Source organism: Syngnathus typhle, linkage group LG15, assembly GCF_033458585.1.
Source record: "Syngnathus typhle isolate RoL2023-S1 ecotype Sweden linkage group LG15, RoL_Styp_1.0, whole genome shotgun sequence".
In the NCBI taxonomy this organism is placed as follows: Eukaryota; Metazoa; Chordata; class Actinopteri; order Syngnathiformes; family Syngnathidae; genus Syngnathus; species Syngnathus typhle.
This window is the reverse complement of record NC_083752.1, coordinates 1435972-1505082: the sequence shown is the minus strand read 5'-3', so window position 1 is coordinate 1505082 and position 69111 is coordinate 1435972. Positions and strand designations below refer to the sequence as shown.

General features: G+C 41.3%; 6 protein-coding genes across 10 annotated transcripts in view; 4 read left to right on the top strand and 2 right to left on the bottom strand.

Moving 5' to 3' along the window:
- Window positions 1–5929, top strand: part of paxbp1 (PAX3 and PAX7 binding protein 1) — a 7914-nt gene extending 1985 nt beyond the window's left edge. The window contains exons 1-18 of the mRNA XM_061299383.1: window positions 1–346; window positions 498–608; window positions 734–928; window positions 1077–1295; window positions 1360–1460; window positions 1572–1795; window positions 2018–2207; window positions 2910–3033; window positions 3630–3732; window positions 3798–3913; window positions 3993–4192; window positions 4258–4405; window positions 4499–4620; window positions 4704–4780; window positions 4851–4917; window positions 5003–5149; window positions 5218–5372; window positions 5446–5929. The exon at window positions 1–346 is cut by the window's left edge and continues 1985 nt beyond it. Of these exons, the coding sequence (XP_061155367.1) occupies window positions 52–346; window positions 498–608; window positions 734–928; window positions 1077–1295; window positions 1360–1460; window positions 1572–1795; window positions 2018–2207; window positions 2910–3033; window positions 3630–3732; window positions 3798–3913; window positions 3993–4192; window positions 4258–4405; window positions 4499–4620; window positions 4704–4780; window positions 4851–4917; window positions 5003–5149; window positions 5218–5372; window positions 5446–5566 (2715 nt within the window). The 5' untranslated portion in view covers window positions 1–51 and the 3' untranslated portion in view covers window positions 5567–5929. The remainder of the gene's footprint in view (window positions 347–497; window positions 609–733; window positions 929–1076; window positions 1296–1359; window positions 1461–1571; window positions 1796–2017; window positions 2208–2909; window positions 3034–3629; window positions 3733–3797; window positions 3914–3992; window positions 4193–4257; window positions 4406–4498; window positions 4621–4703; window positions 4781–4850; window positions 4918–5002; window positions 5150–5217; window positions 5373–5445) is intronic.
- Window positions 5930–6163: 234 nt separating this feature from the next.
- Window positions 6164–17420, top strand: slc7a1a (solute carrier family 7 member 1a). 3 transcript variants are annotated; one of them, XM_061299527.1, is made up of 13 exons: window positions 6164–6357; window positions 10262–10536; window positions 10604–10786; window positions 11041–11199; window positions 11283–11460; window positions 11899–12032; window positions 12762–12984; window positions 13210–13349; window positions 14290–14392; window positions 14811–15004; window positions 15089–15240; window positions 15320–15428; window positions 15630–17420. In XM_061299527.1, exons 2-13 carry the CDS (start codon window positions 10350–10352, stop codon window positions 15806–15808), a joined length of 1941 nt encoding a protein of 646 aa, XP_061155511.1. In that variant the 5' UTR covers window positions 6164–6357; window positions 10262–10349; the 3' UTR covers window positions 15809–17420. The 3 variants fall into 3 exon arrangements, with proteins under 3 accessions (XP_061155511.1, XP_061155508.1, XP_061155509.1); XM_061299524.1 differs by lacking the exon at window positions 13210–13349 and adding an exon at window positions 13756–13892 and having other exon boundaries at window positions 6165–6357; XM_061299525.1 differs by lacking the exons at window positions 6164–6357; window positions 13210–13349 and adding exons at window positions 8645–8818; window positions 13756–13892.
- Window positions 17421–23875: 6455 nt separating this feature from the next.
- Window positions 23876–37903, top strand: mtus2a (microtubule associated tumor suppressor candidate 2a). Its single transcript, XM_061300117.1, has 15 exons — window positions 23876–25876; window positions 25954–26194; window positions 27738–27953; window positions 31574–31738; window positions 32303–32401; window positions 33277–33443; window positions 33518–33643; window positions 35407–35473; window positions 35727–35941; window positions 36031–36136; window positions 36211–36284; window positions 36360–36458; window positions 36526–36645; window positions 36707–36804; window positions 36872–37903. Exons 1-15 carry the CDS (start codon window positions 23957–23959, stop codon window positions 37281–37283), a joined length of 4125 nt encoding a protein of 1374 aa, XP_061156101.1. The 5' UTR covers window positions 23876–23956; the 3' UTR covers window positions 37284–37903.
- A 2415-nt stretch (window positions 37904–40318) lies between these two features.
- stoml3b (stomatin (EPB72)-like 3b) lies at window positions 40319–43273 on the bottom strand. Its single transcript, XM_061299403.1, has 7 exons — window positions 43092–43273; window positions 41864–41967; window positions 41707–41779; window positions 41563–41645; window positions 41254–41457; window positions 41044–41178; window positions 40319–40925 (listed from the first exon to the last, which is right to left on the bottom strand). The coding sequence occupies exons 1-7, from the start codon at window positions 43153–43155 to the stop codon at window positions 40737–40739; spliced, it is 852 nt and encodes a 283-aa protein (XP_061155387.1). The 5' UTR covers window positions 43156–43273; the 3' UTR covers window positions 40319–40736.
- A 449-nt stretch (window positions 43274–43722) lies between these two features.
- Window positions 43723–52249, bottom strand: proser1 (proline and serine rich 1). 3 transcript variants are annotated; one of them, XM_061299401.1, is made up of 13 exons: window positions 51643–52249; window positions 51302–51370; window positions 48712–48777; window positions 48532–48600; window positions 48335–48429; window positions 48146–48239; window positions 47892–48002; window positions 47712–47807; window positions 47525–47603; window positions 47252–47344; window positions 45009–46278; window positions 44508–44643; window positions 43723–44427 (listed from the first exon to the last, which is right to left on the bottom strand). In XM_061299401.1, exons 5-13 carry the CDS (start codon window positions 48424–48426, stop codon window positions 44302–44304), a joined length of 2097 nt encoding a protein of 698 aa, XP_061155385.1. In that variant the 5' UTR covers window positions 48427–48429; window positions 48532–48600; window positions 48712–48777; window positions 51302–51370; window positions 51643–52249; the 3' UTR covers window positions 43723–44301. The 3 variants fall into 3 exon arrangements, with proteins under 3 accessions (XP_061155385.1, XP_061155383.1, XP_061155384.1); XM_061299399.1 differs by lacking the exons at window positions 51302–51370; window positions 51643–52249 and adding an exon at window positions 48857–49538; XM_061299400.1 differs by lacking the exons at window positions 47252–47344; window positions 51302–51370; window positions 51643–52249 and adding an exon at window positions 48857–49542.
- vps36 (vacuolar protein sorting 36 homolog) lies at window positions 49635–52827 on the top strand. Its single transcript, XM_061299402.1, has 14 exons — window positions 49635–49823; window positions 49934–50002; window positions 50075–50145; window positions 50257–50371; window positions 50532–50621; window positions 51011–51097; window positions 51222–51254; window positions 51337–51414; window positions 51493–51627; window positions 51685–51750; window positions 51841–51905; window positions 52245–52329; window positions 52400–52476; window positions 52551–52827. The coding sequence occupies exons 1-14, from the start codon at window positions 49728–49730 to the stop codon at window positions 52630–52632; spliced, it is 1149 nt and encodes a 382-aa protein (XP_061155386.1). The 5' UTR covers window positions 49635–49727; the 3' UTR covers window positions 52633–52827.
- Window positions 52828–69111: the final 16284 nt, after the last annotated feature.

Here is a 69111-nt window from a genome sequence, read left to right as displayed (position 1 = left end):
CGATCATCGCACTAAACTCTAAGCATGGTTTGATCGCCGCTGACAGGCAAAATGTTTAAAAGGATCAAACGCGCAAATTTCCGGCGAAGAAACGAGTCCGACGAGGACGAGCGGGAGGAGAATGCGCAGCCGATGCTGGCGCCGACGTTGTTCGGGCCTGTTTTGGAGGAGGTCCCGTTCCTGGAGACGTCCAGCGGCAACAACGACGTTAGCTTAAGCCCAAGGAGCAATGGCTTCGGGGCCACTTTTAAAAGCACCAGAAGGGACAAGAAGGTGAAAGACAGCGTCCCGACTGTCGTACCTACAAAAGCCAGTTTGCTGAGTTTCGACGATGAAGAAGAAGAAGGTACCGCACCGGCTCGCGTGTTGTGCCGCCATTTTCATATTGTTAGCCCATTTGGTGTTGATTGAAACTCGCGCAATGCTCGGGCAAATCATTAACAGACTGACTGCATAAATCAAACAAACTATCTGTGTCGTGACATGGCTACTAACAGAAGGACCAGAGGTCTTCCGAGTCAAGAAGTCCAATCATAGCAAGAAAATAGTCAAGCAGCTGAAGAAAGAATACAAGGAGGACTTGGAGAAAGGTGGTGCCGTCAAAACAGGTAGAGAATGTCCGCAATGTCACATCAAGCTGCACCTTTTACTGACCCTTAGAAAGAATCTATTGAGAAATTTGACAACGAATACACATTCACCGGCATTGTCTACCTTCCTTTGTGCTCCATAGAAGCAGTGCCCCAACCTGTCGTTCCTGTCAAAGAAGAACCAGTCAGCAAAGTGAGCAGTGAGCATGGCGAGGTCGAAATGGAGGTTGATAGTGCCGATGAGCAGAAGGCCGACGTGAGAGGCTGTCAAGTGCAGAAGAGCAGCCACACTGCCACGACGTTCAACACGCTCTCCTCCCTCAGCACTTTGAGACCTGGTACCACCATTTTGCACCATATGTTAAACAAAGGGACACACTGGTTTGCAAAGTCATTTGCAACCCCCCAAATGGAAGTGTTTTCTGGACCCTTTTGACACATGCGCTATATAGCATTGTCAGGATTTCATTTTTGTTGCTTCTATAGGAGAGATCCCTGATGCAGCCTTCATTCACGCCGCCAGAAAGCGACGACAGCTCGCGAGAGAGCTCGGGGGAGACGCCCCGCTTGTCGAGACGGAAGCCCCTAAGAAACGTATGGCGCAAGAAGACCAAGACTGCAGCGACGACGACGAGGAAGAGAAGCGGATCCGCTTCAGCGGCGTGCGGAGCAAAACCCAGAGGCAAAAGATCGCAGAGGAGATAGGTAAGTTACCTCGTTCGCCGCGTCGGGCATCCGCCTTTTGTGACCGTTGGCCGCATGCGTGAAGGTATCGAAGGCAGCGACGACGAGACGTTAGATACGGGTCAGGATGAAGAGGTGAGCCGGTGGGAGCAGGAGCAGATCAGGAAAGGGATCAGCATACCACAGGTGAGTAGCCACACAGCACTCTCTCCTGAAAAGCAAAACATATTTGGAGCAGTTGCTCTCCCCTATACAATGCACTTAACAAATTGGCAACGTCTTGTCTCTCTTGACCAGGTCCAAAGCAGCCAACCAGAGGACCCCACGGCCTACTACCACAACAGCTACGATAGTCAACCTTACGGCGCTGGTTACAGCATGCCCTTCACGTACAGCACGGCGCCTCCGCAGGCCGGCAAGCCCCCGGGCTCGGCAGACGGCGCTTTAGCTCACTTTGGGCTGTCTGTTAGTGACTTAGCCCCAGTGCCCATTGATCTGGTAAAGAAACGTCTGCAGGATAGGTAGGTCATGTACAAGACTAGTCTCCCTGTGCTCTGGTGTCTGAGACCCCCCCCCCGTAAAGCTACTTAAAGTACAGAGCTAGTCACGTACTCTGTTTTGTCAGAAATAACTTCATACAATTTAAGCCCTCTGTTGCATCTAATTACACTCTGCAAAGCAATCGTTCACTTGACCTACTTCCTACACTGTTTCCGCCCCCCCCCGGCACTTTGTTTCCGCAGGCTCGGTCATATGCGCACAGGCCACAACGCCAACGCCAATCGCTACATGCAGATCCAAGAAGACCTCAGTGCCTCAGAGAGCGCCATAGTGCAGCTGGACGGCTCGTCCAATGACAATGCAGATCAATATCAATTCTTGCAAGAGATGCGAGGGTATGTTGGAGACTTGCTTGAGTGTTTCGGTGAAAAGGTAAGGGAGATGAACTGCTCTCTGCTTAGATGTTTTGTGTCTTTGTATTGTGACCACATGATGATGCTTTTGAAATAATCGCACGAGATAAATATGACTGTATCACTTAAGGTATTTACAAGTAACTGCAATTAGGGGTGAAAGTCATTCATATTTTTGGGGCACTAACTTTAACAAACTCTTATGCAAAATTGGGGCATCATAGTTAGGACATCATTTCATTTGTTTTGTACATTGTCAATACTGTTGGAATGGCTAAGTTGCATGTTCAAGTGTAAATTCTGTAGAAAACGGCGCTATACAACACAATATGATGTCCTGTGTTCTAAATTGTAAATGCATGTTGAAGTCTAGAAGTTTGGGTCTTGCAGCATCAGCTACGAAGGAGCGACGCACATCTTCTAAACTTTTGGTTTTAATTCTAGGTGTCGCTCTAAACATCACAATTAGCATGACATTAAGCATTAGGACTTTAAATGGATCCCTTTTGCGTGTTGACTAAAAGCAAATTGGTCCTTTTGCTGTAATTGACAGCCTCAACCAGTGGCGAGTGCTTTGCTTTTACTCCACAGCGGTTCCATTCCAGTTGTTTGTTGCATGTCACAATCCACGTCCTCTCCGTCCCAACAGCGAGGCATCCCTGTGACTCCGAGCCCCGCTTTTGTGTGGTTCAGCGGTCACAAAAGCCCTCGTATGTTTCAGGTGCCTGCCATCGAGGAGCTGGAGGCTGCCATGCACCAGTTACTAAGGCAACGGGCCTCACGACTCGTCCAGAGAAGACAGGATGATATAAAAGATGAATCGGCGGAGTTTGCAAGCCTTTCAAGTCAGTCCATCTCGAAGGTTTTTACGATTCATTCGAACGGCCCCGTTAGTCGTGCGTGCGTGGGCGAGCTTGATCGAGTCTGCGTAGTTGGGACGGATACCCTTTAGCCCCTTTCCAAAAAAAAAAAAAAAAGTTTGATCTGGCTTGTATGTGTCCGAGTGAGCATGTACACGAGAAATACGTATCATCGAGTTTTGCACGGCCAGGTCTCACTGTCAACAGGATGCCGGTTAAGTCACTTAAAAGGTGACAAACACTATTTTTGTGATGAGGTAACAAGTATGTTGCAGTCTGGTAAGTGAACAGGGCATGGTCTCGACTAATTTGCCACCTTGAAAAGGTGTCATGAGCATTCGTCTTCTCGGGGCTCATTTTTCCTCTTCTTTAAAATAACAGATTATCGATCCAAATGTCCATCCTGAGTGCAAACATGGATTTGTGACGATTATAACTCATTGCCGGAAGCACATAACAGCTAAGGGGTATCTTACAGCACAATGGAAAGATTTCAAGTTAGCAATGTTAAAGTGACGCGAGGCTATAGGATGATGTCATCCTAACCCGACCGGCCCTCACATTACTCTCATGTCTTGCAGATAAAGCAGTCATGGCTCCCAGTCTGGACTCGTTCGGTCGCGATCGCGCATTGCATCAAGAGAGCAACCGCCAGAGGAGGATAGCGGAAAGAGAGGCCCGGCGGTAAGACAAATAAAGCGGAAGCCGAGTCCCGACACACCGTCTGACGCCAGTCTTGGTTTTGTCAGAGCCCGGCGGCGTCAAGCACGAGAGCAGAACGGAAAGTGGGCAGAGCATAAAGAAGGCTTGTCGTCCGATGACGAGGAGACCTCGACTGACATCACCGCCTTCGGCATGGAGCACGGTAGGAAAAGTCGCTTGGGGCAAGATGAGACAGATTGTCAAAACGCTAGATGAGCAAAACCTCGTTCGTCGCCTTTCAGAGCGCATCATCAGAGAATGCAAGAAGGTTTTTGAGGATGCGGTGGAGGACTTTCATTCCCTGGACTACATCAAGTCCCAATTTGAAATGTGGAGGAAGGACTACGCCGACAGCTACAGAGACGCTTACATTGGCCTCTGCCTGCCCAAACTCTTCAGCCCTCTAGTTCGACTGCAGCTCATCACATGGAACCCTCTTGAGGTCAGCTCTGTTTTTTTGACTCCAGTTGTAAAGCGGCAAAATGTCAAAGCTTTCTTTTTTGTCAGGCGCCGTGCGCAAACTTTGAGTACATGGTCTGGTTCGAGACGCTGTTGTTTTACGGCTTTGAGGAGAACAGCGCGTTGGAGAAAGGAGACAGCGACATCGGCCTGCTCCCGGCTATCGTCGAGAAAGTCATCCTCACCAAACTGACAGGTAGCAAAATGGACATATTAGTACATGACCTTTTTAAAGGTGCCACTGTAATTGTCAATGGCGCCCACGACAAGTCTTTCTGTCTTTGCGCAGTGTTGTCAGAACAAGTGTGGGATCCGCTGTCAAACAGTCAGACGGCGCGGCTGGTGGCTTTCATTCGCAGGCTGATGAAAGGTTACCCGACCGTGCTGCACGGGGACAACCAATACACGCGGGTAAGCTCTACTGGCAACACCATCCTCCATAGGGATAAGCGAGCGAGCGACTCTTCTAAACATACTCTGTATTGACTCGTCAGGAGTTGTTGAAAACAGTGGTCCTGCGGGTCAGGCAGACATTGGATGAAGACGTCTTCCAACCTCTCTACCCCAAAAAGTAGGCTGCTAAAATTGTCTAATAAATATTCTTACACAGTATATTGCAATACTATTGTGATTTTGTTCAGTTTGCTGGAAAACAAAAATGGCGGTCCCTACTTATTCTACCAGAGACAGTTCTGGAGTTGTTTGAAGGTGTGTAGAAAATCCTCCACAAAGCCTTTTTTTTTTTTTTTAAATCCACTACAAGTAACAGTTACTGTTTGTCCTCTTGGAATAGCTTTTGAGGAACATCTTGCAATGGGAGGGGATCATCTCTACTTCTTGTCTGAAGGACCTGGCTTTAGACAGCACTCTGAATAGGTACATCCTCTCCGCGTTGCAGACTGCAGACGTCAGCGAGGACAATGTTCACAAGGCCCAGAAGGTAGTCCTGCTTCATCCGGATTGAGGAGAGTGGTTGCAATCGGGTGCTCATCATTTGCCTTTTTCCAGGTGGTGGACTGTTTGCCAATTCAGTGGTTCAACGGACTGAAGGGCCAGCAGACTTTGCCTCAGTTGGAGCCGCTGTGTCGCTACCTCGTCCATTTGGCCAACTCGCTGCAGCGCAGCAGCGCGGGCGCTTCTGACGTCGAACGACGTGTCACAAAGTAAGACCGTTGTTTGAAGTTGAAGTTCCACTTTTTGGAAGCGTGGCCTTGACGCAGTATTTGATGCCCACAGGGATCAAGTGAAGGACATTTTGAAGATGCTGATGTATATGAAGGCCGTGAACCACATCGTTGCCGTGGCAGCTGATCAAGGAATTAAAGACATCAAGTCTCTGTTGGACACCAAGTCATAGACGGAGACACAGCAGCACCGAAAAGTTCTGTGCATACGGAATAAAACGCCCGTGTAAATATTGTGAATAATGTATAGGAAGGTTCTTCATGCATTTGTCAAGTCCTCTTGTATGATCCAATCTAAAAACACTGGCTACACACCAACAGCGCACATAAATACATTTGGATAAAACCATCTCCAAATATTACAGTGCATAATGAGCTATGTAAAAACTCCTCTCACATTCATTTCTAGAGATGTTAATAGTGACACACACAAAATAATCCCACCAGCACCAACCATACACACCACATGGAAAAGTTGTACTGTACTCTGCTTTTATCATTTGATTGTTTGTGAATAAAGTGTACATTTGGAAATACTTTGGTATCGCCTTTGGTTCTCGGACATATTTATGAGCGGTCAATTATTTCTAAATGTTGAAATTGTTACTGTACACTAGGTCCACTTTTCTATAGTTATTATAAGCATAAATTTAACATCTTTAATTTATGACTCCAATAAAAATGGGAGTACTTTTCCGAAAGTCACTTTAACAACCGGTCAACTAAGCCAGGTCGGTTACTATTACGCAATAACGGCGGGGCGGGGCGAGCGGAGCTACGTCATGCGCCTATGTGTAAGAGAGACCACGTTTTAAACCAAGTGTCCCCGAAAAAAAACACCCTAACCCTTTCTGCTCATCTCTTCCAACGGATCGAAAAAGTTTGGACTTGTATCTGACGCCGGTGCGCACGTGCAAGAAGATCGTTTTCATCTGCTCTGATGCTCTCGTTCAACTTATACAAAGTAAGTAAGCGACATGTTGCTTCCCTACTACTGCATGCGCATGCACACAATACATAGCACTGTGTTCTCCTGCATGCAGCGACGTGTACACAAATTCGCTGGTACATTGCAAATCACTTTCGAGCCCACAAAAAAAAAATCATTTTTGGATTTGCTGTCCCATCAACAACATTGCAATCCGCCTATGCAGCAGCAGCAGCTCCAGTCCTTGCACGCGTAATTATATAGAGCAAGAAGTAAGAGAAACAATGCATTTGTTTAACTCGGTTCACATATCAACACTGCACATATTCACGTCCTAATTTCACCAATCCACTTGTTTGAATAGTGCAAACTTACTAGATAGGATCCAATAAGGTTCTTTGAAATTGCATTTGAATGAAAAGTAAATGATCACCAAGTGATCCCAAAGCTAATTTGGGTCATGACACTATCAGGGGAAGAACCAAGTCATCTAAAACATAATTGAGAGAATGACCCAATCAAGTTGAAGTTAAGAACAGCAATTCGATCAGCAAAAGTGATGCTGTGAAAGGATTATCAGGGCCACGTTGACAATTGAAAGCAATCAAAATAAGACAATGATGTCAACGTCAAATCTTATTTAAAGGATGTGATGAGTCTGGCTTTTCAGCCTTAGTTAGTCTGGCTTTAGCCGACTAACTTTGCAATAAGTTTCACTAACTTATTGCAAAGTTAGTCGGCTAAAGGGAACAAAAGCAGCTCATGTACCGGATGGGATGCAATGGTGCAGGATTTAAATGCTATACAGTACGCCAGCAGTGCCGAGGGGGATGGTAAGCGTGTGGAGTGATAGCAGCAAGTGGTTCCAAAGCAGACATGTGAGGAACACATCAAAAGTTGCCTCAAATACATCGGAGGAGGGCGGAAAAACCACGATAAGTAAGCCACAACATGTAAACAGCACATCTGTCCTTTTGAATAACATTACATTTCTGTCCACCTTTTGGCTTCGGCATCTCGTGCATTTCCAGAGCGTCTAACTTTAGCTGCCGGGAAAGTGGGTCACCGGTGGTCTGACTGTCAGAATGAGAGATATCCTCTATGTATATCTTATGCAAGCTTGCGTGGCGGCTTTCCAGGTTCTCTGAAATTGGACCCGCCGCTTCGATGGGCTGCTATCGTGTTTATATGTATTGTGAGTAAGACTAATGTGCAAAAAGTCGATTTGGCTTTTAAAAGCGGTTACAAATGAGAGCAGTTGTTGCTAGAGTAAATAGATTGACATGTGGACATAACAAACAGACAAATTGATTCGTGTGCACAATATCACATCAAGGTATGAACTTGAATTTGTGAGAGCAGCTTTCTATGAATATTTTCCAAAATTGTCATGGCGTGCACTACCTCTGCTCCAGTGCATCGGTTTTAAGCAGGTAATAAATGAGTCATATGGGAACGTAATTATACTTGATGGGAATCTGAGCGATTTGACCTCCTTCCATCTGTACATCAAAACAAGGACACGTCCAGCACGTGTTGCCTTTATTCTTGTTGTTGACCAGCTCAGTTTACAAGGTTAGTCTAGTGTAGTCAACTAAACAATCATATTTCAGGATTTTTCCCAATTATATCCTATATTTTGTTAATTATAGCAAATATTTTCATCAACCTACATAGAAACTACAATTATTATTCATTTAAAATAAAATGTTCTTAAAAATACAGAAAATGCATCCACTTACAAACCACAATTATTTTTCATTCTTATTTTTTAATTAGAAAAATACCTATAAACTACAATTAATTGTTAGCATCAATCCACCCATTTTAGCATCTACCAAAGAAATTGGATCGACTTGAAACATTTTTTTAAAAATATATACTGATATTGTGATCGCTAAGTGACCCTACTCTGCCTGGACACAATTTAAAAGGCATCATATGTGATAATATGCTTTTCGATAAACACATTTCAACACTCTGAACATGATGTTACGGTTCTCTCGGAGCCACCGAAATACCTTCCGCTCGACTCTTTGTTCTGTTCTGTTTTTAGCTCCATCAGAATTACCGCCATCAATCACGGTGCAGAAAAGAACCCTCGCACACCGTAAATGTCAAGCGGTGTCTTCTCAATGCTCCATTTCGATTGGCTATCAAGGAACACACCCTTGTTTTCCACTTGGCACACCTCCATTGAAGGGCACTACTTCAAACTTGCATACACTCATCAACACAATGAACTCATTTCATTAACGGTAAATAATCCAACTGGAGTGCTCGGAAGTGGATTTCAGCAAAGCGTTCCAATTTCCGACTGTCCACCTTCACATGATGCCCATGCGTCAGTGTGTATGCACGTCACTGCCGCTTGGAATAGCTGTGCCACGTGATTGGCATTTTGGAAGCCTTTAAGTCGCCGCACGCTTCTCGCCAGAGCCCAAAGAATAGGTGCTATTTAATCTCTGGAGGTGCACATTAGCAGAAGACAAGCTAAGTAAGTCACTATTTTGTAAACAACGTAGCTGTTGCTTTGTTTCTTTCATTGATGAAAAACAATACATAAGCAACGTATTTTTGCATTTACGCTGGAAAGGTTTCAGGAGTTTTTCCAACATTTTCTCTTGGATTGGATTTAGAATTGCATTCATTCTCCAGTTCCCCACGGCTGATTTACGATGTCCAAATTTGCGCTGTTTAATTCTACCATCAGACTCGGCACTCTAAACTTAGTCGCTGAGGGTTCGTACGGTTCGTAAAGACAGCGTTGATTTACTGTTTTCTCTGTGTGGTTCTGTAAGCGCCGGACTAGTCAAACTATTTTTACGCAGCGCTTTATTTAGCTCTACCAGAGGAGGGGCTTTTAACGGTTTAAAAATGTTGCAACATGTTGAAGATCATGCATTGTGTAAAATGCGCTGTTTGAAATGGATTTTGCCGCAATTATCTTGTATGAGGTGTGTCGAAAAGTTCGAGGACAGGTGTTTTCCTCTTCAACGTCATCAAAAGCCTTCCCTTCCACAATTTCATGGACTCCAGGAAGGAGTGTCACTGTCTTCTTGTTATCATCTTCCAAATGTGTCCCTTGGATGAAGAGGAAAGTGAGCCATGTGGGCATCTGTGAACGGGAGGGAGCGAGGGAGGGAGGGAGGGTTGAAATGTGTGACATGACTCTTATCACTGCGCATGACCTTACAGAGTTTGTGTTACCAGGTCAGCGAGTTAATGGAAAGGCGCCATCGTCTGCATGACCATGCTTGAGCTCTCTTTTCCGTGGGATTCTAAATAAGATCCAGCTCCCGATCTATTCCTCAGTCTGCTCCCTTTCTACGAACTTAACGCTAAGGAATGTCGACGAGATGTCGGACAGCTTGTTATCATCCGGGGAGTATTTTCCACCAACAGCTGTGCTGTTACGCACCCTAAATCAGAGTTGGCACATTAACAATAAGGCATTTTCAGGATAGCAAGAGGAAACACCCAAAGATGAGCACACAGTCAGTTTTGGTGCTTGACCTTTCCCAACTGACTAGCAGTGAGGATGCTCCATTTTGGACTGTCCAAATGACTAACTTCCATTTTGCTTGTGGATGACTAAGAGACTCAACCGTTGAGTTATCAATCTTTGTGCCAGAGGTGAATTGTGTTACGCAACATGTCAACAACACATAAGATGGACTTTTTGGATCCTTGTCAGAAAAAGTAGATTTGGGCTTTGTTATGTAACACAGGAAAGTGCTCGACTTAAGTTTGTCCAGTATGTCCACGGTGTAGATCTGATTGCAAGTGCGGCCGCTAAAAGCGTTCCCGCAGCAATGCCAGTGGATCAAACTTCTTCTGTATATAACTCTACGCTTCAAACTTGAGCTCATTTCCTCCGGCGACAGAGCCCGTTCGATTGTGTTTTATCACGCTCTTCCTTCCTTCCTTCCTTCCAAAGGTGTGCGCGGCAGCCTCTTCCCTGTGAGCCTTAAATCGCGGTCAACCATCTCCACCTGGCCGGAATTTCCTTCCCCGCACTCGGACCAATGGGGCTGGACAAACTTGTGAGATTTGGGAAGCAGTTGCTGAGGGTCAAGGTGGTGGACTGTAACACGGATGATTCCCGCCTGTCGCGATGTCTCAACACGATGGACCTGGTGGCGCTGGGAGTGGGCAGCACGTTGGGGGCCGGAGTCTACGTGCTGGCGGGTGCCGTGGCGCGGGAGAATTCAGGTAATGGAAAACGCCCGCCGTTTGCCGTTTCAAGACTTTAATTCGGCGCTTTGCCTTGACCTCCCAGGGCCCGCCATAGTGCTGTCTTTCCTGATAGCGGCTTTAGCGTCGGTCCTAGCCGGCTTGTGCTACGCGGAATTTGGAGCTCGTGTTCCCAAGACCGGCTCGGCTTATCTTTACTCTTACGTGACTGTCGGTGAACTCTGGGCCTTCATAACCGGATGGAACCTCATACTCGCCTATATCATCGGTAAGTCTGCAGATACTAACAAGCGTGATGACTTCCAACATGACTGACTGGTGGAAATATGACCCCAATAGAATGTGACATGAAATAATCGGATCTGACAGAAGTGTGGCTGAAAATGTTCACCGTCAATTCCCATGTCAAATTGCAGCCAAGAGAGGTGTCGAAATGAAACGGATCTAATGGCATCAAATGTCCTTCAAATGAGACCGATATGACAAAAGCATTCAGTCTCGATTGATCTTTCCGTAATTCAGGTACTGCAAGTGTGGCCAGAGCATGGAGCGCCACTTTTGACGAGTTGATAGGGAAGCGCATCGAGGAGTTCTGCAGAGGCTACATGCAAATGAATGCACCGGGTGTTCTGGCAGAATACCCGGACTTGTTTGCAGTTGTTATTATAATCACCCTCACAGGTATAATAAAGAAATAAATGGCCCCCAATCCACCCCGACAGACCACGTGGTTGATTTTTTTTTTCCCTCTCTCCTCACCTAAGGTCTGCTGGCATTTGGAGTAAAAGAGTCTGCAATAGTCAACAAGGTTTTTACTTGTATCAACATGCTAGTCCTGTGTTTCATGGTGATCTCCGGCCTGGTCAAAGGTACCTTGAAGAACTGGTACCTAGACCCTGATGAAATCCTGCATGCCGGTAATACCAGTAACTCCAGCCTCAAGTAAGGACATGCTCACATACACACACACACACACACATTATTGTCAGAAAGAATGACTCTTTCAAGCAGCAATAATTCCAGTTGATGAAACCGCCACAGATTAAAATGTCGCTAGTAAACAGCACTGAAACTTCGCGCCTCATCAGTTTGGACCCGAACGATAAACGAGACACAACTGGCAGTCAACCGCCGTACCAAAAATACAGTATTTTACTAAATAGTTCGAACTCAGTGTAATATTTTCATATGTGAAGAGTTGCCAATCATATTTTTTAATCAATAATATCGCCATTAAGTTAAGGCGGCTAAAATTCCATTGTCACTATTTGCAACCTACAGGATTGAAGCGGAACATCTTGCAACTGTTGACTATTCATACGTTCATTGCACAACTTCTATCCAAAGTTCTTTCCAAATGTCTTGCTCTCCTTTATTTAGTTTTACAGACGCCTTACCAACTCGAGAGCAACTCGGTGTTGGTGGCTTCATGCCATTTGGTTTCAGCGGCGTCCTGTCTGGAGCTGCGACCTGTTTCTACGCATTTGTTGGATTCGACTGCATAGCAACCACAGGTCAGTGTCCGTTTACTCGGCCGGCCCTGGAGTCTTCCTCTAATTTCCCCATGTCTAATATCAGCGGACATACTTTTGGAGGGAGTGTAACTGGATCTGGAGCAGAGATCATGTCCCCAAAGCTTGTCCAAATATTTAGCGCTATTACCTAAGCGGGGCAAAGACAAACGTGAACGTTTTAGAGCGCTCGGCCCAATACGAACCGTCTGGGACGGCGGTAACGAGAACCATTGGGGGCGGCCTTCCTTTTATGTACTGTACCTTCTAATCTGTTCACTCTGTAAAAGGCTTGTAAAAGCTTCCTCTCACCTCCCTTCTATGTTCTGAATTCTAATTGGCTCCTGTGCCGCTCGGTATACCCTTGGCACTTGCTCGAGTTTTATTTATGAAGGCGCTTCAGCCCGACGAGCGGCAGAAAGACTTTAGTGTGTGTGCAATCTGGGTCAGTCAGTGGATTTGACAGCCAAAGGATCCAGCCACACTCCCATCATCGCAATGTGATTTTTGACTGCACAAGTCCCGAGTGTCGGTCTCAGGAACGCGATGACGTCGTTGAATGCGTTTCAGTCTCAGCGGTGCAAAATAAGCTCCTTGTTCAATACGCTAACTCATTCAATCAATCAGTTTGCCCTGTTTTCCTCCCGTGTTTACTGGGATTCTGCACACATCCATCGAGGCCGACATGATTAGGTTATAAACATTCTTGCGTGTTTAACACCATCCCCGCAGGTGAAGAAGCAAAGAACCCTCAGCGAGCAATCCCGATCGGCATCGTGTCTTCGCTGCTCATCTGCTTCGTGGCCTACTTCTGCGTTTCTGGCGCCCTGACCATGATGATGCCGTACTACCTGCTGGACAGTAACAGCCCCCTGCCTGTTGCCTTTAAGTACGTGGGTTGGGACGGCGCCAAATATGCCGTGGCGGTCGGCTCCCTCTGTGCGCTGTCTACAAGGTAGGCTCTCTACGTGCGGATGTGCTTTCAGTCTCGAGGTCTTGGCTTGCTGAGAATTCCGACGAAGTTTGCGAACCAAGCAATGTTTTGAATTGCATGTCGTCCTCATCCTCACTGCATGTGTGGTAATATTGACTATACTAAATACTATGCCATATATTTCTCACCACCTCACATATACGTGGTTCCAATATTTCCTGGTCCCCCTCCCCCCGCTTCTGGTAGCTTACTGGGCACTATGTTTCCAATGCCCCGTATCATCTGGGCTATGGCTGACGACGGGCTGCTTTTGGAGTTCATGGCCAAGATCAGCCCGCGTAGCAAAACTCCGCTAACTGCAACCCTCGCCTCTGGCATGGTGGCAGGTGAGACACTAACACGCATATTTTCAAAAGGCGCTGTCCTTTTTAATGATGATAGAGGCCCGGATGTGGAAATGTCAGGAAGCAATACCTGAGCATGCAAAAGGAACTAACTCATCCTCTCTAATGTTTCGATTCAGAGGACGAATGCATGATGTGGATTATTTTGTGGGGTTCGTTCTTACTCGAGACAAACCTTCTGCACGCAAACTAGCCCGACGTCACGGCCCTGCTGCTTATGCGCCGCTTTTTCCATCTGTGGCAAGACTGCGGCTTTCCAACATTGGCTTCCTGTTCTAACTAATGGTTTCCCTTCTCCCCTACTGACCTTTCTCAATCCGCCCCGCTCCGTGCCCTGTTCTCATGCCTGTCACCCCCAATCTGTTGTTTACTCCACCCCCCCCCCCAGTCTGTTGGGTTCCATGTTCCCCCTGCCTCGTATCATCTTTGCCATGGCTCGAGATGGCCTGCTCTTCTCCTTCCTGGCCCGCGTCAGCGAGAGGAAATCCCCCATAACATCCACTGTGGCTGCCGGGGTTCTGTCGGGTAAGATGAAAAGGGGGCGCTATGACGTCTGCATGCTGATACACTTTTCGGGCATTTGTTGAACGCAACGACAGTAAAAGAAAAACGCAACGAGTAAACTCCTATCGAATCTGCTGTCCACCACAGCTCACACTCACACGCCACCTCTGAAAGGCACACGCACGCCACCATTTTTCTTCTGTGACAGCTTAGCTGTTCGAATACCATCAAACACAAGTCCAACCAACTCATCTGACAATTTCCAAGTTTCGTCATAGAGCCAGTTCAGTCAGGTTAGGTCAGGTTAGGTTTCTAACTAGTGTTGATCCGATGTGAAAGATGCCAATCACGACACATCATATGTGGCAAATGTTTTTGTGATCAAATTCCTAACAATTGTCACTTTTCCCTTTTCAAGCTATCATGGCATTCCTGTTTGACCTGAAGGATCTGGTGGATTTGATGTCCATAGGAACACTGCTGGCCTATACATTAGTGGCTGCATGCGTCTTGGTCCTAAGGTCAGTGAAGCACTGTCACACGTGTCACAAGAATCAACAAAAGGTGCTCATGTCAGTCCCTTCAGCTACATTTGTCACACGAGCAGGACACCGTTTCCTGTCAAAGTCAATCTTGCCTAGCTTGCCCTGGGTGATGAGTAGTAATCACGCCTGCCGCCAATAAGCGCTTCATGAGTACGGTCGCCGCGACGTCTGCTCTCAAGCAACCGTTGAAATGGAGCCCTGCATCCTTACTGAATGTAATTTCACACTTCATCATCTCTCAGACCGCCGCGCAGATGATGACAATTTACTCGAACTGCGTTTGCGGACATTATGATTGACAGTACTCCTAAACAGGCTCAGTTGCAGCGTGATGGTGTATTACGGTGAAGACGCTGCTTTCGGCGTTGAGTTCCGTGCTCGTTTGATCGCCCAGGTACCAGCCCCAGCAGCCCAGTGGGATGTATCAGATGGCCAATATGCAGGAGGAGCTGGAGCAGAATGACGGCAGTATGGGCATCCTTCCCGGTGTAGAGGAACGCTTCCGCTATAAGACATTATTGTTCCCGGACCACCATGAGCCAACCTCTCTTTCGGGCTTCACCGTCAACATCTGCGCTTCCATAATGGGTACGCCAACGTCCCCGACCTACTTCCGTGCAGATGTCGCAACATAGGCGTATCGATTCAATTGAACATTTGGTTGCTATGCAGGCCTGCTGATCCTTGTATTCAGTGCAATGGCAGTCCAGGGAGGCTTGGCTGTGTGGAACATTGTGTTTCTCAGTATCATCTTCATCATGTGCCTCCTTCTCACTTGTATTGTCTGGAGACAGCCGCAGAGCAAAACAAAGCTCTCCTTCAAGGTTGGTGTGAAACGAATAGAAATAGCACTCCACCAAGTGAAACCGACTTGCTACTCTTTTGTCTTATTTTGCTCTTTAGGTTCCGCTACTACCGATTCTTCCGGTGGTCAGCATGTTTGTCAACGTCTACCTGATGATGCAACTGGATCGAGGCACTTGGATACGCTTTGCACTCTGGATGGCTTTAGGTAAACATTTCTTTGGGGCAAGTAGGGCAGAAGCAACGGCCCTTTCTGACATGCGGTAACGTTCGGCTGCTGACATTGCAGCCCGTCATATTTGTTAAGCAAAGAGACCGCCGTTGTTTGTTAGCTCGCGCATGCAGATGTTGCAAAGGCTTAGCTTAGCACCGAGGGTCGAGCCAACCAATGACTTCTGCCTTCCTGCAGGCTTCTTGATCTACTTCTGCTACGGCATCTATCACAGCGCCGAGGCGGCGGGCGCCCGATCATCTCCGGGCACGGAGCTGAGCGGCTTCCAGCGCCATTCTGTATCCACGACACCCGAAAAGGAGGCCTTCCTGAACAACGGCATCGATGTCAGGGAGGAGGACGACGGAGACTTGTAGGGAGCTTTCTTTGACATCCATGGCAGCAATGAACAGGTGTCATTTTTGTAAACATGAAGGTATTGTTTGATAAAACTGTCGCCGTTCATACACGGGACTTGTGAAGCTGCTATCTTGGACATTTCGCTGACGTTTTATGATTCAGCTGTCTTATGTTCAAAGTTATTTGTTGGCGACATGAAACCAGTTGGAGTTCCTGAGTGACCGTAATACTTTCTATTTGTTTGTCTGGGTCAGATTAGGCCTGCAAACAAGCAGCTTCTTTTATTCCCTTACAATGAAATCAACATGACAGTGTTGGACAAGTGACTTCCAAAATGTTACAAACGGTCCAGTGAAAATGATGAATGACCGAAAAGGCAACTAATAGCAGTGCGGTCAAACGAGCTGGATTTAAACCCAGTTCGAGGAATCCCAGATTTTAAAATGCCAAAAGTGGACTTTTCCAAGCAAAGGAACATTTTGCCACCCCAGTGCATGGTGAAATGATTTACCGTTCTGATATGCCTTCTATTAGTCATGCCTAAAGTGTTCCAACAAAATGGCCACGTATTTCTTGACATGCACCAGTATATTCTATAACGGTCAAAGCTTATGTAAGTGATGTTGAAATGTTCCCCCTCTTCTGGCAGGACACTCCCAACACAAATAGCTCATCTCTAATGTTATTGCCGTCCTTCACTGGCAGCACAAATGGCTGACTGCACCTGTTGGGGCAGCAGCCGAGGATGCAGGTCATAAAGATCAGGTGTCCAAAAAAGGTCACAACTAGTTCTAGTTTGGAAAGAATGGATCAATCTGTGACGAGGGCTGAGCCTTTTCACAGTGCTGGCTGCTGTGTCCTTTAGCGCCCCCTAGCTTGTTCCATTGTCAAAACATAATGTGAAACAAATGGATTTTTTATTTTATTTTATTGACTTATTATAGACGACACAGTTTTGTATCTTTCTATACATTTCCCCGTTATCAAGGCCTTTCAAGCAGTATTTTTTTATTTTAGTTAGGAAATAATCACAACTAAACAAATGCCTGTATATTTTTTTTAAAGTTTGTACAAATTAAATATGCTAATACATGGCTTCTATTTACATTAGTCGGAACTATTTCTAGGTTGCGGTTAAGGTCTTATTTTTAAGACCAGCAAGTAGTGTGGTTATTTACAGAATATAATAAAAAATATGGACGTATATATATATTTTTTTGTTCAAGTAAATTATTTATAAATGCGGGAGTGGTGTTATTTTCTATGTGTGGTGTATAAATTGTCTGCAGATGATTTGGTACCAGTGGGCTTTGTGTTGTACAGTTACAGGTCTTCTTTCTAAAGCGCGCTATGAATCCAATGCATCATCATTATTATTACTATAAAACAACTTGTGTCCCCAGGATTATTAAAAATCCCTCTCTTCACTAACCATTGGAAAAAGATTAGTTGTGAGTTGAACGGGTTTGTGTAAATAGGACCTTAGCATCTGCTTGTCATCTAATCTTTACTGGAGATGTAAAAAATAAAAAAAATGAAATATTGTGCTGTACAGCTGTTCGCTTCTTATAGTCAGAAATCTGCTGGTGCGTTGTCTGGAAGAATAAAATCATATCCCCGTTGTTTGAATTGTTGCCGTCTGCATTTTGTTTGGAAACAAACGTCTATGCTGGACGAATCCAGCAGGGGGCACTGTGGTAAAGAGATTAGGTTGAAACATTGCCAGGAGTGGCTGCAGCATCAGCACCATCAGCTCCTCCTCCTCCTCCTGTCCGCAGCATCCCTCCACCACTCTTAGCACCATTTCCTCCAGAAAGACGGAGAGTGCAAGGCAAACGTGTGTTTCTGCTGCCACTGCATATGACGGTAAGTCCTGAATATTTTGGACTGAAAAATACATTTGGTGATTTTCTAGTTTGCATTATTTTCCGTGAGCATCCTACGCCTGACTAATTTACATTCCTAAAATAAAAATGGATGTTTACTTATTTCTATTCCTCATACGAGAGGACCGGGGGTTTATTTGTGTTGCAACTTGAGCCGCAGACCCGCTGAGTGACGTGAGGTCAGACGGCAAACATTGGGCCGGTGTGACGGATGCGGCAGGTCAAGTCGCTAATGATCACGTGGAGCTTATCAGAGCTTGAGGTGGAACTCCCGCGATGATCCACTGTACACAGGGATGACACCGCTGGGGTGGGAGATATAAAGAAGTGGCAGGCGTATGAACAAAGGGCCCAGTGAGTTGAAATTTCAACGTGATTCGCCACACTGTGGTGCTGACTTACTAACTCTTTCCAGATGAGGCATGGATAATTAAGCTTTCTTTAGGGAACACGTTTCTATTTTGGTTATCGGTCTCGAAAGTCATCCGTGGGCTTTTTCTAGAATGTCCAATCCCGGAAAGCTTTGAGTCCGTTTTGCATGCAAGTGTGTTTTCAGTTGGCGCTGCGGGCATGTGAAGAGAAAAGGGAGGGGGTGGGGGTCAAGCAAAGGTAAGCACATGGAGGACATGTCGTCCACAGACGGCCGTCCGTCTCGAGTGTTGTGTGACGACGGTCAAGTTGTCCTTGAACTGCACGCGTGCACAAAAGGAGCTCGCTCGTGGGCTTGTTAGTACTTCTGATTTTGTACAGAATTGTAGAATTATCGGATCCCCCCAAAAAATATTCACTTGAACTAGATGTTGCCTCAATTGCTTTTTAGTCGAATCTGGCCAATATGGGCACAGCACGCAGACGTGTGATTTGACACTGCATCAAAGCGTGGTCGCCTGCGGCCTTGGCTTGCGCTGCTGATGCAGGCGTGATTGATTCATTAGGCCTGACCTCTGCAATGTCTGAACAACGATCAATTCAGCAGATCTCTTGCCAGCGAAGGGGGTAGGTAGGGAGGGTGCGACTTTGGTAGCTTGCAGTGTCGGTGCAGGTGAGACATGTCAGGGTGTGACCCTCAAGGTCATTTTATAGGACAGAACGGGGGCGGGGGGGGCCGGTCCAAGGGAAAAAAAATAGAAAGAGGTGAAGGGGAAAGAGTACAGAGAGCATGCACGTGATGTCACAGAATCTTGCCAATCCACCCGGCAGCTCTATTGTGGGGCAAAGGAGCATTTATCACTTACGAGTCGGACCACATGATCAGATTGGGACAACTGTACTTATTTTTTTTTCTTTTTAATAGAGATAGGTGATATTATCAATCAGGAGCTACTCATTTTATTTGAATGAATTTAATTATTTTATTAACGTTTATTTAGAGGGAAATTTGATGTATCAGCACTTGGTATTGGTATCAGTGACTAATCAAAATGAGAGTAGAACAGAACTAAAACAAGGTCCAATCGAACATCCCTACTTTGTAATGTTGCCGTAGTAAATCTTTTCACTGCCAGGTCTATTGTGTTTTAGTGTTTGCACATTGCTTGAACCCAAACAAATGCAAATCTATTCGATTCTGCAGCGGCGGCTATTATGTCATGGATTTTCCAAATGTGTGCGAAACAACAAAGAGGGCTCCCTGATCTTTTTGATTTGCAACGTGCACGCTCCAAATTATTGCCTTTGTCTGGAAGGTGGCTTGCTTCAGCTCCTCCCCACAGTCACAGGCAGGACACTGGATGAGGAGGTTGAACGCGGAGAGGCGGCCGTTGCTCGCACTCGCTTACAACCAGCGTAGACAAATCCACGTGCGCACTCATTCTAACACGGCGCAACAATGCAAAAGGCTCTAATGCCTAAAGTGACCATTCAAGGATGGCACAAAACTGCCCAACAACTAACATGAAGTCCAAGAGCTCATTCTGTTCATGTTTTTTCCACGAAAAAAAAAACACTCAAAATAGAGGTCATATGTTAAATAAAATAAAAAAGATTTGCTTCTCTCTATTGCAGCACCTTCCCATTTTTTTATTTTTTTAAACACAGCCAGTTCAAGGCATTACCATATTTTTTCCACCAGAAGCAACCCACTCTATGGTTTGCCTTCACCTCAGTGATTCTTTGCCAGCTCCCCCTCCCCCAGCCTCTTGGTGCTTCAGTGCCACTTGTTCATTGCATTTACACACTTGCACATTACAAGGCTAGAGGGGAAAAGAAAAATGGTAGCTCGCACTCTTCCTTTCTCTCGTTCTCTCCGTCTGTCTGTGCAGCACCTGTCGTACAGGGTTTTTGTCTTCTATATAAGACTAACAGACATGACTCAGACGATAAAGCGGATGTTTTCTTTATCCGCGCTGTCTGCACATTTCCTGCTTTATGTCTGTCTGGCTGTTTGGTACATTTGTGTGGGCAACAGCGAACTTCCTGGCGCTCCCAAATGGAATCCCACGCATTTATGCAATGGCAACCTGGTTGCATTTCTTTCCTTTTCTTTGTCTTGAATGGTTTTCGTCCAGGGTGGAGGGGCTTTGCTCATAACAATGCAGAGCCACCGAGCGAGAACTTCTCCCCGTGGCCTTTAGGTCCGTTGTGGTCAATAAATCCATAAACACAAACCTGACAACAGCTCACACTCCGCATTCTATTTGTGCTTTCTTTTCTTTGTTTGCTTTGTTGTTTTTCCTCCGGTCCATCCTCATAAGACACATCGTTGGATAATTGCTACACTTGATTGGTTTTGTTCCACGATGCTTTTACCAAGGAAAAGGTTTATCACGAGGGTGCCAAATTGGTTCTTTTCTTCTTTGTCTCCTCTCGCCGGTCGCCAACTGAGTGCGTAGGTGGCACGTTGAAATGCGTTTGACTTTCACGGCCTTACATTTTGGAGGTGTCAATTGTGTTAATGAGCGCTCTATTTTTAGCAGAGGTGTAAACGGCAAATGGAGTCAAAGCCTTTTGCGCATGCTCCCCGCAATTATCAAAACAAAACAAAAAAAAATCCTATTACTAGTCTACGAGTATTTTCTGATGCATTCTTAGCAGGTAGCGGACATTGGCCGCAACGTGCAAATAAATCAGCTTTTATTGCAGATGATCCGATTTCTACTTCCTCCTCATTCATCACGCTATGAACAAACACCCACTCTGACCCCAAATCCTGTTAGAGCCTGCCTTGTGGTGACAAATGAATTCCCCCTGGGCTACAAATGAGCGTCGGAATATATCTGGGAGGGATAGGAGAAAGGGAGAGGGTGGATTATTGGCGTTTGAGAACGGGCTTTGATTGCGTCAGCCTACTTCATGAACTCTGCGTTGTCATATTGTTGTTCTTTTTGCACATTCAGCTCCTCATAAAAAGAATCTTAAAAACTCCTATCAGACAGTTTCAAAATTTTCAAGCCCTTTCTCCACACATTGCAACCTCTTGCATTGCCCGGGTTAGCTTATTTCACATCCACAAAAGCCATAGGTAGTCTTTCATAATTCTATTGTGTCTCCTTCAAGCGTATCTCTCCGCTGTTTAGCAGAAGTGAAAGGGAAGAATGGCTGCATGATCTTATTCCTCAATGAATGCACCCACTAAGCTTTATCCTACTGACGGATTCCAAGAACATGAAAGAAAGTCAATGCGTAATAGGAGGGAATTTCTAGTTTGGATGACAAGGCAAGCATGTTTGAAATCTATTGGGATCAATTGGCTGTCACGGAAACACAATTTCTCATGCATACCTTTGAGACATGGGAAAGGGGCTAAAAACATACATGGATGGAGGAAAAGGGCGTCATTAGAGATTAATTACAAGCACGCAAATAAATGGTGCAGTCGCAGAGGAAAAAGTGTCCAAGTCCATGTCCATGCTTTTTTTTATGTAAGCACAGCGCTAAATCTAATTATGTGGTGTGCGACCACTCCACAGTCATAAATTAGAGTCATGCTCACGTCAACGCGCTTTCCATTTGTGTCCTCACTCTCTGGGAATTTACACATTGAGAGTGCGGATGATGCGGCAGGAGTGAGCCAAGTGGGGTGCCCCCCTGGGATGGCGCTGTGGAGAACCTGTCTGCTCTCTGTTGGGGTGGGGGAGCTAGAGCAATAAAGGGAAGTGCCAAAGACAAAAGGCTTCTGTAATATCCACATGTGCTACTGGAGCCACAACAAAAGCCAATGTGTGTGAGCACATGAAGGTTTGTGCGAAACAATGAGCTTCCCTTAACTGCAGCCTACAAAAAATGTCAACAAAGGCTTTCTTGAACATACCGTAATTTTCGGACTATAAGTCGCACCGGAGTATAAGTCGCACCGGCCATAAAATGCCCAAAAAAGTTAAAAAAAACACCATATATATGTATATAAGTCGCTCCTGAGTATAAGTCGCCCCCCCACCCTTACTATGAAAAAAAACGCGACTTATAGTCCGAAAATTACGGTATGTAGACTACTTCACTCGGTCTTATTTGTCTATACATCACAAAAACAGACTTTTACAAAGCTTCATTTCTTCGACCCCAATGACTGAAGTACTACTTTCCTATTAAGACAGCCACCATATTAAGAGTTTCAGATCGAGCGTCTGAGTAGCAACATTTGTGGTAAACATCACATCCTGTTTCTAATTGTTCATTAAATTCACCACTAATGTCTGCTTTAAAACTAACTGGGCTCAAATAGCACAAGATAATATAGACTGGTGTTGGCCTGTCAGTGAGAGCCATTACGTGCTCATTAGAAGTCTAGAAGGGAAGTTACCGTCATTAATTCCTTGTGATTGGTTCAAAAACAAACAGTCCTCTTTCCCCAGCGCTTCCTAACATCCGGATGTACGTAGCTGTATCATCGAAACATAACATAACATTTTGACAATTTCACTTTATTTCCCGTTTGATCTACTTGTCGGTTTGATTTCAGTTCCCTTGAGAGATGTTGACATTAAAGTCTTAATTGGGCTCTGCTTTTCATTGCCTTAGGGACACGGCTCAAGACGACTAAGAAATACACGCCTGCCTGCTCTTAGCTGCTGGCAACACAACGTACAGTATGTCGCTTTAAAAGCATCCCGCTAACGTGCAAGTGTCTCTTTCTGGCGCTGACCTTTTCTCACTCACTAAAGACCATATGTGGATTGTGTCGTTCTCATGGATGTATCGCCATGACAACGGAAGCTGGGCTGCTCTTTTTTTTTGCATTGAACATTTCTCCCAGCGGAGTTCAGATGTCATGCGAAGCAAAGAAAATCTTTCTTATAAATGCTCCTACTTTGTTCACTTACCTTACCTTGTACCTTGGTCCTTTGATTCATACTGGATTGCGTCATGTAATGTATTTTTTTTTCCTCACATAAACAATAGCTAGCACGGCCATCAACCAAGATGTCATCTCAGTAAATTCTCCCCTTAAAGCAGCGGTGCGCTCACTCACTCTCACAAATCCTTCTGCTCTCCAAGCTTTTCAGATGTGTCCGCTCTTGTAATTACCAGATCATTTGTTTGCGTGCGCCAATTGTGTGCAAATATTAGCAATGAGGCAGAGTGGAGATGAGAGCACGCCGTACAATTTCTTTGTGCCCGTCTACCCACATCATTTGTCCTCATTTCGGAGCAGCTCGGGTTCCAATAAATACCATGCAAACTTGAAATCGTTTACGATAGAACCTGCGCTACCTACCAAAACAAAAATGGACACGACGCAGTACAGTTCTATACATTAGTGTTTGAGACAGTAGGTGGTAAATATTTTCACGACATGATTTGTAGGTAGTGTATAAATATTTTCATAACAGGCCAGAGCAATCCGTCAAGATACAGCAAACCGTCTTTTTCTGCTATCATGCTTAATATCACATATAGGAAAGCCAGTGTTCTGAGGTTGAACACGAGCGAGTGATGGTAGAATCAGCCATATGGTGTGCTTGAGGAGAGTGTTAACCCCACCCCCCCCCCCCCCCCACCCCACGCACACCCACGATCTCATTACGGAAACTGCTTTTGAAATGACAATATATTGATATGATAATCATGGTCTTACAGTCTGGTTTTCTTTCTTTCAGATTCAAAAACAATTCCTCAATGCAAAGTCCATCGCATACTGTTTTGCTTGCTCAAAGGGAACCCAAGATGAGTGGTGAACTAATGTAAAAAAAAAAAAAAAAAGAATTCATCACAGCGTCACAAAAACCTGGGGTAAAGAGACTCTTTTATAAATCGATCAATGGCCTCAGGCTCCCCAATTTCCTTTGGCATTAATAAGGTATCGGCCTGGTATCTTTGAGCGCTCAAAAGAAACAATCCAAAATGAGCATCCCAACTAGTTTCGAGGGACATGGGCTTGTCGAGAGAGCGGAAAAGACGGCAAACAAAGCTCCAATCCAATTCCCTGGCACTGGCGATGACAACGCCAATCAATTCACCTCTTTGAGTGATCAAGGAGGAATGTTAGAGGACACAGGATGCAATACGACCTCACTCCCATCTTTGGTATCACAAAGTGAATCCCACGACAAGATGATCATCTGGGGCTCTGAGCAGCAGTGTTCCGACTCGGGGTTCCGTGAGATCGAGCTTGTGGAGTGTCCGGACATACATCCGTTCTTGAGCAACCCAAATGAAGAAGACGACGACGAAGATGGGGGAAGCACAGGAGAAGGTAAAGATGAGGGGCCAATGTCGATATCCTCCAGTTCAACCGCCAGCTCGACTTCAACTGGGGTGAGGAGGAACGACAACGACAGCAACAAAGTGGAGAGCAGAAGTCGGAGGGACAAAGAGGAGTGGAGAAAGAATACGTGTCGTAGCACAGAGCAAGTGGGAGGCTTGTCCGAAGAAGAGAACCCTAACGCGGGGGGAGGAGGGCTCAAGCAGTCCAAGTCGGAAACCAACGTGTTTGTCTCCAATCTGACCACAATGAATCTCAGTGGAAGTCTGTCCAGCACCCTGGATTCTACTTTTATCTGTCTGCCCAGCTCTAAGGCCGACATTTGTTACGCTACCTCAGCCCAAGCTCCAAGAAGGCCACATCAAGTAGATGACAAGCCTCCACCATTGCGCTATCAGGAGAAACAAGATCAATGGCACAGTCAGGATGAGACAAGCCAGTACAAAAATGGATCATCGTCTAATGGTGGTGGTCTGGGCCAAAGACGAAGGGCTGGATTTGAAGAAAGGGTTCTACCGCCAAGGCAACAACAGCTCGTCAGACCCCTTTGTCAGTCAGAAATGGGTCGAGCTCAAAACCTAGCAGAGCTCGGCGGTCAGGCTTCTGAAGTTGGCCGATCGACAGTTTCACAAAGCCACACTCCCAACGGCGCAAACAAAAAGCTTACAAAATCATCTCTACGTGAACCATCCGATTTTTCACACCTTTACAACACATATGGAGTCTTCCAATCCAGACAGCCCGACCAGGCGGCCAAAAAGGAGGTTTTGTTAGTGGAAAAGCAGCAAGCGTCAGTGACAAAGACCTCCTCCAAATCTTCCACCATGGAGAGACAACTCCAGACTCAGTTCACCTACAGACGGAATTGCTCCAGTCCCAAAAGAACATTTACACCTCCCCATTCCCCTCTCAGGACACCCCAGGGCTCACCTAACAGGCAGGCCTCAATGTACCTCATCTCAAAGGATCCACGTAGAGGAGTTCAACACCACACCCCATCAGGAGGCAGCCCTGATAGAAAGGCACCAGCTCAGGGCCACGATGTGAGAGCACCAGTTAAAACCAACCTAACAGGAATCCCCAAAGCGCCTCTAAACAACCAGCAAAGCTCCGCCAACTCCAGCCCCAAAGACAGCTCTCCTTCACCCAAACTTAAACCCAAAGGAGTCCGTCCAAAAATCATCACTTACATTCGGAAGAATCCTCAACTGAAGCCTCAGGCTGTTGACGGACCTTATCAGGTATCGTCTTTACCAGCGCGCTTGTCCACGTACGCACACGGTACAGGCGCAACACCCAGTTCCTTCAAAGATATTCCGAAAGGCCCCTTTAAGCCTGAAAAGGAAACCAGAGGGGCACCAGTACTCAGTGCCTCCAACTTGCTTTACGACAAGTTCCACAAAGACATGCAAACAAATATCTTCCCGTCAGGGGTGTTGAGTAGGAGTATCCGAGCTCCGGGACTTACAAACACCGTCCCTCCGACGCATAACCACAGCTACACGGCGCCCCCAAAGCTGGCCGGCAAAACGGACGACTTCTATGGAGCACACTCTGAGGTCGGTCTCTTTTATTTCTGATCACACTAAATACAGTTGTAAAGTATAAATATTGGTTTTGTATCCATGGTTTTTAGGTCGGGAGATCCGCCAGTTTTAAAGAGAGTTCTGCAGATGACCCACTACAGCTTCGGACAGCTACTCAGACTGGAGGAAGCGGAAGTCTCTTGCGTTCTGGCAGAGGTTTACGTTTAGGCTTGGGAGCAGTGACCAGGACGGCTTCCGTCCCAGTCAAAGGCAAAGAATCTAGTGGGAGTCAGAGGTCAGCAATCAGCCAACCAATTCAACAAGCCAGCCAGAGGAGCCGCAATACCGCAGGTGAAAATTTTGTCCAATTTCATTTTATCTTGCTGAAATTTGACACAGCAAAAAAAGCTGCTATCTATCTGCAGGAAGTAGATGTAGGAATGTTCTGCCGAATTTGACCTGAGATGAAAGCAGCTCATTAAAATGCATTTGCTCAAATTCGGCTCCATCCAGTCGGAGGATTTGAAGATGCACACTGCTCTGAGCCGGCCGGGGGGGAAAGGTCCCGCTCCGAGAGGCTGCGTCTATGAAGCAAAAAGAATTCCTACCCGACCCGTTTTCACTTCCCCCCTCCTTCAGATTCATTTGGACTTCAGACAATTCACTCTCTACCTCTGGCACCTGCAGTATGTTGCAATAAGGCGAATAGTGATATTGGAAATTTGCTCATCAACTAAACCCACTGATGGGTTGAAATTCCATTTCTCACCTCCATAAATATTTTAACGGCTCTCACCCCGGGTCTAGTATGAAAATCAAGCTATAGTGCACCAATGTCTATCATCTCTATACATAAGACTATTAGCATCGTGCTACTCTGAGTCCAATCTTTTGATGATAATCTTTGTTGATTCATGCTGCTTGGCCTTCTGGGACCTGCAAGCTTTGAAATGAACTCCAATTAACTTCTAATGAACGTCACTATCTTCCTGCTGGATCCATCTCACCCCCCCGAATGCCAGTTGTACAAAAACTATCGGCAATCTAACACACCTGCAGCCTCATTTCCTCTTTCCCTTCATCTGTGTGTTTTCAGTCAGCGGCAAGAGGAGCTGTGCTGTGCCGTTCAGGTTTAAGTAGATACTTGTCACATTCTATTCTGTCACGACACACTCGAAAAGAAGAAGCAGAAACAGGGCCAGGAGGGAAATTGGGACATTTATCTTTAATGATCCACAGTTGTGCACTCGAGAGCAGCGAACTCCAATCTAATACTCGGAGCAATAGGCTAAGAGGCGGGAAGAGGTGGTGCCGCAGCAGCGGCGAGAGCACCTTCGCTCGCCGTTTTAGCCCAATACCCATGAAATGGTTTTGTTCATGGATTGATGTGTTGGGATTGGGAGGGTGGGAGTGAGGGAGGGATGGATGGAGGTAGGCCTTCCTGCCTTATCTTTGCAGACAGCAGGGGATAATGTTGGAAACCTTGCAAGACCCCAAAGGGTGTGTGTGCATGTGTGTTTACCCCGAGGGGGGGAGGGATTCCTCCCTTTGTCCAAGAACTGGGCTTTTTTTCTATCCGCGTATTTTCCCAATTGATTGGCTTGAGTGAAGGATTTCTTGTCAAAACAAGCTAAGCTCCAAATTGCTCGACGCATTTTAAAACCCTGTTGGCATCAGATCGGGAATGAATTCAGCCTACAAGGAGGACCGACCGCACAAATCCAAAAGCAGCATTCTTCTGGAAAAGTGTCAATGGAGCAAGGTCCAAATAGAAAGCAAAATCAGCACATCATGATGAACGACTTCACTGCAAACGTACAACGTAGCGGCGTTGCCCTGACGTAAACATACTGCGAAATATATTTCAAACTCTTGACACAATTTGTTCTTCCAGCTGACGATGAAGTTTTCGCCCCTGAGGCTCCGGCGTCGGCACAAGCGGTAAACGGGAGATCCCCACTTCCCAAAGCAAGTCAATCAGGCCTTGGCGCCCCCGGCTTCAGCTCCACCCGTCTCCCCGTGGGTCGCCTGGCAGCTTTCGGCTTCGTCAGGAGTTCCAGCGTCTCCTCCGCGCACTCCAGCGACACTGACCCCAACAGGGCGACTCACCGTAAGTCTGGGCCATTCAATATTCTGCCCGTGCACTTTCCCCAAAGGCAGCACAGGTTGATGCATTTGAAAACACTGCGCCGCCGCCAGCTTTATCACTACACGCGAGTGTCATTAGCATCACCATCTTGTTTTCATTACCCCTTTTATGCCTCATTTGCATAAACACTCCCCATCCACATTCATTAGGTCAAATTTACAACGAAAGCTGCTTTCTTCTGAACATCTTTTAGCACAGCTTCATGAGGGCTTACAGTTATTGGCTACTCCGGCTCCCGCTTGGAACTTCTCAGCCACAGATGAGACCAAACACTTCTCTTTTGAACGATTGTTTTTTAATAGAGCAAGAAGTCAGCTGGAGTCGCTAACTGCCTACTCATGTTTTATGCTGCAGAAGCGTAACATCACAGTACTCCAAGTATACGGCGCTCCGGTTAGTTGGCTGAATTTGAAATAACGCCATGCCTTTTTAATGTGACCTACATAGCTTGGCTGTTTCTCTCCCAGTTACAGCTGACGTAAGCTCCTCAAGCTCCGGCGTACGTCACGTTCGCCGTTACGTAATCCGAGCGCTTGTTTCATCTCGCCCTCCGATTGGTTGATTCAGAATGTATTGATGTATCGTCCTCCAAATGAATATACATTTTACACACAAACACCGCAACCTGGTTTCAAGAAATGGAAGCAGCAAATTTTGCACCTATAAATAATTGCATTGTACAAGTGGCGCGTTGCCCAAGGTCTTGTGGGAAATAACCAGCTCGTGAGTGACTGTACAAGATGTCAACATGACAATTAGAAGGAGAGCGTTGCACAAGTAATCATGGTTTGGAACTATCAGGGGCATCATTTACGTATGTTGGAATGAGTGTTTGCCCTACCTTAGTTTTCCCTCGTCACGCAGGGATCCTTTCCCCTTAAGGCACGCCGAGAAATCCGATCAAAGAGCTGTCGGAGTGACAGATGAGTGTTCGCACATCCTTCTAGCGTTAGTCAAGGGAGTCGTACCAAGCCGGATCTGAAACAAAGAGAATAGGAACTGGGCTCAGCACCATTGATCCATACAAAAACAGTCTCATTTGGGTTCGGGATGATACAGAAAGCCGTGGTCGTTAAGAAATACGGAGCGCCATATGGAGGAATGTGGGTTCCCCCGAGTTGAGGCTCCCCATCATCAAAGCTGATCAACCTGCTGTGATCAATGAGCAGCGACTGAGATGTGGCATCAAATTTATTCAATCTGAAAACTCTGCCCATTTCTGCCAAAATCGACTGGCCTCTTTCAAGATAGTCTCTTTATAAATATGCAGACGGGAGAAACATCGGCGAAATATTTGAACGGCTCAGTTGATCACGTCTCGATACCATCCGCTTCATTGTTTCGGCGAGCCGTACGAGGTCATAGAAGTTGTCACAAAATCGTTTTGTTGAACATGCCCCCCCCGGGCGCCACAAACGCTAGCGTTGAGCATGCATTATAGATCAGTGGCCGGAAAAGCAATCAAATGCCCTCGTACTATATAAAGCTGGATGTAAGTATTAAATTCCATCAAGTGCGGCAGTATGTTATCGCACAACATTGATTAGCCATTAACACCATCCTGTCGTCACGTACGCGAGAGAGAGCGATGCATCCGTGCGTGTCAAGTACAGTGGGAATACGCTGTTAATTCCGCTGTGATTGGCAGCTTCTGGGTGGGGGCGACCCCGGCGAGTAAGGCCCATTCGCTTGATGGAAATTCAATAGTCAAAACAAATACAGTATTATCGCTGCAGTCAATCTCCTCTTTAGGCGATAATAAAATAACGGGAGCGGTGTAGCAAGGCTGGGACCGGGTGGAGAGCGGATGTGGCACCCCAGATGCCACCACTTGGAGCTAAGATCTGCTGTGTGACTCATGCTAGCTCGCTGTGAGCAGATGGTTGGCGTGCGTGGAGTAGAGACGCACACGATGCGAGACAGCCAATTGGATATGGATGGCGCTTGGCAGCAAAAGGAAGAAAAACTATCGCGGCAGCCGTGACGGACGGCGTCGATGCTGAGCTCACACTTTGTTTCATCACTCAACGTACTGACACTTGATTTTAGACAGTGATACATTTGATACCAGTCCCTATTTGTAATAACTCATCGAAATGATTTATTCCAATTTTCCACAACAGGGTTCTTTCTTTTAATCTTAGCCACTGACTTGGACTCAGGTTCATCTCTGCCAGGTTATTACTTTGTGTTTTATGTATGCAGCTTTAACCTTGGCCCACCCCAACACACACACACACACACACACACACACACACACACACACACACACACTGCTTCCGACATGCACTGCTTTGCATTCCTAAGCGTTTCCTGCAGATATATGGTGGAGATATGCTCCGTTATTAAATTTTCAGGCCTGTAAAAGCGCCTCTACGCTACATTAACGGGCACATTTCCACAGCAAAAGACATGATAGTGATATTTTAAGCATCATGGCGAAAGAGCAAAGACCGCTGCAACTTCAAATTTCCTCCAAATGGACTAATGGGCGAAACAAATGACAGACTCGCCGTTAAATTGCACAACGTGTCGTGTGTGGCACAGCGCGGAATGAAGCTGACGTGTGTCGCGGTGTTTCACAGACAGCGGTGAGGTTAAGCCACAAAAAAAAGATGGATTTAAGGTATTAAACTTGTGTTCTGGGATCAAGTGAATGCATATTTCCAGAATCGGGATTTGCAAGGAGTCAAGATGATGCTGCAAGAGCTGGCCAATAAATCAAGCATTGCTTTTTTTAATAACTCTGGTGTTTTTCAATTTCGTCAGCGGCTCGCCATCCGAGCAGCCTCAGCTCATCCGTCTTGATATTTCTTTTTACATTGTTTGCTTCCGCCTGAGCTCAGCTGCTGTGTTCCTTCTGACTTAATCTCCTCCTCGTGTGCTCGTTTCCATCTTGGGCTGCTGTTTTGCCAAGCAGTGCTCTCCATCAGCTCGTCTTTGCTATTCATGAAATCCATCGATCTGGGTTGTTCGTTTTTTTTTTTTTGTATAACCACTGGATCTCTTTTGTCTATCATTCGCATTAAACTACGAGCAGTTTTTGAATCAGATCTCTATAACGGCGAAAGAACTCCACATCGTATTTTGTTACATCTTTAAGGGTACTGGTATGGTTTAGCGGTTATTGACAGATTTGTTTTTTTTGAGAGAGAGCAACAAACAATAATAGTAATTGTGTTACATTTCACAAACGATGCTTTCTGTCAGCGTTGCCAGAGTACAAGAGCCTAAAGAGAGTCTAAAAGGAGCCGATTGAGAGCCTAATCAACTGCTTAATCTGTCACACACACACGAGGACAGTGGTGAAAAGCAGGCGTGGCCTAATTATCGATCGGGTACGAGGAGATCGACCAAACACGCAGTGTGAGAGGGTTTCGTTATTTGATAGATTTTGGAATCTGTGGGCTTTGAGTGCACTTGCAGATAGATCATCAGAAACAAAAGCTCCTTAATATCTAACTAAAATGATTATTTTGAGAAAAATAATTAAAATATATATAATACAAAAAAATAATAAATACTAACAACAAAAATATATAAATAAAATAATTCAGAATCTCAAAATCTGTCTATTCCAGGTCTAAGTGTGAGCGAGGACCCGCCTCTCCATAGAGTGACCGGCGCACCTCCATCAACGGATCAGCAGAGAGCTGCGCCATGTCGCAGCAACAGCCTTCAACCTCCGTCCACCCCGGCACTACCGCGCCGATACCTGCCCGCTCAACCAAGAAGCTCCCCTGGGGGTCAGCAGAACCCTAATTGTTTTCTTTTTTAATTGAGTTTTCTTTTCACTCCCTGCTCCACTTTAATGTGTAGTGAACTACACCAAACGAAGGTTTTCGTGAAGATTTGTTCAGAATCCCCTTTTTTTCGATTTGAATTAGTTTCTTTCTCCTTCCTCTCTGCACCGACACACCCTAACCTTTTGATAAGACACTTTTGTTAACTACAAAATGGTTCCTCGTCGCCCCCACACTCGCCTCCAATTCCAAAGGTAGCACATTTCACACTGTTCTAAATCCAGCCACGGATCACACCCACTCCTACACCAAATCTAATCTGACACACAACAAAAGGATTGACATCAAAACAAGTCATCCCGAGTATCATCCCGAGTTTAGGATTGTTTCCCGAGTCGTGGAGAGCAGCTGACCCAGATTCTTGTGAAATATTAAGCACTTTGACTTTTTACAAAACCGTTTTCTCTTCTGACTTTGAATGAATCGATCTAATATTTGATTACTGTATCAAAGTATTATGACTACTCCCTTGTCAAAACTGTGTTTTTTTTTTTTTATGTTTAACAGTTGGCAGGAAAGAGTTCCAGCGGAGTTCCGAGGTAACGCGCTCCCTCCCGTCCTCCCCAAAGAGGCTGGCAGTTGTTCCACCCAAACCTCAGTCACCAGGTCAGTTAACCATTCATCACTCATGATAAACAGAAGAGGCCTGACGACATCATTTTATTCTTGCTAAAGTTGCCTTTATTTCCACATGAGTGCAATTTTGCTGACACATTCTTTTCTACTCAACGGTAAGCATTTTCTCTCTGGTGCTCGCATTTCGAGGTATTGACAGAACCGAGGAGAAGGTGCATGCGTGGCAGTCTGATGAGGAGAATAAAAAAAGAAATGAAATTGTGTTGAAATGTGGCCGAATCTGAGCTAAACTTGCCGCCACGCTAGCGGAAATCATTGTGCAGTGTAGCTTTCTGTCGTCATTCATAAGCATTATGCCAAGCACTCTTTTCCTTTGGTCTCCATTCATTCATTCACCCTTCCCCTCTCATTTAATCACCCCCATGGATTTTTTTCCTCATTATCTGGGTCCCTGCCCCTGGGTTGTCATGGAGACCCCTCCCCATGCGTTCATTTGCTGAATGATAAGGTCGAGGTAGTCAAAGTGTGAAGCAGGGTTTCTGATTCTTAATATTAATTGGGTCTTTTCATTTATTTGGAATTGGTGATGTTTGCCGTCATCAAATAATTCTATTTTAATTTATTTTGACTTTGTCATGTCACTACATGTCATTATCGTTTCCATTATCGCCATCGTACAACGTAATCTTTAACTTATTCAAATATGCAGCTTATTCCTTTGCCAAAAGATTCAATTAACTTTTGTCGAGTGAGCACAATATCATTAGGTCAGGGCAAATTGCCTTGGTTGATACTCATTAGTTTGATTAAGAATTTATGCAGATTCTGTGGAAATATTTTAGAGGTCGTACTACTTCCTCGTTGCCATTCATATAGTATTTATTGCCTCCTTCCCCTCCCTATAGTGCAGTCAGGTCAGCGAGCTGCAGGAGGACCAGCCCGGGGGTCTGCCCCCCCTGGCTCCCCTCGCCGCCTTCCTCCCCTGAAGCTGCAGCAAGAGAAGGAAGATGCTCAGCAGAGAGGAGAAGAAAGGAAAGCACAGCAGAGGGAGAAGGAGGAGCAACGTGAGGAGGTGAGAATCAGGGACAACCCGTGCAGGAGCATTGCTGCTATTCTGATTTTTATTTGGGGGGGGGGTCACATAAGCTGGAGAGGCTGCGCGGATGCTGTGAGCGGCAAGAGAAGCAACTGAGGGCCCTTAAAGAAGAACTGAGGAAGACCTCTGTGGGTTTGGAAGCCTTCATCGTCACTACTCAGCATTACCGCCTCAAGGTGAGTGCGAATTTAATCACATCCAATATTTAACACCACGAGGTGAGATTCACAGCTCGGTCCCCCCCGAGCGTGATGATTACGAGCGAGATTCTTTGTGAGAGGTTGCGGGAGAGTTCAGTGTGTCACCGAGCAGCTCTCTCGCGGCCCTCCTGAGTCGTCTGGAATGATTTAACCCGTGAGGTGAGCGGATGGCTGCCGTCTGAGTGCAGCGATCACAAGCCCCACGGTGCACATCAATCGAAAAGTTGTTCATAAAAAAGGAGCTGTCAGCGCCACCTGCTGTCTGTTACAGCGCAACTACAGTTTAAAAGACCTTATGGCACATATGTCAGAGTCAAGACCCGCGGGCCACATCCGGCCCGCGGGAAGGTTTTTTACGGCCCCTGGGATGATCTTGATTTATTATTAGAACCGGCCCGCAGACCGCAGCAAGCCGGCAGCCCGCAGATCTTTTACACACACCAATACTACATTTCCCACAATGCAACGGTGACGCACCGAGCAGTAGGCTGCTTCATTTCAATATTTATTGGCACAGCAGTTGTCAGCATCACAGTAAAATTAACTTTCAGATGCGGAAAGAAAATTTGAGCCACTTTCCCAGCTGCCAGACCATGAAAGAGAAGCTCTCTACCAGTGCGTTCCCGAGCGCACAGTTGGCTGATAAAATAGGTATGCTTGCCGCTGACTTTCGACGCCGATTTGCTGACTTTGAAGCACAAAAAAGCAGGTTGGAACTGCTCGGTAACCCATTTGCTGTTGACGTGGAAAGCTCACCACCAAACCTCCAAATGGAGTTGATTGACCTCCAATGCAATGATGCACTGAGGGCAAAATATGCGGCAGTGGGTGCTGCGGAGTTCGCCCGTTTCCTCCCCGACACAATGCCCCAGCTGCGCATCCAGGCTGCTCAAACGTTGTCTATGTTTGGCAGCACATAACTGTGTGAACAACTGTTTTCTTTGATGAACCTGAACAAAACATCACACAGAAGTCGACTTACTGCTGAACACCTCCACTCAATTCTGAGGATTTCCTCAGCTCAGAGCCTTACCCCGAACATTGATGAACTTGTGGAAAAGATGGGACACCACCAAGTATCACCCTCAACCTCAAACAAGTGAACATTACTGTGCAATCACATATTTAGAGGTTTTACTCAGTTCAAGTTTAAAAGTTAAAGTTTAATATTTGTTTTCACTGCATGTTACTTCTCCTTAAACAAAGTGTTGTTTTTGATTAATAGACTTTTGCACTTTATTTTATTGCATTTGAATCCAATTATATTTTAAAAATATTTCAGTTGAGTGGATGATAGAAAATTGCTATTATTGTTTTTTTCTTTGAAGTAAATTTAGCCCACTTTTGCTAAAATAGAAAATATAGGGTACTGATGGTGCCTTGAATACTGGTTTCTTTCATTTAATGTTCATGTTATGGGGATTTTTATATAAAGGAAATTTGTCTTTTGTGTCTGTTGAAAATTAAAGATTACTGACAGAGCCATAAGAAAATATTGCTTTATTTATCTGATCATATTGGAATATATTTGTTAGGTTTACAGTAGGTTCAATTAGGTTCACTAGACTATATGCGTCATTTAAAATTTTTTCAATGAACATTCGAACAGTCCGGCCCTCGGCTTGTAGCTAAATTTTTTATTTGGCCCTCCGTCCATTTGACTTTGACACCCCTGCCTTATGGTGTGGCTCAACCGTGAGAGCTCAAAACCTTTGCACTTATTTCTTTCCCCACTTCAGAACGAAACCGCAGAAGCGAATGAAACCAACTTGCTCCAGGAAATCCAAAAGGTCAAAGAGCAACTGGGTGAGATGACATTTCTCAGAATTTCCTGTTCCTTACATTTAACTTGGTTCTTTTCTTTAAACACGTCACAAAGTGGAAACAAATACTGCCATTTCGGGCTCATTTTGCATTAAGGTCCTTAGAGCTATTTCTCCGTCGACCCAAAACATTTGAGAACCCAATACCTTATGATTATTCCGGATGGAACGATAAAACTTCCTTCCAAAATGACATTTCAAAGAAGTATTGAAAATGCTTCCAACTCATCCCACAGTGTCCAACTCTGCAAACTGGGAAAGACTCAAACTGGAAAAGGCCGCCGTGGAATCGGCATTCGAACGAGAGCTGCAGGAGCTGCAGGTGCAGCAGGAGACGGAACTGGCCGCCGTGGAGGAGAGCCTACGCAAGTGTCACTCGGCCGAGACGGAACACCTGAAGGCTGAGCATCGGTCGCAAATGGAGGAGCTCAGGACCCAGCAGCAAGAACAGGTGACAAGCGTCCGATTTCATTTCGTACATTACTCAAAACATTTCGGCTCATTGAAAGTCCTCATTTGGTGTTTGTGTTGTGCGTGAAGGTGGAGGAGATGACAGCTCACCACCAGGCAGCCATTCAGGAGCTCAGAGATATGCATAACATCACCATGGCAACACTGCATGAGGAGCATGCCCGAACCATGAGAGGTACGATTGCAGCTCACGTGAAAAATAACAATTTGACCTTTGGCGAGTCACACGAACTCATTCCTCCCTCACAGACTTAAGGAAAGCTCACGAGCAACAGAAGATGCTCCTTGAGGAGGATTTTGAGAAGCTAAGGCTTTCTCTTCAGGTATGCTCCAACGACATGATGCTTGCTTTTAGAGCCAAAGCTGGGAGGAAAATACGTGTTTGTTTGTTTTTCTAGGATCAAGTGGACACGCTCACTTTTCAAAACCACAGTCTGCGGGACAAAGCCAAACGCTTTGAAGAGGCGCTGAGGAAGAGCACCGACGAACAGATACTTGTGAGTTTTTACTCAGGCAAATGGTCAGATGATGGCGCTATCACTAAACATGTTGCCATGCTAACAGGATGCCTTAGCGCCGTACCAGCATATTGAGAAGGATCTAAAGAGCTTGAAGGAGGTGGTGGAAATGAAGAATCAGCAAATACACCAGCAAGAGCAGAAGATCGCCCATCTGGAAAAAGTGGTAGGCTCCCCTTCAACCATCACTTTCACATGTCCGACAAATAAATGTGACATTTGAGCAGGCCCAAAAGAATGTGTTCCTGGAGGAGAAGCTCCAGGTTCTGCAGCAACAAAATGAGGATCTGACAGCTCGGATTGAAAGGAACCTCACTTTATCCAGGTAAAAAAAAACACCTGTCACTCATTGCTTGGGCTCCAATTAATCTCCGATCGTGCTGTTCCTCCAGACAACTGTCCGAAGAGAACGCCAACCTCCAGGAATCAGTGGAGAAGGAGAGCACGGCGAAAAAGCGACTCAGTCAGAACAACGAGGAGCTGCTGTGGCGTCTTCAGACCAGCCCGTTGATGTCTCCCTCGTCCTCGCCCCTCCATCGCGCCTTCTCTACCTCCCCCATCCCGTCATCTCCATTGTTCTCATCGTCACCTGCACCTCCACTGGGCTGCCACTGCCAAGGCTGCCCCCAGCAGCCACAGTCCTCCTCGCCCTTCCACACGGTCAATCGGAATTACTCGCCCGGCCCGGGCACACCCACCCACAGATCAGCAACCAATCAGAATCACTCGCCGGGCCCGTGCACACCCACTCATAGAGCAACGGCCAATCGCAATTCGGTAGCCTGTCTCGCTTTGCAGAGATAAAAACAAAAAAAAGTATTTTATTTCAAATAATAATACTCTCTCCTTGCCCTCACCGAACGTGAAATGTATTATGTTGTGTCCACAATGACATACGAAAGTCTTTGACACGCAAAGGTCATTTTTACCCAACATGCAAGATGACTCATTCCAGTCTTGAATATACACAAGTGACACGTCGTTTCAGAATGAATTCACTTTCGAGATCAACCGAGAGAGGAAGTGGCACGCGAGAACAAATTCCTCCTGTGTCCAGAACGCAAATGTATTCTACGTTAAACACTCGCCCATTGGGTTGAGTTGTGTTTTACGGAGCGAAATCCCCAAACAAAGCGCCTTACTTCTGCCATTTCACCAGCAAAATTCCATTTGTATTCAATATTTGTCCTTGTGAATTGGTTTAAGGGAATTCCTCTGCCTCACCAAGATATAATGGATTGTCTTTCACTTACCATGGAACCTCCAATGTGGAACGCAATCAATTTTAGCACATTAACAATGTAATCATTTGCAGTTTAAAAGTCACATATTTGCATAAAAACATGATTGGATTTTTTTTGCTTTGACTTGCAAACAAAATTTTGACATATGAGCACTGAATGATGGCAGTGAACTCAACTCAGTCTGGAAAATAATAAAAAATGGGGGGGGGGGGTAATCGCTGGTTCTGATACTACCTCTGGAAAAAAAAAAATTCCAGCTTCTTCCCCATCTGTGTAAAAGAGGCTTCAAACCTATTTGTTAACTTAAGCACGCATGCACTGTGAATGTCTTCCGGTCTTATTATTGCTGTGGTTTGTTTTCCTATTTATTTAGCTAACTTTATAAGGGAAATGAATAGTACAGGAGAGAGAGAGTCTTGAAATGAAAACAATAAGCTAGAAACAGTGGAACCTCCAAATTCAAACTTTTATTTTGAAAAATACATTCATTTGTTTCAGCTATGAGAAAATTGACTAAGAGGTCATATTAAGTAGGGCTGCAAGATTATAGAAATGGCTTCTCGCCATCTCGAAAACAATATCATGTTTAACCCAGCATCGACTTGGGGAGTGATATTCTTCAAATAACATGACTATTTCCTGAAAAATTAGAATGCTCTTCAAAATGTACAACTTTTTTTACTTTAGGGGTTCCACTGGCAGAACGTTATACTTCAGTTTGTGAAAATTATTTTAAACTCTTCTTAAAAGAATATTTTAAAGGGGAAAAAAAAGATGTTTCTGCTTTATCAGAACATGTATTTACCAGTATATGTTCTAAACCTTTTTCAAATTTCTCAAATGTTTCAAATGTTATCATTCAGGGAATTTCACTTCTTTCCAATGTCTTTGTTTTATAGCTTCTACTTGGTCCATTTTTTTTTTCCTTAAGAAAAACAAATGCAATAGAAATCAACCAGGATAGTAATGTACTCACAGGGTGCTCATTGGGGCTGCTTCGACCAAGTCATCCTGATTTTCAATCCGTCCGTTTACACCAATGGTGTCCTGCTAAAGAGCGGAACAGGTATTTAGTCTTTGCATGAAAACAAAATGCTGTAAATAAACTTATGTCAGAGAGAATGATGAGACAAAAGAGTTCTATGAGGGCACTGGTCATGTGTTCTTTTACAGCAGGCGGTGGGGGGGAGACCTTCACATGAACTAATGATAAAAAAATGGAATTAATAAATCCCCAAAAGATTGCCCACTGCCGTGTTCCAGCATTTCGAAACGTGTTGCACTTTTTTTTCTCAAAACAAACTGTACAGTTGACGCTAATTAGCCATACCAGCACTTTTAATAGCCATGAAAATTAAAGTATGTCATGACGAGGGACTACAAGGTTGTTGTTGTTTTTCTACGGTTGGTAGACAGGGTTAAAGAGAGCAATGTGAACGGAAAAAAGGAATTGTACAAAAACTGCCAGTCACTCAGTCACTGTGTTTTCAAATATTTACAATTGTACTTCAGGGTCACTTCAGGTGTAAAAAGAATACCGTTTACAACAACAGTTTGCGACACTATCAATAACAGCTACATATAAAAGTCATGTATTTTCTACCATTCGCGTGATTTGATGAAACAACCTAAACAATACTGCATTTGTAGCAGCCATTTAATGTCAATATGTAGCACTTAGAATGAGACAAGTCATAATTGTCTTTTACACAACGGTTGCATTTGTAAATTGTGTTTGGTTTTAAAGCACTATTTGGCTTTTTGTAATTGTTTTTTTCCTCAGTCATTGAATTTCAAGGTAAATGACACCATTTGGTCCTGAGAGAATGAATGTGTTTGTTCTGGCTCTGATTGTATGTTTGAATGTAAATACATTTACCACCACACAACTTGTGTCTTAGTGCACCGAGAAAATAATAGAAGCATGCATGCTTTGTCAGTCTTTGCTATTTCTCTGCATTGAACTTCTAGCATTGTAATGGTCGACATGTAGTTCTAAAGTGTGGCAGACCAACTTGATGAATGTCATTTGAAGACAAATGTATGTATTTATATGTTTGGAAATTGGTCCTGCGCTTATCAACCTCCGTTGTATTAGAATAGCTCTCACAAGAATTAAAGTTGACTTGAACATTCTTACTGTCTCCATTTTGCACTTGTTGAATTTGTGTTTGGTTGAATGAATGCAATTGCAACTTACCGGTGGATGTGATACCTGCACGTATCTGCAGGTATTTCGCTCCTGATCGTCCACTTCGGTGCTTAATTGGATATTTTTGAAACAATTGATTGGGTTGTTTGCATCGTGTTGACTTGGAGTTTGAAGCAAGTCGGCGTGCTGATTTCGCGTTTGCAGCAACGGACAGGTAGGAGGGGGAATCAGGTGATTGGCATCTACAGATTGATTGGTTCTCTTGGTGCATTCAGGAACATTCGGAGTTTTTTACTTTTGCAAATTGCGATATTTTTCAAAAGTACTTTTAACAATTAAGATTTGCATTCTTATTGCATTATTGGAACTGAGCGCTACGTCATGGGTAGGGATCAATGTGAATAGCCCACATTGATTTCTGAGATAAAGATTTTTTTTCTAAATACATTTAATATTTTTATTATTAATAATAATTAATAACATTCATCATATAAAGATACATGTTCTTTTTCATGGTCAATTTCAATACACAACACAGCAAGGCTGTAATGTATAGAATTGATTATTCAATTCCACAACTTTCACAGGAAATCACAATGTCCCATAGATAAAGTTAACAAAACAAATTAAGAACCCATTATGCCACTTCATCAATTTTATGTAGGTGGAATGTATATCTTTAATTTAGTGCAGTAAGAGAGTTTTTAATTTTTAATTTGATGTGGCAAAGCATGCAATGGTTACATTAAAAAAAAAAAATGACACACGGGCACTGATTTTGATGATAGCAGTCATCCAACTCTGTTAATTGCCTATTCAACAAGTGCATCTGAAGAGCAACGTCAACAAACAACCCTGTCGTCACTTGCGCATAAAATGACTAATAATATCCATGGGCAGGGGGAAGATGATTGTGGAGTTCTTCTCTGCGGCAATGGTGTTGAGGGTCTGCAGGTAACGGAGCTGCAGAGCCGACGGCGCTTCGGAGATGACCAGCGATGCCTCCTTCAGGGCGCGGGAAGCGTTCATCTCGCCTTCTGCGGCTATCACCTATACAAACGGAGTAGTGAGCAATGGGTGGTCCAAAAACTTCTGACCCAATGTTGGGTTATTTATAGCCAGCACATTGGGTTGGGGTTGCGTACGTGGAAAACAAGTTTCCTATTACCTTGGCTCTGGCCTCTCGCGAAGCCTCGGCCTCAGCAGCCATGGCTCTCTGCAGCTGATGGGGCAGCTTCACATCTTTAATCTCAACACGTTCCACTTTGATACCCCAGTTGTCAGTAGCTTCGTCCAGATTTGACTAAAAAAGATATCATGGGAAATAATCTTGAACCTGTATTTAGAGATTTTTACTTGTGAATGTGTTGATCCTTACCTGCATGCTGTGAGCAATGCCCTCTCGGTCAGACAGGACCTCGGCCAGGTTCTTGGTGCCCAAGACGTTTCTGAGGGTGGTTTGGGCCAGCAGGCGGGTGGCAAAGTCAGCGTTGGATACGTTGGCTACAGAAGCGATGGGGTCGTTGACACGGAAGTACACCACGCCATCCACGCTCACTGTCACTGAGTCCTTTGTCAGAATCTGGAGGACATTTGAAATCTTGTATTTGCAATTCGTGGGCAAAATAAGATAGATGTAGTCTTGTCAGATTGAGGAAGCAAGCAATGATTCTGAGGCAATCGTTACCTCTTGCGGAGGGATGTCGAACGAAACGGTTCGTAGATCAACTTTGACAAATGAATCAGTGCAGGGCAAAATGAAGAAAATTCCTGTGGGAAAAAAAACATCGAGGGTCCTATCAATGAGACGTGAGACATTACAAAAGCATACCTGGTCCTTTTGGCTTCCTGTCTGTGATGCGCCCCAGTCTGAAGATCACAGCACGCTCATACTCCTGAACTATCTGCAGAAACAATCGTGCAACACCTCAAACCACCATCAATGCCAAAGCAAATGAAACTACTTTTCTTTGTTTTTTCTCACACACCTTCAAACAGAACCAAATGGTGAAGGGGAAGAGTACTACAGTGAAGAAGCCGACTACGATGACTATGACCCATCCGCAGCATCCCAAAGACCCCGTCTTCTCAGCTGCAGTGACAGAAAAGAAATGGATCACCTAACATTGGTTTGTTATCAGAACAGCAGTCGGACAATCCCATGATTGCGCAATACATGATTAGTTGCTGGTCATCTCATATTTCCATTGAAATGGTTTAGCTCCTCCCCCTTGTGTTGAGGGCCTCAACACAAAGAAGCGGCAAACAATAAAATGTTGACTCAAGCGTTATCATGTCTCCTTTGCTCATAAAGAAAGCCATGAGCGTCCCTGGGAAGAGTTTGTTTTTCAGTACGCGTCATACTTTCCACTGTAAATCCCTTTGCAATATTACGAAAGGATGACCCTGAGTTTGATCCTTCGTAAATATCCGCAGAAGGAATGTTATATTGTAAATAATAATAATTATAAAGCATCAATTTGGCTTTTTCCTTGCGCAGACAATCGGCATCGTTGTCTTTTTGAGGTCAGATCACATGATGTGCACTTTCCCCACCACTGAACTAAAGGAAATTTCAGAGTTGCTTTAAACATTCATTCATTGCGACACTCAGTCAATCACATGATCGCTTTCCAGCCCCCCCCCCCCCTTTATGGCGCTCTGAGCTGTGTTGTAATGTCACTGATTTGAATAAATCAACAACATCATTATCTCCATTCATAACAAAACATTATACACGCATGGTTTTAGCCATATCGTAAAACAGGAATGTAAATTATAATCTAATGTGTCATATTTTACAGTGCAAATCAAAATAAATCAACAATAAAGCATGTCATCTAAATTCAGAAAGATCTTAAATGTACTTTTGCGCCATATCTTTTGTGGAATGATAATACTGTGATAAAGCGCTGTGCTCAATGTCCACGGACGCACAAACAGCTCACAGTCACATGCTTTGGAGACGGACGCTTTATCTCAGTGTGTCTCTATGACGATGGAGCTACACAATGCCTGCCCTAGGCTGCTTTGCACCTTCCTTACCTGCACAGGGAAAAGCAATACGCACAATAAAGTTGCTCTCATGTACATTTTTCTGATTGTAATGTGGTTGAAGCGGGAAAGCTTGATGATCAAAAGCAGCAAACCATCCCAAGTGTTTGTATGCCATCATCTTAAAAGCTACAAATGGAAGAAAAATCAAGTGAGACTTACATATTAAGACTTCTTTACTCATCCCCGTCGGTCTCTGACTCTCCATTCGGTCCTCCATTTCCATGTACTGGATGGAAAAAGTGAAGTGAGAAGAAGTGGGACTAATCAGCAGGAAGTCATACGGGGACCTTTTAAAGCTGCAGTTTACCGGAGAGCTGCAGGAAGGAAGGTGTGGTTCTGTGCCACTGACTGAGGGAGGGCAATTAGCAAGCTGTCACGACAGGTTAACAACTTTTTTCCTTGTTTGCACAAACTGCGACCGCAACCACGACAGAAACGATACTTTTTTTTTTTCTTGGTTTCATTAGTGGTGCTGGTGTGTAGTTTGTCGAGAATAGATATCCTGATTTGAGAAACGAAATTGCTGATTAAAAATTTAAAAACCATATCCTCAAATCAAAAACTGATTCTGTAGATAGATAAATTGACAGATCAATGACTTGCAGCTATCATGAGAATTGAATAAACAGTTCAGGGTATTTTTTTTCCATTGTCGACATGAGTCTCATGAAATCTACAGGAAATCATTTAACCATCAATCACTCTCATGACCACCCACCCTTCCAGGTAGTCCCTGATGACTGAATGAACAATTGCAAGTAGTGTGACATGCTAATTTAATGACGTGCCATTCAGGAATCATAATCACTTTTAATATCTGTGATTAAATTTAAGAACTGTGTGTTTGTGTTTATTCAAGGAACCTAAATTCATAAAACACAGAGAAAGTTACAGTATCTACTGGCTAAAGCAATAAAAAAACAACAACAGTGTAACAAAAGAAGAACTTTCAAAGTAACAGTAAATGTAAATTGAGGAAGATAATAACACTTTGTTTGTGTGACAGCAACAATTAGTGTTTCATTGACTAAAAGAAGTTCTCGGAACAAGTCCGTAGCTGTCATTTGAACAAGCCACACCTTTATGAGTTGTCAACATAAGATGGTCATTTCATTATATGGCATCACCTATTTTGACTTAATCCGTGTTGGTAGAAGCGACAAAAAGACAAGACTAACATTAAAACTACTCACATTTGACTTTGAAAAACAAGCTCATATTTACATCTGTTCACAAACGCGTGAACGATTCCTCACTCGTTTTATTTCACAGTCTTCTGTCTTCAGTTCGTCGATTTGCTGAAGGTCCAGACGGGGTATTGAAAGGGGTGCTCAGCATGTCATGGCAGTAGATGAACAGAGGGCAGGTTTCACTGCCAACCCAACTGTGGGTGCAAGCCCGGCTGGAGGGGGAAGGGGTTTCCTGGTCCTGCGGGATAGTTGGCGAAGGCGTTGGCCTGAGGAGCTAAGCCCTCCAAAGTTGTTGTCGGGCGAGCCTGGAAGAAGAATTAAACCAACTTAACAACCAGACGTCTCGAAACGGTGTATTGGGCTTTCCGGTAAAATGTGTGTGTACCTGCAGCAGGGCAGGCTGCATGGCTGGATGGTGGAGAGCAGCAGGGGAGGCGGCAGGAGAGAAACCCGGGACACCAGGGAAGGACAGCAGACCCGGGAAGGCGCTGTTTCCTTGAGCCTGGAGGCCACTGCTCAACCTGGAGTACATGTACACAATTCACCATCGTTTTACCAGGGGCATGTAGAACAACAGGAGTGTGTCACGTGTCAACTTTAGGGTGTGGCTTAGTGGAAAAAAACGGTGAAATTCTCAGGTCATAGTAATCAGAAGGCAAAGTCCATCAACTGCACCTTGGGTAAACTGCAATCGGTAGAAGAAGGTAGAAGGTTTTTGTGATATCTATGACAAATCATTTCAAAAGTTCTTTCACCGTGAATGTGACCTGTAAAGCGCAACGTTTTGAGACTGATAGGATGGAGGATGCAGAGGTTAATGGTGCATCTGCTGCAGTCTGGTGGAGGAGCATTTAACTGTATGGGGGATGAAAAAATGGTGACCTACCCAGGCTGAAAGTTGGAGCTGAAGGCAGAAGCGAAACCAGGTAAAACCGGCGATGACGCTGGGACGCCGGCCGCCGCCGCCGCCGCCACTACCGCCGCTTGCATTGGCGCCACTGACGCAACGGAGGATGGAGCGGCGCCTGCTAATCCCATGAATGAAGGCAACACGGGGCTCCCTGCCCCGTGCCCTCCTGAAACTCCCAAGCCTGTGAAAGCGGCCGGGCTTGCACCAGGCGGAAGGCCTGGGAATATTGAGGGTGCAGAAGTCAGGCCAAGAGCGAAAGGAGAGGCCGCCGCGTTGGCTGCCGCGTTGGGAGCCAGGCCGTGGAAGATGGAGTTTGGGGAGGGATTCGCCATGTTGCCCGATGACGTAGGAGCGAGGGGGGAGGAAAGAGCGGGAAAAGGGGACAGGCCCGGGTAGTGCGGCTGTCCCGGGCTGCCAGACAAAGCCTGGAGGCCGCTGATGGCGACGGGACTGGCGAGGGAGACTTGAGGAGAGCCCGGTGGGTGCGAGAGCCCCAAAGAACGGGCCAGCGCAGCCTGGGCTGATCCCGGTGCCACCAAAGGGCTAAGAGAGGGCGTGCCGGAACGAGAGGTCCCCTTGAAAGCCGAGGGCACCGGGCTGTTACTGCCACTGCCGCCGCCGCCCCCGCTCTGTCTGTTCATGGCTCCGGGCCGACCCACGGCGGCCTGAGCCTGGGCGGAATGGGCGGGGGAAGGTTTGGGGCTGGGACCAGGGGTTGAACGATTGGGAATCACTGGAGTAGTTGGACTTTCAGAGGGGGTGTAGCTGCGGATTACCGAGCCAGGGTGATTACCTGCTTGTATGCTATGGAAAGGGTGCTCAGTAGACTGGGCAAAAGCCCTCTGCGGAGTTGAGCCCATGGGGTTCATCTGAGACAGGACCTCGGCACCGCTGTGGGAGCTAGCGGGGGTGCCTGGTCGGGAATGGAAAGGGGAGAAGCCTCCGCTGCCAGGACCAGGAGTTCCACAAGGGGTACCTGAGGGGGTGTGGGCTTTAATGACAGAAGATGGCGACGGAGTAACGTGGCCGCCGGGGGTCTGCGGAGCCGCTTTGATGACAGACGGTGACGGAGCGGGTGAGTTGTGAGAGGGCACCATGCCGGGAAAAACAGGGGTGATGGGAGTCGGCTGGGACGGGGACGCTTGCGGCGGGACAGGGGTGGACGGCGTGGAGCCGTGAGGGATGAGCAGCGGCCCGCTGGTGACTCCTGGCGTGGTGTTCTGAGGATTGCCTGGTTTGGCGTAGCCTAATGGCAAAAGGAAATCAGGATGACTGTTATTAAGTACCACTGTAATGTTTGAAGCCAACAATTACAAAACCATTCAAAACCAAGTGAACATAGAGAGAATCCCCCACGTGCAAGCTTGGAAGATGATCATAACTTTGGGTGGGTTGTCTTATCATCATCGTGGGTTTGGCATTTTAGTTATGAACAGGGCTCATATCACTCACTTTGAAATGGAAAAAATACTTTAGTTGCGGTTCTGGCCACATGCCTACCCAAGAGAGTGAGACATGGTTTTGAAGTTGAAGAGAAAAAAAAAAAAAAGAAAAAGCAATGCGGGTTAAAAATCCCCTCATGAGCTGCAAGCATGAATCCAGAAAGTCCAGTGGCGGCATTAGTCTGAAGCTCTTTGTGCCAAAAGCAACCAAATGATGAAAACGAGCATCTGCATTGACTGACCAAAAAAACAGCAATTTGATGCAGTTAGCATATTTCCTCAGATGCCTTGACGATACTGCCATGTAGCTGCAGAGTCGACATGGCATCTGTGAAGCTGAACTTTAAGTGTTGATAGGTGTAAGGTGGATAATTCAGCAGCGGAAGATATTGGGGGGGAAAAAAAACATTGTCCACTATTGTAATTACTTAAATACATTTGTCCAACTAAAGTGCTTCCCTGGTACTCTGCGATTGACTAAATGTCACCCCTGGCCACATCCATGAGGAAATACAGTAACCACACTTCAGGCCGTACTCCAAAATGATATCGTACTGAACTGCCGCCAAACTTTTCGCTACAAACAATACTGTGCGTCGATGCACTTTATTGACAGTTGTGCGAAATCAAATGAAGAACTTTACAGCCTACCAGGAGCTGTTATTTTCTGGTCATTCAAAAAAAGAAAAAAGCATATTGTGCGCCATGAAAACTGCAGAAGCGCAGGTAAGCAGCATGCCAGCTTCAACAGGCTTCTACAATCAAGTTGAACCATACCTGCTACTTTGTGGGCAGAGCTGTAGGGGGGAGGGGGCACATTGGCCGTTATGACCCCTCCCATAGAAACAAGGCCTGCGTTGTTGTACGCACCTGTGTAGCAGTTGCAAATACAGTATTGTCATCGGCCACCAAACACCGCTTACACAGTAACTAGACTGCAATCGAGCAGCATCGGACTTGACCCCCCCCCCCCACCGCCACTCGATTATATCGAAGCATTTTTGTTATTAGTTTAGAGGAGGGCTCAGCTTTGTGTGTGTTCCCTCTTACTCGGTGCAATGGTAGCATGGGGTCTGCACGGAGGTATGGGGTAGGGCACGGGCCGGTGGGGGTTGTAGCTTGAAGGGAACTGCAAGACAAATGAAAAAAAGTCATCGACATTTTTGGTTGAGTCCCTTCATTCGCAGCACACCATATTCATCAGAACGTTATACCATTCCATTATAAATGACCTTACTGGTTTGGAGGTTCCGATAATTCGAGTGGCAATCCCCTTACTCTCCATACTGGTGTCGTCTTTCTTCTCTCCTTCTTTCTTTAAGGGAGGGATTCCCTGTTAATGGGCATTAGATCACGTTTTCAGCAACATCTTGAAGATGGGCAAGGCTTTATACGGTTTCAACTTTACAGGACCTACTGGGAACGTGCCAGTAACCAGACTGGGTCTGCCTTTTGGATATGGGTTTCCCGGTATCATACCGCAGGATGAGATCATGGCGACAGGAGCTTTGCAACCCACTTTACATACCTAGTGGAAACAAAATGGTCAGTAGACTTGATAGGTAACATTTAAAAATCGATCAAAAATAAAACACAAGTAATCACTTATCCGATCACAAGATGGCACAATATCTTTGAAGTAACTTGCTCATTCACTGAATATATAAATACCTGTTCCAGAATTCTGCGAGCGCGCTTCTTCTCCGACAAGTGTATGCGAAATAAATCCTCTACGGGCCGGTAATTTTGAGCATCTGCAATATTCCTGCAAAGATATGCAGACCAAAAAGGTTTGTGGGGAGCTCGAGCAGAACTATGCACAATAATCTTTCAAGGTGTCACATTTGCTGATGCACTCACAAAGCAATCAGCTCCAAGACAATAATTCTGTCCTTTGAAAAGGTGAAGCAATTCAGAATGTTGGCAACTTTGGTGGTGGGGATGGCGACCATTTTCTACAAGAAAAAGTATCGTATGATCTATTAAACATGGGAAATGACAGTAAGGCAAGCTTGATTTATATTTGACCCTTTTCTAGCATTAGAAACATTGCTTACATGCTGCAGCGCTTTGACTGCTTTAATTTGAGGTTCTGCCCAGGAGAAGTATTTAAGTATGTCCGTGACCTGTAAATGGTCAAGGAGACAACTTACAACACTAGATTGCTTAGTTTTGCCGTTTGTGAGATTCATCTATTGATCATAATACAAATGCTATGTATCAGTGTTTGTGATTACCTGTTCGCTGGAAAAGTATCCATGCACCTGCTCAATGGCCTTTATCCGCTGATCGGTCAGGACACACTGGATAATACACAAATGGACCAATTAGAAATCTTTCTCTTCATCATAATTGTATGGCTTTTCACTATGCAAACTTTACCTTCTTTATTTCATCTATGACGATGTCAAATGACTTCTTATCCATGATAATATAATTAAAAGACTGGCTGTTTTTACATGCGTAGTAAATCCACTTTTCACAGTAGAGCTGATATGGTGATTTACGATAATTTAAGATGATCTAAAAGAAAATAAGGCCAAGCTATAGTGGCCAGAATAGAATACTAGAACAAAACATATTATAAATCGTTTTAAGATAGTGGTATAGTTATGGCAATTTTCGGTGATCTCACGCGACGCAACTTTCTTCCAGTTAGAACAATTTTACAAAAAAAAAGAAAGCGAAAATGCCGGGTGCACTGCACAACCTGCCTGCATTACATCCCTAACAACAAGCTAGTCAACATTAGCTGCCCCGTTTACGACTATAGTTGAACTAAAAGGCGTTATGCATTCAAGGAGAAAGTTTCATCATCAGCTTCGTTTGTTTTCTTCCAAACCCGATTCTAGAAATGATTAAAACAATGGCATAAAATGACAAAATGAACAAAAACGCGACACGACTGAAGCTCATATGCTAGCTTCCACTGACAGCTGGCGCTAGTCAAGTCAACATCGTCAGGACCTCTGCAAGGCAGCTCGACAGAACGCCATTTGGGTGTTGCATAAATACGAGAAGAGTCGACAAAATACAAATTATAAGCAAGAAATGTACATATATACGTATAAAATGTAAATTATATCATAGTAAATGGAACATAAAATATTTCCCCCAGGTATGGTTTGATCTGTTTTTGACAGGCAGCGCTGGGGCACCTTTCAACTGTATACAAACAGGAAGTAAACAAAAGACGAGGCGTCCCGGTAGTTTTTAACTGCAGGGGAACGATCGGATTACCATATCATAAGAAATGGATCGCTTTTCCTGGTCAAACGGTTTTTTGGAAATAAATGAGACTTTAGTTATACAGCAACAAGGCGTCAGATTGTATGATGGTGACGACAAGGTATATTCATCCCTGCGTGCTACGTTCAGTCTTAGACAAGCTCAATTCTCCATGAATTAATCGTGACATTTGTTGCATTGTCATTAAGTTTCTTTCTTGCACTTATACAGGCTAAACTAGATGTTGGAAATGCGTTGCTGAGCACCCATCGCTTGATATGGAGGGACGCTAAAAATCACGTAAGGGCTTGTCTTTGATTAAATTGTATGTACATAATGTAAACAACATTGCACATATGTTATTTTTCACAGGAGTGCTGCATTTCTATGCCATTGTCACAAATCTTATTTTTTGAGGAGCAGGCAGCGGGAATAGGGAAGAGGTGAGTAACCTGCACTGTACATATGTACATACATGTAGTTGAGTTTTTTTTAGAACGTTCATTTTAAATAGCATGCATTTGCCTTCAACTCCTATGTCTTCTTCGTTGCAGTGCAAAGATTGTCATACACTTGCATCCAGCTCCTGCCAACAAGGAGCAAGGTCCTTACCAACAAAGCAAGTTTTCCTACATCAAGCTCTCTTTTAAAGAACATGGGCAGATTGAGGTAAAGCCCCACCACTATTGCTTTAAAGTAACTTTGGAGTCCTCTATACGGAAACTTAATTCCTCAGTCACCTCGGCCGTCAGGGATCCGACCATCAGTGTACGAGCACTTAAAAGTCCCGTAATATGTCCACTTGATAGTGCTTTTATTTCATCTCAAGTTTTTCAGGAGGCTCAATGAGGAGATGACACAGAAGAGATGGGAGAACACACCCGCTTCGCAACCAATCGAAATAGGACGCGGCTCACAGGTTTGAACGCACCCTCTCGTTTCTTTCTGGTGTCGGAGAGGGGAACGTTCTCATGTGATGACTGTCCATTTGAAATACATCCCACTGGATGGCAGTGTTGCTTCCCTTTTATTTTGTGTTGAAACTGTGCATGTGTCCCTTTATTCACACATCATCGAATTGGCTATAATGAAAATTGCATCACAGATCACAATTTCATTTTCATACACTTTGGTTTAAATCTCTTCGAATGAAATCACAATGACTCATGCAAGTGGTATTTAACAGTCTGAAACAATCTCTACAAAATATATCTCCACTCTCTGCTGACTATTTGTTCCTGCTGTCTTGGTTCCTCTACTCTAAAAATGTGAAACGACTTCTCTTTCCTTTCCATTGTGGTCTTGCAGGCAGGAAGGACACGCGCAGTCGGGATTGTTGGCATTGAGCGTAAAATAGAGGAGAGGAGGAAAGAAACGGACAAAAACATCTCAGAGGTGTTGTAAAATATCTTGGCTGATTGTGTTGTGGCCAAAGTAAACAAAAATGCCCTTACAATGAATACAAACATTGAATTGTGACAATTTTGTGCTTGTTACACTTTTTGTCCCCCTTCTGTAGGCCTTTGAGGATCTCAGTAAGCTGATGGTAAAGGTAAAGAACATTTGTTTGTGAGATTAAAAACAATTAGTGGACTTTACCAAGTGTGTGTCTTCTCTCTTCTCTCCTCAATCAGGCCAAAGAGATGGTTGAGCTGTCCAAATCCATCGCTAATAAGATAAAAGACAAGCAAGGGGACATAACAGAGGATGAGGTCATAACTTGAGCTAATCAAGGTGGATGCTTGCACATATGACACGCACCACAATAACGTGTTATTTCTACTTTCCAGACCATCCGCTTTAAGTCCTACCTGCTGAGCATGGGCATCGCTAACCCCGTCACCAGGGAAACACATGGCTCTGGCACACATTACCACATGCAGCTGGCTAAACAACTGGGAGATATGCTCCTGGCCCCTCTGGAGGTAAGCATTCCATACCACTTGGGCCGCCATCTTGTTGATCATTTTCGACCTTCTCAGGAGCGCGGAGGCATGATGGCGCTGTCCGAGGTGTACTGTCTGGTCAACCGGGCTCGAGGCATGGAGGTATTCCCATCGTCCAAAGTAACACAACCAAAACTTCATGGATTTAAAGACGCTAACAGAGATGTGTTTTTTTTCCCCTTGTTTCGACAGCTTTTATCTCCGGATGATTTATTGAATGCATGCAAAATGTTTGAGCCCTTGAAACTCCCACTGAGGTGTGTGTTGTTGTTTTTTTTTCTTCTAAGAAGCTTTCCCACTGCAATTCCCACCTAAAATCAAAACGACATACAAAATAAGAGTGTGGTCAGAGCACACTACTAAATGTCCAATCCTAGAATGGCCCCCTTGTTGACCTACATAGAAGAACCAGCCAGGCTTTTCCTGCCAGGCTTCCTGTTTTTCAAAATGTTGACCACTTGGGTCACTTCCTGAGATTTTGTACCGAACAAGACCTTCCGCAGTAGTCCTTGACTTGTATGGCAAAAGATGAGAAGTAAAATGGCATGAGAAAAGATTGTCAAATCATGACAGCACCACACTTTTACCTTGCGCAGGCTGCGTGTATTTGATAGTGGCGTGATGGTGGTCCAGTTGCAGTCTCACAGCGAAGAGGAAATGATCGCCTCAGCCCTGGACAACGTGAGCTTCGCTGTTACTTCTTGGCAAAGAAGTCACGTTTGATGTCATTCCCTTTCTTCTTTCCTATCAGGTGACAGAGAAAGGGTCTTTAACAGCAGAGGAGTTTGCTAAACTTGTGGGTCTCTCTGTGCTTCTGTCTAAGGAGCGGTAAGTGTCAAATATGGTGACGCATCACCATCATTGCAATGAAACAAAGATTGTCTTTGCCCTCCATATTGCAGTTTGCTTCTGGCTGAGAAGATGGGCCATCTTTGTCGAGATGACTCCGTTGAGGGTTTGAGGTTCTACCCAAACACCTTTTGAGGTTTTGCATCCATCCTGGATTAATTAGATAGGTGTCCTCGCTGTGCATTCTCTGCTTCTTACATTTAGAACTAATAATAACCGATTCTTGTGAAAACCAAAGTGTACACAATTCAGCTTGGTAGCGGTCAGGAAAGGAATGTGTATGAATGAATCTTGTTGTAAATAAATGCCACCTGGGCCTCTTTTTTGCGATTTGTGTTTACTGCTGTGGGTCACTTTCATTGCAAAGGAAGCTCCACTTTCTTTTTTAAATCGTTCTCCAGAGGTAACATCAATGTATGCCGACCAGACTGATGCAATTAGCCAGCCACGTGGCGCAGAAATGAGCAATATAAATAAACCCATTTTAAACGTCTACTTTAGGTCTATAAATCAACCTAATTTAGGCGTCTATTTTAGGTCTATATATCAACCTATTTTAGACGTCTATTTCTGGTCTATAAATCAACCTAGTTTAGATCTATAAATAAACCTATTTTAAACGTCTACGTTAGGTCTATAAATCAACCTAAGGGTCTATAAATCAACCTAATCTAGGCGTCTATTTTAGGTCTATATATCAACCTATTTTAGATCTAAAAAAATCAACCTATTTTAGACGTCTATTTCTGGTCTATAAATCAACCTATTTTAGATCTATAAATAAACCTATTTTAAACGTCCACTTTAGGTCTATAAATCAACCTAAGGGTCTATAAATCAACCTAATTTAGGTGTCTATTTTAGGTCTATATATCAACCTATTTTAGATCTAAAAATCAACCTATTTTAGACGTCTATTTCTGGTCTATTTTAGATCTATAAATAAACCTATTTTAAACGTCTAGTAAATTGAGCCAAGATCAAGATTTTGCAAATTAATAAGGGTTGGGAAACTTTGTTGAATGACCCTACCTCGACAGTTTAGTTTTGACTATTTTAGGTCTATAAATCAACTTATTTTAGGTCTATAAATCAACCTATTTTAGATCTATAAATAAACCTATTTTAAACGTCTACTTTAGGTCTATAAATCAACCTAAGGGTCTATAAATCAACCTAATTTAGGCGTCTATTTTAGGTCTATATATCAACCTATTTTAGATCTAAAAATCAACCTATTTTAAACGTCTACTTTAGGTCTATAAATCAACCTAAGGGTCTATAAATCAACCTAATTTAGGCGTCTATTTTAGGTCTATATATCAACCTATTTTAGATCTAAAAATCAACCTATTCTAGACGTCTATTTCTGGTCTATAAATCAACCTATTTTAGATCTATAAATAAACCTATTTTAAACGTCTACGTTAGGTCTATAAATCAACCTAAGGGTCTATAAATCAACCTAATCTAGGTGTCTATTTTAGGTCTATATATCAACCTATTTTAGATCTAAAAAATCAACCTATTTTAGACGTCTATTTCTGGTCTATAAATCAACCTATTTTAGATCTATAAATAAACCTATTTTGAACGTCTACTTTAGGTCTATAAATCAACCTAAGGGTCTATAAATCAACCTAATTTAGGTGTCTATTTTAGGTCTATATATCAACCTATTTTAGATCTAAAAATCAATCTATTCTAGACGTCTATTTCTGGTTTAAAAATTAACCTATTTTAGACGTCTATTTTTGGTTTAAAAATCAACCTATTTTAGACGTCTATTTTTGGTTTAAAAATCAACCTTTTTTAGACGTCTATTTTTGGTCTAAAAATCAACCTATTTTAGACGTCTATTTTTGGTTTAAAAATCAACCTTTTTTAGATGTCTATTTTTGGTTTAAAAATCAACCTATTTTAGACGTCTATTTTTGGTTTAAAAATCAACCTATTTTAGACGTCTATTTTTGGTTTAAAAATCAACCTATTTTATACGTCTATTTTTTGTTTAAAAATCAACCTTTTTTAGACGTCTATTTCTGGTCTATAAATCAACCTATTTTAGATCTATTTTAAACGTCTACTTTAGGTCTATAAATCAACCTAAGGGTCTATAAATCAACCTAATTTAGGCGTCTATTTTAGGTCTATATATCAACCTATTTTAGATCTAAAAATCAACCTATTTTAGACGTCTATTTCTGGTCTATAAATCGTCTATTTTAGGTCTATATATCAACCTATTTTAGATCTAAAAATAAACCTATTTTAAACGTCTACTTTAGGTCTATAAATCAACCTAAGGGTCTATAAATCAACCTAATTAAGGCGTCTATTTTAGGTCTATATATCAACCTATTTTAGATCTAAAAATCAACCAATTTTAGACGTCTATTTCTGGTCTATAAATCGTCTATTTTAGGTCTATATATCAACCTATTTTAGATCTAAAAATCAACCTATTTTAGACGTCTATTTCTGGTCTATAAATCAACCTATTTTAGATCTATTTTAAACGTCTACTTTAGGTCTATAAATCAACCTAAGGGTCTATAAATCAACCTAATTTAGGCGTCTATTGTAGGTCTATATATCAACCTATTTTAGATCTAAAAATCAACCTATTTTAGACGTCTATTTCTGGTCTATTTTAGATCTATAAATAAACCTATTTTAAACTTCTACTTTAGGTCTATAAATCAACCTAAGGGTCTATAAATCAACCTAATTTAGGCGTCTATTTTAGGTCTATATATCAACCTATTTTAGATCTAAAAATCAACCTATTTTAGACGTCTATTTCTGGTCTATAAATCAACCTATTTTAGATCTATTTTAAACGTATACTTTAGGTCTATAAATCAACCTAAGGGTCTATAAATCAACCTAATTTAGGCGTCTATTTTAGGTCTATATATCAACCTATTTTAGACGTCTATTTCTGGTCTATAAATCAACCTATTTTAGATCTATAAATAAACCTATTTTAAACGTCTACGTTAGGTCTATAAATCAACCTAAGGGTCTATAAATCAACCTAATCTAGGCGTCTATTTTAGGTCTATATATCAACCTATTTTAGATCTAAAAAATCAACCTATTTTAGACGTCTATTTCTGGTCTATAAATCAACCTATTTTAGATCTATTTTAAACGTCTACTTTAGGTCTATAAATCAACCTAAGGGTCTATAAATCAACCTAATTTAGGCGTCTATTTTAGGTCTATATATCAACCTATTTTAGATCTAAAAATCAACCTATTTTAGACGTCTATTTCTGGTCTATAAATCGTCTATTTTAGGTCTATATATCAACCTATTTTAGATCTAAAAATAAACCTATTTTAAACGTCTACTTTAGGTCTATAAATCAACCTAAGGGTCTATAAGTCAACCTAATTTAGGCGTCTATTTTAGGTCTATATATCAACCTATTTTAGATCTAAAAATCAACCTATTTTAGACGTCTATTTCTGGTCTATAAATCGTCTATTTTAGGTCTATATATCAACCTATTTTAGATCTAAAAATCAACCTATTTTAGACGTCTATTTCTGGTCTATAAATCGTCTATTTTAGGTCTATATATACACCTATTTTAGATCTAAAAATAAACCTATTTTAAACGTCTACTTTAGGTCTATAAATCAACCTAAGGGTCTATAAGTCAACCTAATTTAGGCGTCTATTTTAGGTCTATATATCAACCTATTTTAGATCTAAAAATCAACCTATTTTAGACGTCTATTTCTGGTCTATAAATCGTCTATTTTAGGTCTATATATCAACCTATTTTAGATCTAAAAATCAACCTATTTTAGACGTCTATTTCTGGTCTATAAATCAACCGATTTTAGATCTATTTTAAACGTCTACTTTAGGTCTATAAATCAACCTAAGGGTCTATAAATCAACCTAATTTAGGCGTCTATTTTAGGTCTTTATATCAACCTATTTTAGGTCTAAAAATCAACCTATTTTAGACGTCTATTTCTGGTCTATTTTAGATCTATAAATAAACCTATTTTAAACGTCTACTTTAGGTCTATAAATCAACCTAAGGGTCTATAAATCAACCTAATTTAGGCGTCTATTTTAGGTCTATATATCAACCTATTTTAGATCTAAAAATCAACCTATTTTAGACGTCTATTTCTGGTCTATAAATCAACCTATTTTAGATCTATTTTAAACGTCTACTTTAGGTCTATAAATCAACCTAAGGGTCTATAAATCAACCTAATTTAGGCGTCTATTTTAGGTCTATATATCAACCTATTTTAGATCTAAAAATCAACCTATTTTAGACGTCTATTTCTGGTCTATAAATCAACCTATTTTAGATCTATAAATAAACCTATTTTAAACGTCTACGTTAGGTCTATAAATCAACCTAATCTAGGCGTCTATTTTAGGTCTATATATCAACCTATTTTAGATCTAAAAAATCAACCTATTTTAGACGTCGTCTATTTCTGGTCTATTTTAGATCTATAAATAAACCTATTTTAAACGTCTACTTTAGGTCTATAAATCAACATAAGGGTCTATAAATCAACCTAATTTAGGCGTCTATTTTAGGTCTATATATCAACCTATTTTAGATCTAAAAATCAACCTATTTTAGACGTCTATTTCTGGTCTATAAATCGTCTATTTTAGGTCTATATATCAACCTATTTTAGATCTAAAAATAAACCTACTTTAAACGTCTACTTTAGGTCTATAAATCAACCTAAGGGTCTATAAATCAACCTAATTTAGGCGTCTATTTTAGGTTTATATATCAACCTATTTTAGATCTAAAAATCAACCTATTTTAGACGTCTATTTCTGGTCTATAAATCGTCTATTTTAGGTCTATATATCAACCTATTTTAGATCTAAAAATCAACCCGTTTTAGACGTCTATTTCTGGTCTATTTGAGATCTATAATTAAACCTATTTTAAACGTCTACTTTAGGTCTATAAATCCACCTAAGGGTCTATAAATAAACCTAATTTAGGCGTCTATTTTAGGTCTATATATCAACCTATTTTAGATCTAAAAATCAACCTATTTTAGACGTCTATTTCTGGTCTATAAATCAACCTATTTTAGATCTATTTTAAACGTCTACTTTAGGTCTATAAATCAACCTAAGGGTCTATAAATCAACCTAATTAAGGCGTCTATTTTAGGTCTATATATCAACCTATTTTAGATCTAAAAATCAACCTATTTTAGACGTCTATTTCTGGTCTATTTTAGATCTATAAATAAACCTATTTTAAACGTCTACTTTAGGTCTATAAATCAACCTAAGGGTCTATAAATCAACCTAATTTAGGCGTCTATTTTAGGTCTATATATCAACCTATTTTAGATCTAAAAATCAACCTATTTTAGACGTCTATTTCTGGTCTATAAATCGTCTATTTTAGGTCTATATATCAACCTATTTTAGATCTAAAAATAAACCTATTTTAAACGTCTACTTTAGGTCTATAAATCAACCTAAGGGTCTATAAATCAACCTAATTTAGGCGTCTATTTTAGGTTTATATATCAACCTATTTTAGATCTAAAAATCAACCTATTTTAGACGTCTATTTCTGGTCTATAAATCGTCTATTTTAGGTCTATATATCAACCTATTTTAGATCTAAAAATCAACCCATTTTAGACGTCTATTTCTGGTCTATTTGAGATCTATAATTAAACCTATTTTAAACGTCTACTTTAGGTCTATAAATCCACCTAAGGGTCTATAAATAAACCTAATTTAGGCGTCTATTTTAGTTCTATATATCAACCTATTTTAGATCTAAAAATCAACCTATTTTAGACGTCTATTTCTGGTCTATAAATCAACCTATTTTAGATCTATTTTAAACGTCTACTTTAGGTCTATAAATCAACCTAAGGGTCTATAAATCAACCTAATTAAGGCGTCTATTTTAGGTCTATATATCAACCTATTTTAGATCTAAAAATCAACCTATTTTAGACGTCTATTTCTGGTCTATTTTAGATCTATAAATAAACCTATTTTAAACGTCTACTTTAGGTCTATAAATCAACCTAAGGGTCTATAAATCAACCTAATTTAGGCGTCTATTTTAGGTCTATATATCAACCTATTTTAGATCTAAAAATCAACCTATTTTAGACGTCTATTTCTGGTCTATAAATCAACCTATTTTAGATCTATTTTAAACGTCTACTTTAGGTCTATAAATCAACCTAAGGGTCTATAAATCAACCTAATTTAGGCGTCTATTTTAGGTCTATATATCAACCTATTTTAGACGTCTATTTCTGGTCTATAAATCAACCTATTTTAGATCTATAAATAAACCTATTTTAAACGTCTACGTTAGGTCTATAAATCAACCTAAGGGTCTATAAATCAACCTAATCTAGGCGTCTATTTTAGGTCTATATATCAATCTATTTTAGATCTAAAAAATCAACCTATTTTAGACGTCTATTTCTGGTCTATAAATCAACCTATTTTAGATCTATTTTAAACGTCTACTTTAGGTCTATAAATCAACCTAAGGGTCTATAAATAGACCTAATTTAGGCGTCTATTTTAGGTCTATATATCAACCTATTTTAGATCTAAAAATCAACCTATTTTAGACGTCTATTTCTGGTCTATAAATCGTCTATTTTAGGTCTATATATCAACCTATTTTAGATCTAAAAATAAACCTATTTTAAACGTCTACTTTAGGTCTATAAATCAACCTAAGGGTCTATAAGTCAACCTAATTTAGGCGTCTATTTTAGGTCTATATATCAATCTATTTTAGATCTAAAAATCAACCTATTTTAGACGTCTATTTCTGGTCTATAAATCGTCTATTTTAGGTCTATATATCAACCTATTTTAGATCTAAAAATCAACCTATTTTAGACGTCTATTTCTGGTCTATAAATCTTCTATTTTAGGTCTATATATCAACCTATTTTAGATCTAAAAATAAACCTATTTTAAACGTCTACTTTAGGCCTATAAATCAACCTAAGGGTCTATAAGTCAACCTAATTTAGGCGTCTATTTTAGGTCTATATATCAACCTATTTTAGATCTAAAAATCAACCTATTTTAGACGTCTATTTCTGGTCTATAAATCGTCTATTTTAGGTCTATATATCAACCTATTTTAAACGTCCACGTTAGGTCTATAAATCAACCTAAGGGTCTATAAATCAACCTAATCTAGGCGTCTATTTTAGGTCTATATATCAACCTATTTTAGATCTAAAAAATCAACCTATTTTAGACGTCTATTTCTGGTCTATAAATCAACCTATTTTAGATCTATTTTAAACGTCTACTTTAGGTCTATAAATCAACCTAAGGGTCTATAAATCAACCTAATTTAGGCGTCTATTTTAGGTCTATATATCAACCTATTTTAGATCTAAAAATCAACCTTTTTTAGACGTCTATTTCTTGTCTATAAATCAACCTATTTTATATCTATTTTAAACGTCTACTTTAGGTCTATAAATCAACCTAAGGGTCTATAAATCAACCTAATTTAGGCGTCTATTTTAGGTCTATATATCAACCTATTTTAGATCTAAAAATCAACCTATTTTAGACGTCTATTTCTGGTCTATTTTAGATCTATAAATAAACCTATTTTAAACGTCTACTTTAGGTCTATAAATCAACCTAAGGGTCTATAAATCAACCTAATTAGGCGTCTATTTTAGGTCTATATATCAACCTATTTTAGATCTAAAAATCAACCTATTTTAGACGTCTATTTCTGGTCTATAAATCGTCTATTTTAGGTCTATATATCAACCTATTTTAGATCTAAAAATAAACCTATTTTAAACGTCTACTTTAGGTCTATAAATCAACCTAAGGGTCTATAAGTCAACCTAATTTAGGCGTCTATTTTAGGTCTATATATCAACCTATTTTAGATCTAAAAATCAACCTATTTTAGACGTCTATTTCTGGTCTATAAATCGTCTATTTTAGGTCTATATATCAACCTATTTTAGATCTAGTCAAGTCAAGTCAAGTTTATTTGTATAGCCCTAAATCACAAGCAGTCTCAAAGGGCTTCACATAGACAGAAATTGACAATTATTCTCAAAGCATCCCCTGATCTTAAGCTCCCAAAAGGGCAAGGAAAAACTTAAAAACCCCTAGCAGGGGAGAAATGAGAAACCTTGAGAAGGGACCACAGATGGAAGGATCCCCCTTTCAGGATCACCAGGTTGAAATGGATGCAGAGAGGGCACAAATGATACAACATGAAAATCAATTAAATAAAAAGTGGATGTCCATGTCATAGCAGAGGGCTGCCGAAGGATCTAAAAATCAACTATTTTAGACGTCTATTTCTGGTCTATAAATCGTCTGTTTTAGGTCTATATATACACCTATTTTAGATCTAAAAATAAACCTATTTTAAACGTCTACTTTAGGTCTATAAATCAACCTAAGGGTCTATAAGTCAACCTAATTTAGGCCGTCTATTTTAGGTCTATATATCAACCTATTTTAGATCTAAAAATCAACCTATTTTAGACGTCTATTTCTGGTCTATAAATCAACCTATTTTAGATCTATTTTAAACGTCTACTTTAGGTCTATAAATCAACCTAAGGGTCTATAAATCAACCTAATTAAGGCGTCTATTTTAGGTCTATATATCAACCTATTTTAGATCTAAAAATCAACCTATTTTAGACGTCTATTTCTGGTCTATTTTAGATCTATAAATAAACCTATTTTAAACGTCTACTTTAGGTCTATAAATCAACCTAAGGGTCTATAAATCAACCTAATTTAGGCGTCTATTTTAGGTCTATATATCAACCTATTTTAGATCTAAAAATCAACCTATTTTAGACGTCTATTTCTGGTCTATAAATCAACCTATTTTAGATCTATTTTAAACGTCTACTTTAGGTCTATAAATCAACCTAAGGGTCTATAAATCAACCTAATTTAGGCGTCTATTTTAGGTCTATATATCAACCTATTTTAGATCTAAAAATCAACCTATTTAGACGTCTATTTCTGGTCTATAAATCAACCTATTTTAGATCTATTTTAAACGTCTACTTAAGGCCTATAAATCAACCTAAGGGTCTATAAATCAACCTAATTTAGGCGTCTATTTTAGGTCCATATATCAACCTATTTTAGATCTAAAAATCAACCTATTTTAGACGTCTATTTCTGGTCTATAAATCAACCTATTTTAGATCTATAAATAAACCTATTTAAACGTCTACGTTAGGTCTATAAATCAACCTAAGGGTCTATAAATCAACCTAATCTAGGCGTCTATTTTAGGTCTATATATCAACCTATTTTAGATCTAAAAAATCAACCTATTTTAGACGTCTATTTCTGGTCTATAAATCAACCTATTTTAGATCCATTTTAAACGTCTACTTTAGGTCTATAAATCAACCTAAGGGTCTAAAAATCAACCTAATTTAGGCGTCTATTTTAAGTCTATATATCAACCTATTTTAGATCTAAAAATCAACCTATTTTAGACGTCTATTTCTGGTCTATAAATCTTCTATTTTAGGTCTATATATCAACCTATTTTAGATCTAAAAATAAACCTATTTAAACGTCTACTTTAGGCCTATAAATCAACCTAAGGGTCTATAAGTCAACCTAATTTAGGCGTCTATTTTAGGTCTATATATCAACCTATTTTAGATCTAAAAATCAACCTATTTTAGACATCTATTTCTGGTCTATAAATCGTCTATTTTAGGTCTATATATCAACCTATTTTAGATCTAAAAATAAACCTATTTTAAACGTCTACTTTAGGTCTATAAATCAACCTAAGGGTCTATAAATCAACCTAATTTAGGCGTCTATTTTAGGTTTATATATCAACCTATTTTAGATCTAAAAATCAACCTATTTTAGACGTCTATTTCTGGTCTATAAATCGTCTATTTTAGGTCTATATATCAACCTATTTTAGATCTAAAAATCAACCTATTTTAGACGTCTATTTCTGGTCTATTTGAGATCTATAATTAAACCTATTTTAAACGTCTACTTTAGGTCTATAAATCAACCTAAGGGTCTATAAATCAACCTAATTTAGGCGTCTATTTTAGGTCTATATATCAACCTATTTTAGATCTAAAAATCAACCTATTTTAGACGTCTATTTCTGGTCTATAAATCAACCTATTTTAGATCTATTTTAAACGTCTACTTTAGGTCTATAAATCAACCTAAGGGTCTATAAATCAACCTAATTAAGGCGTCTATTTTAGGTCTATATATCAACCTATTTTAGATCTAAAAATCAACCTATTTTAGACGTCTATTTCTGGTCTATTTTAGATCTATAAATAAACCTATTTTAAACGTCTACTTTAGGTCTATAAATCAACCTAAGGGTCTATAAATCAACCTAATTTAGGCGTCTATTTTAGGTCTATATATCAACCTATTTTAGATCTAAAAATCAACCTATTTTAGACGTCTATTTCTGGTCTATAAATCAACCTATTTTAGATCTATTTTAAACGTCTACTTTAGGTCTATAAATCAACCTAAGGGTCTATAAATCAACCTAATTTAGGCGTCTATTTTAGGTCTATATATCAACCTATTTTGGATCTAAAAATCAACCTATTTAGACGTCTATTTCTGGTCTATAAATCAACCTATTTTAGATCTATTTTAAACGTCTACTTTAGGCCTATAAATCAACCTAAGGGTCTATAAATCAACCTAATTTAGGCGTCTATTTTAGGTCCATATATCAACCTATTTTAGATCTAAAAATCAACCTATTTTAGACGTCTATTTCTGGTCTATAAATCAACCTATTTTAGATCTATAAATAAACCTATTTTAAACGTCTACGTTAGGTCTATAAATCAACCTAAGGGTCTATAAATCAACCTAATCTAGGCGTCTATTTTAGGTCTATATATCAACCTATTTTAGATCTAAAAAATCAACCTATTTTAGACGTCTATTTCTGGTCTATAAATCAACCTATTTTAGATCCATTTTAAACGTCTACTTTAGGTCTATAAATCAACCTAAGGGTCTAAAAATCAACCTAATTTAGGCGTCTATTTTAAGTCTATATATCAACCTATTTTAGATCTAAAAATCAACCTATTTTAGACGTCTATTTCTGGTCTATAAATCAACCTATTTTAGATCTATTTTAAACGTCTACTTTAGGTCTATAAATCAACCTAAGGGTCTATAAATCAACCTAATTTAGGCGTCTATTTTAGGTCTATATATCAACCTATTTTAGATCTAAAAATCAACCTATTTTAGACGTCTATTTCTGGTCTATTTTAGATCTATAAATAAACCTATTTTAAACGTCTACTTTAGGTCTATAAATCAACCTAAGGGTCTATAAATTAACCTAATTTAGGCGTCTATTTTAGGTCTATATATCAACCTATTTTAGATCTAAAAATCAACCTATTTTAGACGTCTATTTCTGGTCTATAAATCAACCTATTTTAGATCTATAAATAAACCTATTTTAAACGTCTACGTTAGGTCTATAAATCAACCTAAGGGTCTATAAATCAACCTAATCTAGGCGTCTATTTTCGGTCTATATATAAACCTATTTTAGATCTAAAAAATCAACCTATTTTAGACGTCTATTTCTGGTCTATAAATCAACCTATTTTAGATCTATAAATAAACCTATTTTAAACGTCTACTTTAGGTCTATAAATCAACCTAAGGGTCTATAAATCAACCTAATTTAGGCGTCTATTTTAGGTCTATATATCAACCTATTTTAGATCTAAAAATCAACCTATTTTAGATGTCTATTTCTGGTCTATAAATCGTCTATTTTAGGTCTATATATCAACCTATTTTAGATCTAAAAATCAACCTATTTTAGACGTCTATTTCTGGTCTATAAATCAACCTAAGGGTCTATAAGTCAACCTAATTTAGGCGTCTATTTTAGGTCTATATATCAACCTATTTTAGATCTAAAAATCAACCTATTTTAGACGTCTATTTCTGGTCTATAAATCGTCTATTTTAGGTCTATATATCAACCTATTTTAGATCTAAAAATCAACCTATTTTAGACGTCTATTTCTGGTCTATTTGAGATCTATAATTAAACCTATTTTAAACGTCTACTTTAGGTCTATAAATCAACCTAAGGGTCTATAAATCAACCTAATTTAGGCGTCTATTTTAGGTCTATATATCAACCTATTTTAGATCTAAAAATCAACCTATTTTAGACGTCTATTTCTGGTCTATAAATCAACCTATTTTAGATCTATTTTAAACGTCTACTTTAGGTCTATAAATCAACCTAAGGTCTATAAATCAACCTAATTTAGGCGTCTATTTTAGGTCTATATATCAACCTATTTTAGATCTAAAAATCAACCTATTTTAGACGTCTATTTCTGGTCTATAAATCAACCTATTTTAGATCTATAAATAAACCTATTTTAAACGTCTACGTTAGGTCTATAAATCAACCTAATCTAGGCGTCTATTTTAGGTCTATATATCAACCTATTTTAGATCTAAAAAATCAACCTATTTTAGACGTCTATTTCTGGTCTATAAATCAACCTATTTTAGATCTATTTTAAACGTCTACTTTAGGTCTATAAATCAACCTAAGGGTCTATAAATCAACCTAATTTAGGCGTCTATTTTAGGTTTATATATCAACCTATTTTAGATCTAAAAATCAACCTATTTTAGACGTCTATTTCTGGTCTATAAATCGTCTATTTTAGGTCTATATATCAACCTATTTTAGATCTAAAAATCAACCTATTTTAGACGTCTATTTCTGGTCTATTTGAGATCTATAATTAAACCTATTTTAAACGTCTACTTTAGGTCTATAAATCAACCTAAGGGTCTATAAATCAACCTAATTTAGGCGTCTATTTTAGGTCTATATATCAACCTATTTTAGATCTAAAAATCAACCTATTTTAGACGTCTATTTCTGGTCTATAAATCAACCTATTTTAGATCTATTTTAAACGTCTACTTTAGGTCTATAAATCAACCTAAGGGTCTATAAATCAACCTAATTAAGGCGTCTATTTTAGGTCTATATATCAACCTATTTTAGATCTAAAAATCAACCTATTTTAGACGTCTATTTCTGGTCTATTTTAGATCTATAAATAAACCTATTTTAAACGTCTACTTTAGGTCTATAAATCAACCTAAGGGTCTATAAATCAACCTAATTTAGGCGTCTATTTTAGGTCTATATATCAACCTATTTTAGATCTAAAAATCAACCTATTTTAGACGTCTATTTCTGGTCTATAAATCAACCTATTTTAGATCTATTTTAAACGTCTACTTTAGGTCTATAAATCAACCTAAGGGTCTATAAATCAACCTAATTTAGGCGTCTATTTTAGGTCTATATATCAACCTATTTTAGATCTAAAAATCAACCTATTTAGACGTCTATTTCTGGTCTATAAATCAACCTATTTTAGATCTATTTTAAACGTCTACTTTAGGCCTATAAATCAACCTAAGGGTCTATAAATCAACCTAATTTAGGCGTCTATTTTAGGTCCATATATCAACCTATTTTAGATCTAAAAATCAACCTATTTTAGACGTCTATTTCTGGTCTATAAATCAACCTATTTTAGATCTATAAATAAACCTATTTTAAACGTCTACGTTAGGTCTATAAATCAACCTAAGGGTCTATAAATCAACCTAATCTAGGCGTCTATTTTAGGTCTATATATCAACCTATTTTAGATCTAAAAAATCAACCTATTTTAGACGTCTATTTCTGGTCTATAAATCAACCTATTTTAGATCCATTTTAAACGTCTACTTTAGGTCTATAAATCAACCTAAGGGTCTAAAAATCAACCTAATTTAGGCGTCTATTTTAAGTCTATATATCAACCTATTTTAGATCTAAAAATCAACCTATTTTAGACGTCTATTTCTGGTCTATAAATCAACCTATTTTAGATCTATTTTAAACGTCTACTTTAGGTCTATAAATCAACCTAAGGGTCTATAAATCAACCTAATTTAGGCGTCTATTTTAGGTCTATATATCAACCTATTTTAGATCTAAAAATCAACCTATTTTAGACGTCTATTTCTGGTCTATTTTAGATCTATAAATAAACCTATTTTAAACGTCTACTTTAGGTCTATAAATCAACCTAAGGGTCTATAAATCAACCTAATTTAGGCGTCTATTTTAGGTCTATATATCAACCTATTTTAGATCTAAAAATCAACCTATTTTAGACGTCTATTTCTGGTCTATAAATCAACCTATTTTAGATCTATAAATAAACCTATTTTAAACGTCTACGTTAGGTCTATAAATCAACCTAAGGGTCTATAAATCAACCTAATCTAGGCGTCTATTTTCGGTCTATATATCAACCTATTTTAGATCTAAAAAATAGACCTATTTTAGACGTCTATTTCTGGTCTATAAATCAACCTATTTTAGATCTATAAATAAACCTATTTTAAACGTCTACTTTAGGTCTATAAATCAACCTAAGGGTCTATAAATCAACCTAATTTAGGCGTCTATTTTAGGTCTATATATCAACCTATTTTAGATCTAAAAATCAACCTATTTTAGATGTCTATTTCTGGTCTATAAATCGTCTATTTTAGGTCTATATATCAACCTATTTTAGATCTAAAAATCAACCTATTTTAGACGTCTATTTCTGGTCTATAAATCAACCTAAGGGTCTATAAGTCAACCTAATTTAGGCGTCTATTTTAGGTCTATATATCAACCTATTTTAGATCTAAAAATCAACCTATTTTAGACGTCTATTTCTGGTCTATAAATCGTCTATTTTAGGTCTATATATCAACCTATTTTCCATCCATCCATCCATCCATTTTCTGAACCGCTTAGTCCCCACGGGGGTCGCGGGAGTGCTGGAGCCTATCCCAGCCGTCATCGGGCAGTAGGCGGGGGACACCCTGAACCGGTTGCCAGCCGATCGCAGGGCACACGGAGACAAACAACCATTCACTCTCGCACTCACACCTAGGGACAATTTGGAGTCTTCAATCGGCCTACCAAGCATGTTTTTGGGATGTGGGAGGAAACCGGAGTGCCCGGAGAAAACCCACGCGGGCCCGGGGAGAACATGCAAACTCCACACAGGGAGGGCCGGAGGTGGAATCGAACCCGCACCCTCCTGACTGTGAGGCGGACGTGCTACCCAGTGCGCCACCGAGCCGCCTTCAACCTATTTTAGATCTAAAAATCAACCTATTTTAGACGTCTATTTCTGGTCTATTTGAGATCTATAATTAAACCTATTTTAAACGTCTACTTTAGGTCTATAAATCAACCTAAGGGTCTATAAATCAACCTAATTTAGGCGTCTATTTTAGGTCTATATATCAACCTATTTTAGATCTAAAAATCAACCTATTTTAGACGTCTATTTCTGGTCTATAAATCAACCTATTTTAGATCTATTTTAAACGTCTACTTTAGGTCTATAAATCAACCTAAGGGTCTATAAATCAACCTAATTTAGGCGTCTATTTTAGGTCTATATATCAACCTATTTTAGATCTAAAAATCAACCTATTTTAGACGTCTATTTCTGGTCTATAAATCAACCTATTTTAGATCTATAAATAAACCTATTTTAAACGTCTACGTTAGGTCTATAAATCAACCTAATCTAGGCGTCTATTTTAGGTCTATATATCAACCTATTTTAGATCTAAAAAATCAACCTATTTTAGACGTCTATTTCTGGTCTATAAATCAACCTATTTTAGATCTATTTTAAACGTCTACTTTAGGTCTATAAATCAACCTAAGGGTCTAAAAATCAACCTAATTTAGGCGTCTATTTTAGGTCTATATATCAACCTATTTTAGATCTAAAAATCAACCTATTTTAGACGTCTATTTCTGGTCTATAAATCAACCTATTTTAGATCTATTTTAAACGTCTACTTTAGGTCTATAAATCAACCTAAGGGTCTATAAATCAACCTAATTTAGGCGTCTATTTTAGGTCTATATATCAACCTATTTTAGATCTAAAAATCAACCTATTTTAGACGTCTATTTCTGGTCTATAAATCAACCTATTTTAGATCTATAAATAAACCTATTTTAAACGTCTACGTTAGGTCTATAAATCAACCTAAGGGTCTATAAATCAACCTAATCTAGGCGTCTATTTTAGGTCTATATATCAACCCATTTTAGATCTAAAAAATCAACCTATTTTAGACGTCTATTTCTGGTCTATAAATCAACCTATTTTAGATCTATTTTAAACGTCTACTTTAGGTCTATAAATCAACCTAAGTGTCTATAAATCAACCTAATTTAGGCGTCTATTTTAGGTATATATATCAACCTATTTTAGATCTAAAAATCAACCTATTTTAGACGTCTATTTTTGGTTTAAAAATCAACCTTTTTTAGACGTCTATTTTTGGTTTAAAAATCAACCTATTTTAGACGTCTATTTTTGGTTTAAAAATCAACCTATTTTAGACGTCTATTTTTTGTTTAAAAATCAACCTTTTTTAGACGTCTATTTCTTGTCTATAAATCAACC

Excerpts from the sequence above, each read along its gene's own strand:
- stoml3b (XM_061299403.1), bottom strand. The coding sequence starts at position 43,155 with ATGGAAATGGAGGACCGAATGGAGAGTCAGAGACCGACGGGGATGAGT. Across the intron at positions 41,780-41,863 it reads CCATTTGGTTCTGTTTGAAG|ATAGTTCAGGAGTATGAGCG; the intron begins GTGTGTGAGAAA and ends TTGTTTCTGCAG. Across the intron at positions 40,926-41,043 it reads CGCGAGAGGCCAGAGCCAAG|GTGATAGCCGCAGAAGGCGA; the intron begins GTAATAGGAAAC and ends CCGTTTGTATAG.
- slc7a1a (XM_061299527.1), top strand. The coding sequence starts at position 10,350 with ATGGGGCTGGACAAACTTGTGAGATTTGGGAAGCAGTTGCTGAGGGTC. Across the intron at positions 11,461-11,898 it reads ACCAGTAACTCCAGCCTCAA|TTTTACAGACGCCTTACCAA; the intron begins GTAAGGACATGC and ends TCCTTTATTTAG. Across the intron at positions 15,241-15,319 it reads AAACAAAGCTCTCCTTCAAG|GTTCCGCTACTACCGATTCT; the intron begins GTTGGTGTGAAA and ends TTTGCTCTTTAG.
- mtus2a (XM_061300117.1), top strand. The coding sequence starts at position 23,957 with ATGAGCATCCCAACTAGTTTCGAGGGACATGGGCTTGTCGAGAGAGCG. Across the intron at positions 32,402-33,276 it reads ACCCAAACCTCAGTCACCAG|TGCAGTCAGGTCAGCGAGCT; the intron begins GTCAGTTAACCA and ends CCCTCCCTATAG. Across the intron at positions 36,805-36,871 it reads AGGAACCTCACTTTATCCAG|ACAACTGTCCGAAGAGAACG; the intron begins GTAAAAAAAAAC and ends CTGTTCCTCCAG.
- proser1 (XM_061299399.1), bottom strand. The coding sequence starts at position 48,901 with ATGGATAAGAAGTCATTTGACATCGTCATAGATGAAATAAAGAAG. Across the intron at positions 48,003-48,145 it reads CTCGCAGAATTCTGGAACAG|GTATGTAAAGTGGGTTGCAA; the intron begins GTATTTATATAT and ends TGTTTCCACTAG. Across the intron at positions 47,604-47,711 it reads TTATCGGAACCTCCAAACCA|TTCCCTTCAAGCTACAACCC; the intron begins GTAAGGTCATTT and ends TTTGTCTTGCAG.
- vps36 (XM_061299402.1), top strand. The coding sequence starts at position 49,728 with ATGGATCGCTTTTCCTGGTCAAACGGTTTTTTGGAAATAAATGAGACT. Across the intron at positions 50,003-50,074 it reads GGAGGGACGCTAAAAATCAC|GAGTGCTGCATTTCTATGCC; the intron begins GTAAGGGCTTGT and ends TATTTTTCACAG. Across the intron at positions 51,751-51,840 it reads ACCGGGCTCGAGGCATGGAG|CTTTTATCTCCGGATGATTT; the intron begins GTATTCCCATCG and ends TTGTTTCGACAG.